Consider the following 72,089-nt stretch of genomic DNA (forward strand, 5'->3'; position numbering starts at 1 on the left):
GAACTGATCTTAAAATGTAACAGCAGACACATTATTACATTATTAGACAGGGTGGATGCTACAAAAGTAGAGTAACAATAGCAACAATCCTTTTTAAGTGCTATGACATAAATTTAGCTTTGCTCCCCCACCCTCAAATGAAGAATATACTTGTAACTGATGTAGACAGCTAAAAGTGTAAACCCCATGAAATAGACTATTCATACTGTCAAGTAAGCATATGCAGTATGTAGCTGATAGAATACAGTCAAATATTAACAAAAACTGTATTCCTCTGTGCAGATATATAGCAAAGTAATACTCTGCTTTGTATTTACAACATTGGACTCCCCTTCAGTTTCCCAGCCTACACGGTTACCAACCATGTAGATCCAGGATTGTCAACATGATGAAGATGCAAATGAGGTCAAAGCTCATTAGAATTGCTGAATCACAAAAAATTGTAACCATGTAGGGATGTTCACTTCGTGTAGGCACTTCCACAGTGTTTGTTTTCAATGCATGGCAACAGTGAATGATGACATCAGGGGGTGTCAGGTTACACTTACAGAGGTGTACATGTAGGTTTGTGAAGGGTGAAAGTGCATGTAAGCAGCGCACAATTCACAAGTTCTGTTTCATCCTCTATTTTTTGTTAAAATGTGTCATCTCTGTCTGCTTTAAGTTATTTTTTAATTATTTGTGTCATTGTTTCAGTGATATGGCACTTAGTGCAATCACAGGAAATGGAGAAATGAGTGGCAGGTTTCTTTATGCTTGACATTCCTCTGGCAGCACGTGTATGTGTAGGGCTGGAGTACTGATGGTCTTAGGTTCTAATACAGATTGTACAAACTTTAAATCGGTTTTTGTGTTCCATGTTTGCATGATATCATGGGAATGGAGGAAAGTAATAACAATATTGCCTGTTTTTACCTTATTTACTCATAGGTACATGGAGGTCCATGCATTGGCATGGAGGTGTGCATCGCACACTAATGAGCAGCAAAGGAGTTAGCACACTCAGTTAAGCAACAGGTGTGTTTCATAGGTGCTAATTACAGGATAAGTGGATGATTTTCAGCATGGTAGAGCTATTCAACAAGCTATAAAGCATCCATGTAGCCTCCATTCTGTTTTTTTCCTAAATACTTTAACACCATTGGAGTAGAGACAAAGAAATTTTAAAGGGACACAATGCTAGGGGCTGCTGCAGCTTTGCTCCATATGTATGTGCTAGTTGCTGAAATGAATGCTGCTGGTGCTGGTGACAATAGACCTAGGCCTGGAAGGAGAAGACTGTTCAGGCCCAGGGTAACTTTTCAGATGCTACATGACCTGGAGATTGTAGAGCACTACATGGTGGACAGACACACATTACAAGAACTTTGTGAGCTCTGCCTCCCTCAACTCAGAGCCAGACCCAACCAAGGGGAAGCAATCCCAGTGAAAACTAAGGTATATGTAGCCCTTAGAATGTTAGCTACAGGTTCCTTTCAAAGAACAACTGCGGACATGATGGGTGTGTCACAGGCATCAGTATCCAGGATCCTTCTCCAAATCCTGGACGCTATTCTCATACATGCCACTGACCACACATGTTTTCATCGTAGTTCTGAGGAGAGGGACAGCAATATGCACATTTCTACTGAGTTGCACACTACCCTGAAGTACTGGATGCCATAGATTGCACTCATGTACACATTAAGGCATCACCTGGTGAGCAGGGTAGACTCTACATTAATCACAAGGGACACCACTCTATCAACTGCCAAGTTGTGTGTAATGCCTAGGGAATTATCTTGAATGTGTGTGCTGGCTACCACTGCCAAGTTGTGTGTAATGCCCAGGGAATTTCTTAAATGTGTGTGCTGGCAACTCTGGCAGTAATCACAACTCCCATATCTGGCACACATCACAGCTGAACCAGATGTTTGCTAGGGGGACATCCCACAAGGCCATTTACTAGTGGATGCTGACTATGCACTGGAACGATGACACCCATCAGAAATGTAGAAACAGCCTTGGAAGAATGCCATAATGAGGCACATGCTCAAACCAGAAACATCATAGAGCATGTGATTGGGCTGCTGAAGTCATGTTTCCAGTGCCTAGATACATCTGGTGGAGCCCTGCAGTATAATCAATGCTAATGTACACAAATGTACACAGTATGTGCTATGCTACACAATCTGATCCTGAAGAAATAGCTGCAGCAGGATCAGCAAGGGGAAGGGACACACATCCCCCCACTAATGCCTAGGTCACCATAGCCACAGTCAGAGGAAGAGTCAGAGAGGGGAACCACCAGCTGCTGTGTCTGGAGGCAGACATAGGTGTGCTCAGTATGCCCTTGCTTTGGCTACAAGACAATGCATTGCACATTCACTAACCACCTAGGTGCCTAATACCTTTCTTCTTCTCACACACATATAGTAAACTGATGCCCCAAGTATTGGCTGTGTGCTGCTTGCATCAGACAGTCAGCACTGAACTATAACTGTGTCAACTGCTGCATTTGCAAGGTAAGTCCTGAACCTAGAGTAGATTCTTTAATAATATTATGGCATATTCTTATATTTATTAACATGGTACAGTAATCAAATAAATATAGTTTAATTTCTACAGGAACTACCTTAACACATGGCAGCAGAGAAATGATTTTATGTATATGTTCCTATTAGTAAGTCTTAGGCCATGGGCATCAAAGATTCATACAGTCATTTCTCTCAAAAAGTACTGATGATCAGTGCATGCCCTCGGTTTAGCACCATACCTTTGTACTGGTAAATAATTAAACAGAAATGTTAGAAAGTAATGATACACATTGCAATTTATGACTTCACAACCCTTCCCAAGATCAAATTACGACAAGATGCAGAGCAAGGAGAGCAACAATAGCACCATATCCTTGTTTGTGCCATAGCAGTAACTCACCTTTGCATTCCCACCAAAAGAACAGGCTATGCTTTTTTGTGACATAAGAGTAACTGAGCTTTGTTTCCCCCCAAAAGTGCAGTTTAGCCTTGTTTGCACCATAACAGTAACTCACCTATGCTATCCCCAAAAGAACAGTATATGATTGTGTGTGCCATCCAACCTGGCCTTCAGTTGTTGGCAACTGCATATATTACTTCCCCAGTTAATATCCTCACACAATTTAAGGCCAAAGATATTGAATGGCTTATTCGCAGCATGTCTCACACTACTGGTCAGATAAGTGTTGAATTACCAAGAAACACAGAAATGTAAGTTACAGCTGTATATTTGCAAGCATAATCATAGCAGGTTGTATCCTTAGTAAGTGCACTATGTCCAAATATAATAATGATAATTAAATGTACAAATAACAGCAGATGGTTTGATAGCAGTGTATATTCTGTTGCAGTTGGTTGTGTGAAGAATGACTTCAGTCCTTTGTTGCAAAGCTGTTTCTCTGGCAAAAAGGAATAAGGCATCCATCTGTTTTTTTGAAGATGCATTGTTGTGAAATTTCAAATCTTGAGCTATGTAGAAATATCTCAAATGTACTATCATATTCTACTGTGTATGTCGTACATTGGTTTTCCTCATTTCACATATTTCTTTTTTTTGAACTTCTTATTACTATTACTTTTCCCAGACAACAAATACATTATAGGTTTGGCTGTGCTCATTTAGTTTGCATGAAGCACCACATTACAGGAACAGGACAAACCAGACCAACTAGGAAGCAGACAGCCACAACTATAAACCAGATATATTCAACTAATGCTTGTGGGCATCACAAAAACTAGGCTTGGAGTACAGATGCAACTATCAGATGTTTGCAATGTGGCTTGTGTTTGCGTACTGCTTACCTGTGTGCAAACAGGTGTATCGCTCATGCATGTACACTTTGTTCACTCACACAAACCAGCTGCTCACTCTCTGCACTATGGGATTGTATATATCATGCTTCATTATTGGTGTTTATTCTCTATTTCTTTTGTCTGACATAAAGCTACAAGGGCCCAATCTAACTATACATGATATATTTACAATAAATTCATGTGTTGTTCCCACCACCACCAAGTGCTACAACACTGAGGTCTCAGTACTTTTTCCACACATATATCAACCATACTACAAAGTGCAATATGTATTATTATGTGCTCCATCATTGACAGGTCCAGTTGGTGGTGCCACAACTTCGCTCTGCTAAACTCAAACATCCAGGTATGCTCAATAAGGGTATTTGCATTGCTACACAGCTAGGCTTCTAAACAGCCTAGTGCTATTAGTGCTATTAGACTACTAGCGTCACATAATGCTTTGAAGCTCTGTGCCTAGGCAGGCTTCCCAAACTGTTGTGCCCTACATAGCCTGCTAATGTCATCTACTATAAGTGGACCTGCACTCTTGTATAAATCAGACTTGTGTTGTGGTGATTGCTTTAAGTACTGTGTTCTGTAGCCTGTGATAGGCACTGGTACAGTTCTCACTGTAGTCGACTGTGTGTGTGTGTGTGTGTGTGTGTGTGTGTGTGTGTGTGTGTGTGTGTGTGTGTGTGTGTGTGTGTGTGTGTGTGTGTGTGTGTGTGTGTGTGTGTGTGTGTGTGTGTGGTTCTAGTCAGCAGAATAGAATTGGTATCCTACAGTTACTTCTCCAAGGACATGGATTGCCAGTATTTTGATACTTGCACAAGCCTACACATCCATTTTATACAGTCCTCCCAACCTATTGTCTCCCACATGGCCTGCTGATGTCATCTACTATAAGTTTACCTGCACTCCTGTAAATATCAGATTTGTGCTGTGGTGCTTGCATTAAATACTGTGTTCTGTAGTCTGTGTACCTAGATAGGTAGGGGGTTCTATTCTCACTGCAGTCAAGTGTGTGTGTGTGTGTGTGTGTGTGTGTGTGTGTGTGTGTGTGTGTGTATGTGTGTGTGTGTGTAGTCAACAGAGTAGATGTAGTATCCTACATCTACTTCTTCAAAGACAGGACTTACCAGTATTTTGATACTTTCACAAGCCTACAAATCCATTTCATGCAGCCCTCCCAACCTATTCTCTCCCACATGGTCTGATAACGTCATCTACTATAAGTTCACCTGCAATCCAGACTTGTGCCATGGCACTCGCATTAAATACTGTGTTCTGCAGTCTGTGCACCTAGATAGGTAGGTGTTCTATTCTCATTGCAGTCAACTGTGTGTTTGTGTGTGTGTGTGTGTGTGTGTGTGTGTATGTGTGTGTGTGTGTGTGTGTTTGTGTGCTTGTGTGCATGCACCTGTTAGCTGTTGCTTGACATTACTGAAAGCCTTTTACACCAGCATGTGGGACACTTATTCAGTCTTTAACAGACACTGCTGATGTCATCAGATATAAACTGTTGTCTGACACACTCCAAGTTTGACTTGAGACGTAGCACTTGTGTAAAGTGCTGGCTGTGTTTTGTAGTCTTTGTACTTAGATAAGTAGAGGTTCTATTCTCACTGTAGTCAGCTATGTGTCTGCCTGTTATCTTTTGCTTGACAGTACTGAAAGCCTTTTACACCAGCATGTGAGACACTTATTCTGCCCTCAGCAGACTCTGCTAATGCCATCAGCTATATGATAGTTTGAGATCTGCAGTAATCCCAACAGGCCTTGGTCAAACAGTGAGCTGGAGGCCAGGCAGATATGACCTCATTGTATAAAACACAGATTACAGTGACATGGTTTTTAATTTATCCACATGCATCATGTCATGGTTTGTATCGTCTGTGTTATGTTGATGGGAAAGACCTGTGGTCTATCCAGCTACTGCATGTGTCTGGTGAGGGTAATGCAAAAGTGATCATTATATTGTTTTAATGTTCTGATCAGGTTACTACAGTGCTGTCATACAATCCTAATATCTGAATATGATGGTGTGACTTATAATGAGAACCATATGTTTATACTGGAAAATCCTTAAAGACAGAAGTTAGAAATTAATGATATACATTGCAGTTTCTTACTTTACAACCTTCACAGGTGAAATCATTATAAGGTTGTGATATTTTGATGCTATAAACTGTTGAACTTTTTAAGGAGAATATAAGTTCAAGGTACAATGACCACTTCAACAACACAAATGCAGATATACTAAGCAATACGTTGCCTATGCACCATGAACATCAGACAGAAGGCATTTGTGTCCTTGAATCCAAAAGAAAGAAAACACAGATATGGCACAGTTATTATCACTTGCAGAGGATGTTGTTGGGGGAAGGAAGCCTAGGATGCCACACAAGGTCAATGAGTGTGTGTGAGTAAGAAAGAGAAGGCAGACAGATGTATAAAACAACAAATGGCCACTGAGACTAAATGAGTAACTGCAGTGTGTATATACATAGGGGATCTCCAGGTGAAATAGTTGTATGAGTGTGTGCATGACCACAGCCAAGCCCTGTGCTCACTCTACATCTTGGTCTGTCAGACAGGTGTGATCTGTGCATGGTGATGGTGGCAGTTCATTTTTATTTTTTTTATTTTTATTTTACATTTGTTGACCTGGCTAGTCCAGCTGGATATATGTCCATTTTCAGCAGAAGCCCAGGGAGAAAAGCTCCTCAAAAACACAGTAAAATTTATATAAAATAACAGTTTTCAACAGATACAGGTACAATACATATTTAAGCAATTTCATACATGACAGATTTTACAGTTGTGGGTACATTAAATATATAAGCAAATATTTTCACTTCAAAACATGTCTGCTTACAGAATCGTATTACTTATAGCATTTGTTAGTTATAGGGAGATATTGATGAAGACATTTTAATAATATATAAGGCTCATTTTCTTTATGCTTTTCAATAGGTGATTAGTATATACAGTTGATGTGCTGGGTGTCTTTGTGAAAAAAAAGGTGTAAAGTCTGGGTTCACACAGGGACATAACCAATGGGATTTAAGGTAGGTTGTCAGCTTGCTTTTAAATTGTGTTAGTGAGGAAAGGGAGGTCAGGTCACTGGGGAAAGAGTTCCAGGTTTTACCCATGGTATTAGAGAACAAAGAGTCACCAGCCAAATTATTGGTTTTGCCTATTTGTACTAACATTTTATTAGATGAGCGTAAGGTCTTAAGGTTGTTGCAGGGGGTGATAAGGTTGGTAAGAACTGGAGTATTAGTAGGCTGATACAGGATTTTGTAGGAAACTGTTAATTGGTTAAACAGAAGTAAATTTGGCAATTCTAGCCATCTTAGTTGTTCATAATTAGTACAGTGATGGGTTCTGAATATAGAGCCTGTTGCAAATCTGGCAATATTATTGTAGGAGACAGCCAGCTTGTTCAAGTTGTTTTTTGAGAGGTTAGTATATATAGGGGAGGTGTAGAGGTGGGTGGAGATTAAGTGGGTGTAGGCAATAGTAGCCCTTGCTAGTGGGGTGAGAAAGGATTTGATTCTATAGAGGGAGCCTAGTTTTTTGTTGACTGTTTTTATGGTACTGTTAATGTGAGAATCAAAGTTAAGGTTATTATCAATTAGTGCCCCTAGTAGTTTTGTAGTTGAGTCAGGAGATATGATGTTACCGTTGTTTGATGTAACAGTAAAGTTAAGTGGGGAAACCCTACGGGTGAGAGTAAATAGTAGGAGTTTAGTTTTTGGGGGTTCAAGATGAGGCAATAGTGTAGTAACCATTTCTAGACTGTGTTAAACACATTTTGGGTGAGGGACTGAAGGTCTGATGGAGAGGTGGCTGAACATATTAATGTGGAGTCATCTGCATATTGTGTTGAGGTAGCTTGAGGAATTGCAGAATGTAGGTCATTGATAAAAATAGAAAATAGGAGAAGTCCTAATATAGAGCCTTGGGGGACACCGAGCATAATGGGGAGATGGTAGATAAGTTGTTCTCCCACAGAACAGCCTGTTGCCTATTGTTTAAATAGGATTGAAACCATTGTATATAGCCAGTGCATCTATTGATAGGTTTTTGAGTATGTTTATGAGAAGTTGGTGGTTAACCATATTGAAGGCTTTAGAGAGATCAATAAAGAGGGCTGAGGATATAGTGTTGTTATTGCGATTTTTGTTAATACAATCAGAGAAGGATAAAAGGGCAATCATGGTGCTGCGAAATGGCCTAAAGCCATGTTGGGAGTTAACTAATAAGTTATCTATTAGGTGGTTTAACAGTTGTCTATGAATGCATTTCGATATGATTTCTGCCAGTGGAGATAGTATAGCAATAGGTCTATAGTTGGATAGTTCCTTGGAGTTTCCACCTTTATGCAGGGGGATAATATGTGAGATCTTCCAAATAGATGGGATAGTCCCCTCAGAGATAGTTCTGTTAATCAGGATGGAGATGGGGTAGGCTATGGCTTTTGCAGCTTTTTGCAGATATTCTGCAGGTAGGGGATCAGCTGTGGGGGTGGTAGGTTTGAGTTTCAGAATAAGGGTACAGACAAGGTATGTAGGGACAGGATTGAGATGAAATGAGGGAGGTTAGCTAGCAGTAGAGAAAGTCAGAGATGAGCTGTCAGGAGTTGGTTGATTGGCAAGAGACTGAATGGTCTCAGTAAAGAATGTGTTAAAGGTGTTGGCAATTTGCTTTGGACTATCATGGTCAGAACCTAATGGGGTGGGTGTGACAGACTGACCTGGGTGTAAAAGTCTGTTAATCCCTGCCTAGAACTTTTGTGATTTGTTTTGCTGGGTTTGTTGGAGTTGAATGTAATAGTTTCTTTTGTCTGACAGAATGGCTTTTTTTGTATCATTTCTTAGCTGCCTAAATTTTAAGTGATCCTCTGGGCTTTTAGTAGTACACCACTTGGCCCAGACTTTATTTCTGAGGAGCATTTTTTGTTTGGTTGTTTTTGAGAGCCAGGGGGCTGGTTTATTCCTAGTTCTAATGGTCCTTTTTGGTGCATGGTAGTCTAGAATACCTAAGAATTTAGTAATAAAGTAGATTACTGCTTCCTCTAGAGATAGGATTTTGAGGGGTGACCAATTGCATGCTTTAAGTTCAGTTTGGAAGATGTCAGGGTTAAATTTTTTGTTTCCCCTTATTGTCCTATAGGTGATTGGGCTAGGGATGTCAGTCTTAAATCTGATTATGAAGGTGAGTGCATGGTCGCTTATTTTCTCAGGGAGGGTCCCTACTTTGTATGTTTGGTGATGTCTGTTTATCAGAATCCAGTCTAGGGTGCTGTCAATGTTATTGAGTTTATTGGTCCTTGTGAGGGAGCTAATGGTTTGAGTGAAACCATGCAGGTTAATATGAGTAGAAGGCTGTTCAGCAGTACAGCTTTTCCAGTTGATATTAAAGTCACCACTAAAGTCATCAAAGGCATCCCCAACCAGAAGATCTGGCTCTGACAGGAGTTGCATTGGCATATTGACTTCCAGGACCATGGTCAGATGCAGTGCTGCTACTTGAATATGATGGATGTCTGCTGGACTAGCTGCATTCATGAGGACACCCACAACCATGAACCCCATGGCCTGCCACATCTGTGTGTGGAGAGCATAATCACTGATGGAGCACTGAAACTACTGTCACTATATGAGAGTGATCGGACATGGTGGTATTGACTGAAAGCAGATGAATTGGCTGACCTTTGTCCACAAGGATGCTGTTCCCCTCCCAGCAAACATTCCATTACAGACACTGCCCATTCCATAACAGACACCACTCAGTCAGTCACAGACACCCCTCATTTCCATGTCTCATTCATCCAGTGCTGTGAGTGGGAACACAATGGAGCCAGTCACATATGTGTCATGAGCAGTGTCTGTGATGGAATGTCTGCTGGGAGGGGAACAACATCCTTGTGGGTGTAAGTTAGCCACATCATCTGCTGTCAGCTAATGTGGCCATGTCCGTTCATGCTCCCATAGTGGCAGTACTTCCACTGCTCTGTCAATAAGTTGGTTGTGGTCCTTGGGTGGCCCCATGAAGGGAGCTTATCCAGCAGACATCAGTCATATTCAGGTAGCAGCTCTGCATCTGACCATGGCTCTGGACATGCCATTGCAACTCCTGGCAGAGCCAGTTCTCATGATAGGGGACAGCAACCATGAAATGCCACCTCTACCATGCACGGTTCACACCTGTCAAACAGAACAAGATGTAGACCTAGCACTCAGCTTGGCTGTGTTCATGCATATACTCACACACCAATTTCACCTGGAGGACCCCTATAGACACATACACAACAGTTATTAATTTTCTGTATCTGTCCATTTGTTATTTTGTCCAACTGTCTGCCTTCTTACACACACTTGCTGACATTTTGTATCGGTCTAGGCTTCCTGCCCCCCCAACACCCTGTGCAAATGATGATAACTGTGCCATATCCCTGTGTTCTTTCTGATTCATGGATACAAAATCTGAGTCTGATGCTCAGGGTGCATAGCTAACTTAGTGCTTACTATATCTGCATTTGTGTTGGAGAACTGTTTATTGTACCTGTGACTTATATTAGCCTTAGATATGTAGGGAGTTGACAGCATCCAAATGTCACAACTTTATAGTCAATGCTGTTGTAAGGGTTGTAAATTCAGGAACCCTAATGCGTAACATCCCTTTGTAACTTCTTTCTATAATGACCACCACACAGCACCCTGTTCAAATGATGATGATTGTGCCATATTCCTGTTTTCTATGATTTGGATTCAGGGTGACAAAACCTTGGTGCCTGATGCACATGGTGCATAGTTAACTTATTGCTTAATTTATCTGCATTTGTGGTGTTTAACTGATCATTGTACATTTAACTAAAATACATACGCAAAGACGTGTACATCCAATAAACCTGAAATTGCATTGCTAGCCAATGTTGCTCAGCATTCCCGAGCACCATGTGTTCTCAATGATAAGCATTGCACACCATTTTCAAACACTATGCGCACTTGCAGCAAACGTGCAATAACTGGAATTGGCAGCAAAACATCAAAAAATGCAATTGGTAGGAAAACCTCATTCTACATTGGACTTGATCTCTAGTAGGCATGGCAGGTGTTCGTGGTGAGGGAGCAGGCTTCCGAGCTCAGAGGTGGGGTATCCAGGAAACCAAAGTGTGTGTTGGACTCCTAGTTAAGCATCATGAGCCCTGGTTACTGCAAAGAGACTATTCAGGCTTAGAATACAAATCTGAAGCATGGAATAGTGTTGCCAGAGCTGTGGCTAGTGCTACAGGTATCCCCCGCACTTGTGATCAATGTTGACAGTCTTCAGACATTGGATCAGGGATTTTAGGACACAGGACATCCCACAGATGTGTAAGTATCAATTATAGTAACTACTTGTAAGAGTTAAAAGCTGAATATAGTCAAGACTGGTATTTATAATGGTATTTTGCTCTTTTCTGTTCTGTTTTTATTTTTCTTTAGCTGCTACAGAGAGAGCTTTGAATGTGAGGATCCATGCCTCGAGACTGGCAAGGATGAGAGAAGCATGTGGTATATATGCATCAGAACAGTACTGTTATTGTAGCATTAAAAGTTAAAGACAGCTTTTTTGGTATTTAATATAGTTGTATCAAATTGAGCATGCATATCTCAACTGTAAAAGAAAGTATGCATGCTTTAGTCTGTAGAACAAAGCAACAGTTCCATATTCTCAAATAACAGTGAGCATGCATCTTTCAACTGTAAAAGGAAACTATGCATGCATTAGTCTGTAGGACAAAATAACAGTACAGTATTAGGGAGTAGTCAGAGGTTGTGGGTTCAAAAACCACACTTCCCAAATATACAATACTGTTACATTTTCATCATTATTGCAATGCAACTTCAGACGTCTATATCAGTGGCACAAATGGCCTGTTGTAAACTGTAATCAGTATAGTGTGGACATGCATATGTGCAATATATGCACACATGAAGGATTGCTTGATGCAATCTGTACTATAATGTGCATCTGTTATGAACTGGGTAGTCTTAAAAGTAATAAATAAATAAATATGTTAGGAGTTTGTAGTCTTAAAAGTAAAGGTAAAAGAACAGAGTCAAATAATTCTATCAGTGCTTGGTATGTCACATATGACGTTACGGATCTATATTAAAAACATGAACGTTTACTTACCCGAATACCTAAACGCTGACATGTCTTTATCGAACTGCAAAAACATTGATCGTCCTGAAGCAAGAAATCCAAAACGTCGAATCATGTTTGGCCCTTCTGCGGTATAGCTCCGTAAGGTAAGTGTGCGATAGTTACTGACCTTAGGGTTAGGGTGTGGGTTAAGTGCATACATGTTGGTATATGCAAGATTTAGTGTAGGGTGAGAAATAGGGTTTAGTTTAGGGTTAGAAGTAGGGTTTTGGTTAGTGTATGTATGTGGTTTATTTAGTTTGTTTGTGTAGGTAGTATGTAGCGGATGGTGGGATGGGACAGCTATGACACTGCGAGTTTTTGAATTTCGCAGTTTAGGGCATTCGGTGTATTTGCGGTTCGTGGAATATGTGTCAGCGTTTAGGTGTTCGGGTAAGTAAACGTTCGTGTTTTTAATATACACCTGAAGTTACTAATGTTATCCCTTTTTTCACTCACCCCAACCCTTATTTGTTCCATATTATATCAGTGAGCACTTAAAATAGCGAATGCTGTTTGAGTGACCATTTTAAATCGAAACTGCGAAATCCCAAACACACGGAACAGCGATTTTTTTTCCCATGGAAAAAAAAAATCACTGGGCCATTTTCAGGACTTTGCCATTTCCGCCACTGTGGTGTGATCTCGGAGTTGCTATATTTAAGTAGGGGGGTGTGGGGCAAAGCCCCCCACTTTATTTTGTGTTTGTGTTTTCTTTTTTTTTTTATTTTTGTTTTTTGCTGAGCAGCGATTTTTTTCTGTAGGAAAAAAATCGCTATTCCGTGTGTTCTGCATTTTACTGTTTTGATTTTTAAGGGTCGATTATACAACATTCACTATTTTAAGAGTTCGCTGTTATAATATAGACCCCTTATGTAAAAAATTGTGACACAAGCACCACGATGTTCTATAGGAACTTAATTTGTTACAATGCTCTAGTAAAAAATACTTTCACCTCTCAAGGCTTCTTCAGGCAGAAAACTGCACACAAATTCAAACATGGTTTAAATAGAGTCAGTTCATGTCATGTGACTTCCATTAAATACAGTTAAAGGTATATGCCATATAAAAACAATATTTCATATAGAAATATAACCAATGTAAAAACATAAAATTAATTTAATTTATTACTTATATCCTTCAAAAGTGGTTTTAAGCTAAAATAATAATTTAATCCTGGATATTGGTAAGCCTTAAAGCGTAATATCAATTTATTCTCTGACAATTCTGTGTAGTTAGATAAATCACCCCCTTTGATAGATGTTTTAATGTTTTGTAGAACTAGGAAATTAAATGTGTGTGTATCATCTGTACTTTTTATATGTCTATATAGTGCATTAGTTTCTAACTTTCTTCTAATCTCTGAGATATGTTCACATATTCTGTTCTTTAATTTCCTATTACTCTTGCCTATATAGAATGCAATACATTGAAAGCATCTAGCCATATATATTATATCTGTTTTTGATGTTACTGGATGAATAAAACTGGTGCCTGTATAAATATATTTACAAAAAAGGCAATTATAGCATTTTGTGTGCCTTTTTTACTTGATGTATTATTCATATATTGATACTGTTCCTTATAGCATAACTTATGTTTCAAATTAGTTTGATTTTTGTACCGAAAGGTTAGATGTTCCAAAGATATATCCTTGAAGGCTGGTACATGTTTTATCATCTTCCAATGTTTCTTAATAATATTCTGTATCTTGTTAGTATTTACATCATATGACAGGATGCATCTAAAAGTGCTAGTTTTATTTATAGCTCTTCTAGATTGAGAACTATTCTTATACTGTTGGGCATGAATCCCTGAAAAAATAGGATATATGTTGTTACTATCAATTTCTTGCTTTAAATCTTTAGTTAATTTAGTTACCATATTTTCTGTATACCCCCTATCTAAGAAATCTACAGTAATAGCATGTAATTGTGTATCCATTAGATCTTTATTAATGTTTAACCGAATAGCACATTTAGTTTGATTTTTAAATATATTTGTAAATATATGTGGAGGGTGAATACTAGCTCTGTGAAGTTAGGTGTTTTTCTTCACAGGTAGAGTAGTACCAACTGTCCCATCTGATTGTTTAAATATTTTATATCAGGAAATTCTATATTTGTACAATTAATATTACATTTGAACCTTAAAATGTGCTACTAGAATGTAAATAATTAATGCATTCTTCAAAAACTAGAAATGATGCATCCCAAGTAAGAAAAAGATCATCAACAAATCTTTTATAAAATAAAATACTATTATTGACTTTATTGTTTGCACTATCTAATACATATTTAATTTCCCAGTTATTAACAACTAAATTTGCATAACTGTTAGCCATGGGCGTACCCATGGCTACCCCTTTGCATTGTTTATACATCCCATGTTGAAATAAAAAAACATTATTATTCCAAATTAAGTCTATCAGAGCACAAATATCCTCTATTTCAGTAGAATTAAATATGGACAAAGATGTAATATATTCTCTTAAATAATCAATTCCAACATCATTTGGAATAGATGTGAAAAGACTATCCACGTCCAAAGTAACAACATAACAACTAGAAATGTCATGTTCATTAGACCAGAAATATAATTGCTCTAAGAAATCAGGTGTATCTTTTATAATGGTAGCCGAATGACTTAGAGCATTTTTCAATTGTGATTCTACATATTTAGATAGAGGCTCAGTAATCCAACCTGATGCAGAAACAATAGGTTGCATGGGGGGGGGTATGTATTTTGGGAGTACCATAAATAAAAGGAATTTTAGGATACATAACATGAAAAGATTGCAAAACTTCTAAAGAAATCTGATTATTTAAATGCATATCATATACACTTGCTTTTACATTTTGAATAATGTTATTTACTTCATTACCATTTAAAACGATATAATCATCAGTGTTCAGCAATGCCATCATACCAGTTACATAATCAGACAAATTCAAAATAACTATTCCCCCTCCCTTGTCCACTGGTTTAATAACTATGTTACTATAAGCGATTTAACTGCTTTGTCTACATGGTGAGAGCTCTTTTTGTTGTGTTTTTATAATATTGACCCCCCCCCGTTATCTTCACTTTTTTTATTATTATTATTATTTTTTTATATAAATTTGTTTTTTGTTGCCAATGGCTGCAGTGCCTGACGTCTATGCCTCCATCTGGTATTTTGTAGAAGGATGGAGAGCAGGCACTCTATCAAACGTATGCATGCACCAACAGTGCAGAGCTTAGTCCTACACACCAACCCTGGCAGCTCAGCACAGATGATAAAATCAACACCTCGGCCACTGCTCAAAGAGGGAACCACTGGCCCATCCTGCAGGGTAGAACTACCTGAAGGCCCAGGTAGTGCAGGGGCAATAGAGGGGGTGTTGCTAGGTTGCATCCCAAATTTGCTGGGCAGCAGTACTATAGCCATTGGAGTGGGGGCAGGAGGATCCTGTGGGACAGACTTACCCTGCTGTGCTGTGGGGAAAAACTAAATAAAGAAAAAAAAAATCAACTAAAAAAAAAAGAGAAGGGTTGGGGTGAGGGAAAAAATGGGTTACATTAGTAACTTCATATGTGACATACAATGCATTGATACAATTATTGGACTCTATTCTTTTAGCTTTACTTTTAAGACTACCAACTCCTTAAAAAATACCTTTTTTACTTTTAAGACTACCCAGCTCATAGCAGTTGCACACTATACTACAGATTGCAGCAAGCAATCCTTGATGTGTGCATCAAGAAGAAGAAGAAGAAGAGGCGAGAAGTCTACATGGAGTTAATTGAATCCCAGGATGGTCTAGTTTGAGACTTATGGAGAGAGTATAATGAAGTACATTATCTCAGACCTTCTCTTGTAGCCGCCATTGCAGAGTTATTGGTGTCTCCCTCTCTGCTGGTTGCTGTGCGAGGATGCTTACCATTTTGCTATACGTACTGGTATACATATTTTTAATTTCATTATTCCTTAATGGGAACATTAAACTTGAAAAGTATGCATCTTGCAACTGTTAAATGACTGATAAAAATATAAAGTATTGGCCCTGAATGTTGTCTTTTGTTATATTTTGTACTCTGCAATAAACTGGCACACCAGTCAGGACTGATTCTCTACCTTATACCCAATGTTTTTCAGGTAAGGCTCTGCCTCCTCATGGCCCTGAATATAATAAAGCAAGTCTCAGAGGATGAATGAATTTTCTTTAACAGAAAGCATAGTGTTTTAAGCTTGAACCCAGTAAAAAAGAAAATTGTTGCATTTTACTTTTTTTATACAAACACACCATTCAAAAGCTAAAAGCAAAAGTTTCCTATCCTAGTAATTTGGGAATGAGGCTCTTTATAGAGTTTAATCACTCAGTGGAATATTATTTCTTTTTTTTGGGTGATGACGCATAGAGGATAATAACAATGGGATTGTGGTAGTTCAGACTTGCAGATCTGCATGGCAGTCAAGTTATAAATAATGAATAATTCAGTGTATATGAACATGGTTGGTGCACTGCTCAGAGTAACAGCTGTTTTGAGAGCTCCATGCTGCAGTCTGATTTTTTTTTTAAATTTTATTAAAACAGACTTTCTTCATTCATTTAATATTCACATGTAATTAATTTATTTCCTTAATGCTAGACACATGAACTATAGGAAGACTGCTCAATAATCTACCTAAGTTTTTATTTAAATTAGTTCATAAGAACATATGAATGTTGAATGCCAGAAAGATTCCTTAAGAATCTGGAGTCATTTGATATTAATGATAGTCAGATTTTTTAGCAACTGAAGAACGTTCATATCATCTTGCCCTGCCACAGCCACAGTATGCTACAGTATGATGAAATTAAAAACCCTCCTATTATTCGGTAGCAGAAAATATAAGGTAATGAAATGATTCTTTCAGATGTAGCCTCTAGGAAAAAGATGAGATACAGATAGCGTTTATCAATTTATTACTACCAGTCTACAAATTATCTTTTTAACTCATCAAGTGCAGAGACAGCTCACATTTTCGGTAATTTTTGTTAAAATAAAAGAAAACTAAATAAATCCGTTTTTAAAGTTAGATGGTCAGTGTTTACACTGACATCAGTTATTGAGGAAATCCGTACTTTCCTGTTTTCCCTTATCTTCAGATTTGGATGCTGCAGGAGCCAAATATATGATGTTTCTTCTCTTTCCACTGTCATTTTTATTAAATGTACTCATTTGTAGGAGACAAGCTGAAATAAAATGTGGAAAGCATAACTGAAATTTACTGTCTTTAGCAATAAAACCTAAGAAGTGTATTATGATTTTAAGGCATTGAGCCTGAGCAGAAGTTCCAGTTTTATATATATATATATATATATATATATATATATATATATATATATATATATATATATATATACACTTAGACTGCAATAGTTAGACACATATTCCATTTGTGACTGTCTGTCTTACATGTCTCATTTTTGGATGATTTCATCATGACTTCTCAACTACAATAACCATCAGGTACTAGTTACATTTGGGGGTTGTAAAAAGAATATCACAAGACTAAATACAGAACTAAGAGGGCAGTCAGCCAACAAAACATCAAGGCAGTGAGTTGTTTACTAGTAGAGTAATATTTTTCTGTGTGTGCACTGATACAATCTGTCACGTTTCCTCAGTCTGCATTATAAATTGCAGAGGAGTGGAAACCTACCTGAAAGTACAAGGAGTACAGTGTGACTGTAAAAGAACAAACAGTGGGGGATTCATGTCTGTTAATTGATAAAGTGAACCCCAGGTTGCCTGACTGAATAGCAAATACAGGTCAGTTATTACAGAGATCAGTCAGTTTATTATAATAGATGTAGATTTAGCACTGTTGCAATGGATTCAGTTTGATTGTGGTTGTGTGACTGTGGCATTAGTAAATATAAGAAGGTGGAACACCACTATGTAAAGCAATTGTTGTTTCTAGTTTGTGTGCTATGTGTACGTAATGTTGGTTGGTTTATATACGAGTGCTGGGTTAGTTATTTTAGGCTTTGCTGCAGTGTTTCTGTTTGGTTCTGGTAGTGTTTATGTGCTGTCAAGAGTTGGTTTTGTGGTGTTTTGTATGTAAGTACACTACTGATCACAAAAGTAAAGTTACCTTTAGTTTTAAGCTTGGTTACTCTTTACAGGCTGTAAACTGATTGATCTCTGTAATAATTGACCTGAGGGTGGGAGGGTCACTATAGAGGAATGTACTGCTAAATCTCTCATCACTTTGCTCTCAACATCTATTCAGTCACCATCTTTCTTCACAGGGCAGGCATGTGTCATATGGTATTTATTTTCTATTTGCTCTAAGATTGTGTAGTGTGCTATATTTGTATCAATAGTATTCTTATTGAACAAGCTTTATGAATGCTAAGTCTGCGACCTTTAACATGTATATATGTAATTTCACTTGCTGATGTTTTCGTAAATATAATTTTCTTTTGACATAGTTAATTCAGTGAATGTTTACTAAATGGCTTTATATTGTGCTTATCTGTGTATCAGTATAGTGCTCATACCTCTCAACCATACCAAATTCCTTCGTAAATACCTGTTTTGAGGGCAAAATATTGAGCGTGCCACGAATTCACGAGTGGCCCCTTTAATTTCCGATTTTCCCAGGTTTTTTTTTAAAGTTTTTTTTTTACTGTTTTCTGACATGCGCGATGACATCAGCACAAGTTGTTGAGCCAATGAGATTAAGATTATTACTTAATTTAACTTTACCATCCGCGCCTTTCTTCCCCAGCAGCTCCTCCAGGTATTCATTGCCGAGCCAATGCCATTATTAATTAACTTTATCGGTTCGTGCCTTTCTTCCCTAGCTCCTCCAGGTATCATTTTGTTATTGCATTGTGTTTACTTTGCAGTGATTTGAGGAATGGTCTATATTGGGACTGCTATTTAGGCCTGTCATTTTTATTTTGAGTAATGTGCACACTGCATAGGAACGGTCTTTGCAATTATTAACAGCTCTGTGTGCTGCATTGAGTTTTTACCTTCTGCATTGAAATAGTCTGTTATTAATGGAATGGCTCTGCGTGTTGCATTATGTTTACTTTCTGCAATTTGAAGTGTGTGAACTAGGAACAGTAGTGGGTGCTATGAACAGTCAATTATTAATGGCTGTTAGGAACTGATTATTAATATCTCATAGGGATTGCTACTATTGCATTGTGTTTACTTTCTGGATGCTACAAAGAGTCATTTATTAACAGCTCTTCTTAGGAACTGTCTATTAAATAAATTAATGAAATCCAGAAATGACTTAACTAATGCTTTCGATAAATCAAAAGGCATTACCCTTCTAACATTTCATGTAGATATCTACTCAGTGACTGCTAAGGTGTGTGTTCGTTGGAGCCACGAAGGTTAAATGCCATTCATTATACTTGTTTGTTTGACATGAGTACCTGTGCATGAGTGCATGTAGTATATCTGTTTGCATTCTAAGTGTATTTTATGTAGGCATCCTTTTAACTGCTTGTAAGACAAGTATCTGAGATGGATATCCAATTCTGTGTTTTGCTATTGTCTCACTTCAATAGGCATATCATCTTCGGCTATTTCCTTGAACTGCCTGCACTGTTGTAATATAGAAAACAATTGCATTTTACAAGAGTAAAGAAAAAAAACCGGAAAACTGCATTTTTTTTCTCTAACTTATTGCAGGCTAAGATGATGCAAAGGCATTTAGTCTTGCACAAGTACTTTTGGGAACTTTTTAGGTGGGTTATATTTTGATTCTTTTGATATGAGAAGTAGTTCCATTCTTTCATTTATTTTTCTGTCAACCTAAGACGGTCATGAATTTTACATAAGAGAAGCTTAGTCTTATGAAATTATACATGAAGCATATAACATGCTCCTCAACCTTTCATTTCAAGAATCTGGACAGAGCCAAAATAATGGGAGGACAAAGGCCCAAAAAAGGGACAGATTTTAAATATTGATCATATGAACTCTGAAAGTTTTTAGACCAATATGTTTTGTGTCAACATGCATTTTTCAGAAGGAAATGAAGTCTGAAACTCAAATATCCATTATTTAGTGACTTCTATCCTTAGTGAGTCACCATAAAAACACAAATTTTATGAGGAATGGACCAGAAATATGAGAGGAAAAAATCAGGATATTCTGTGAAAATCTGGACAGTTGAGAGATAAGCATATGTATATAGTGTGAGTGTGTGTGTGAGTGTGTGTGTGTGTGTGTGTGTGTGTGTGTGTGTGTGTGTGTGTGTGTGTGTGTGTGTGTGTGTGTGTGTGTGTGTGTGTTTAATGCCCCAGTTAGATATGGCTAGTAGTTAGGGTTACTCAAACCCTGTACCTTAGGTACAAAGAGCAAGAGCCTAAGTTCTCTACCCATATCATCACTCATGATTCAAGGAGTTTATCAAATGCCCAAAGTTTCACAGAATGAGGAGTTTCTTAACTGTCCAAAGTTTCACAGAATGTTTGGCTCATACTTTTGGTCTGTTCCTCTTAAAATTTTTGGTTTTCTGGGAAACCAGTGAGAACAGAATTCACTAAATAATGATGATTGTTTAAGTTTCAGTTTTCCTATATTTCAAGAAATGCATGGTAACACAAAACATTTTATTCTAGGAACTTTTTAAGATTATGCACACAATGTTTAAAATGTGTCCCTGGTTTGGGGCCTTTGCCCCCCCCCCCAATAAATTTGAACTTTTTCCAGATTTCTTGTGCTACATAATTCTTCAGGGGGAGAGAGAGATTTAGTGCTGCTTATGCTAACTCTATTTGTTTTAGTAGTACAACAGGAAGTATACTTGCTTTTGATGTAGAAGGCTGTGGGTTCTTCTCTCACAATATGTAGAAGATTGCTGATACTGTACTGTGTTGTACTTTTAAAGAGGGTGGATGCTGCAGCCTTAATAATGTTCTCTTTGGTGGAGATACGTAGTAACTTTAAACCTGTTATCAGTTTGCAATCCATTCCCTATTGCAATATTATTAGCTTACAGTGCTATTTTAATGTAATATAACTAATGTATTCTTCAAGGGCAACATACACTTTATTTGTAGATGAAACAATGAAATATAAAGTTGTTTGCTAGCAGCAATATCTTCATTAGTTACAGGTATCTTTAATGTGGAATTATTTAGATGACTTTTGCATTTTCTTTAATGTGGATTTTAGTATTGTTTCAATGAATGTGAGTTTCAAGGGCAGAGATGTGCTAATGCTAAGTCTATTTTCAATGTGAGACTGTATTGCTTTGTTTAGCAGATGTCTATTAGTGTTTGTGCTATAAAATGTACAATAAAAGTTGTAAATGAAATCCAAATAATCACTGTAGAAGTAAAGCGGTATGTACATTATTATTATTATTTTACATGTGTTTACTGGGAAAGTCCAGCTGGACATGTGTCCTTTTTCAGTGGAGGCCCGGGGAGAAAAGCTCCATGTAATAAAGAACATAGTAGAGTACAAAATATAACTAAACAGTTGTAAATTAAAACATAATTGTATATAAACTACATTGAGTGAATTTGTAAGTACTTACATAGTACTGATAATTAAACAATTAAGAAATCTAGACTAAGAAGCATCATCTATGGCATTGGTGGCAGTTTTTATAGCTATATACAATGAGTTATTAGTAGTTACTTAAATGGCTATAGAAGAGGTAGTACATTACAGTGTTTATGGTAAATGGGGCAAAATAGCCAAGTAATGGAAGATTGGAATGGCTGCAGATGGGCCGGCTGTTTATGGGGCCCTATTCGACCATGATTTTGTGAATGGGGAAGGGCGGCAAACTTAAAGACAGTCCTGGGCAGCACAAACTCTAGTTAAGCCACTGATCAGTAGGCCATGGAGACTGAGTTTTGCTGGTCCTAGCAAACTATAATATTCTTTTACTAAGATTAGAATACTGCCTACCATTTAAATGCTTTACTTTTACCACAAACCCACATACTGCAAGTCACCAAAAACAAAATCCTAAGGTACGTCATCTTCTCCCTTCCCAGTGAACATCATTGCTACACATTTCAAAAAATGGTTACCATTTACAGGGTCTGGGGCCATATTTTGGTTGTCTATTCTTCAGTTTGTGTTTGAAAGTTGGTATCCCACAATTCCATTGGAGTGGGTGGGGTTACATAGTTATGTATGCAGATTTTATGTTAATTAGTGTACAGATTTGTACCTATTTTTCATGGGCCTATGTCCAGATTTTTGATGTTTCCAGGTTGAGAGGTATGACATGAACCTCAAACAAGTCTTCAGGATGCATCCCTCAAGAAAAAGAGCTTGAGACTAGGGTGTATTTTCCTGGTGCACTACCCCAAACACTTTCTGGACAGACTATCTCTGCCTAACATTTATAGTATTATTGCTGTGCTGGATAGTCAAGTTCATAGGTTCATAGGTTTATACCAGAAGAATGATCAACAAGGTCTTTACAAGCCTAGCCATGCAACCCAATCCAGTTTGTCCCAGAGTTCCTTGGACACCTATATGATGGGGAATCTTAGCAAAGAGGTAGCTAAGGGTTACATGGGGGCTATGTTAGTTGGGGATTAATTTACTTACTGTTGACCTCTGTCCATCAGAGACATGGGGGCCAGACCGGGGGTGATTTTGCAATTTCTCATCCACTGATCAAGGTTTCTTTTGAATAGGGTCAGGGATAAACTGTGCTACATGTAGATGAGGAGCTTATTCCGTAGTGCAGGGATCCTTTGAGTTACATATTGCTCCCTCCAGCATCTTCTGTTTATCTTACAGACAAAATTCAGATCTTTGGATCTAGTGTATCTGGTTCTGCTTGTTTTGCAGATTTGCAAGAGATCCATCAGAGCTGGATCTGAGGATCGCCTCTCAGTAAGCTGTGGAAGACTGAGTATAGAGATAAGACCTTAATTAAACTACACTGTACCTAAGAACCTTTCCATTCTACTCTCTTGCCCTGTGTAACTACTTCAAAGGTTTGTGGCCTGTAAACATGGTGAACTTTCTGGCATACAGGTAGGGCTGTAGCTTTTGCAGAGCCCAGACTATGCTGAGAAACTCATTGTCTAGGACTGTATGAGTTGAAGTCTGTGGCTCAAAGCACACATCAATGTGCTCTTCTCTATTTGTGGAATCCTGACAAAGTACAGCCCCATCCTATACATTGAAGGATCTATTTGCACAACAAATTATTGACTGTCAGAACTAGCCAATATAGGGGACTCCACTCAGACCCTTTTTGAGCATTCAAAGTTCTGATCACAGGCTGGAGTCCAGACCACCTTATCCAATCTCTTTTCTTTGGTAAGATCTGTAAGGAGATTTACTATTGCACTATACTGGGGAACAAACTTCCTACAGTACCCCTCTGTCCCTAAGATTGTTCTCACCTGTTTCTTGGTAGTAGGGGTGGGCCATGCCCAAATAGCTTTGTCTAATCTTGCCATCATGTAGCCTGGGGCCCGAGTAAGAGACCTCTGCCATATCCACCTGACATGTGCTAGTCTTAATAGTTATCCTTGCCCTTTACAGTCTGCCAAACCCTTTCTGATATGTTGAACATGTTCTGCATCACCTATGGTCATTGCTAAAAGTAGCTAACTAGTGATGTTGCTGATCTTATCTGAATGGGAAAAAGCACAATCAGGATTTTAATTATTTGAAGAATAGCATGTTTTTGTTTCATCCACTGTTACTGAAATACACTATACTTACAGACCTGAGTGTTTTCTGAGTGTTGCTAGCTTGTTCTACACTGATCTGCTGAATGGCAGTTCCCTCACCCTACACAATTACACAGAAAAGTAGTTCATAATCTATTAAAGCATGAATCTTTTGCAGAGAGAGAGAGAGGCACACACACACACACACATGCGCACACACACATACACACACACACACACACACACACACACACACACACACACACACACACACACACACACACACATATGTGTGCACGTATATGGATGTACACGCACACACATACACACATGCACACACACATATACACAAGTCTTTATATTCACTGTAATGCATGTTACAGATAAATTAGATAAAGTTAAGAATATTTTATTTCATATTAGCAACAGCCTAGTATACCTCATATATTTGGAACAGACTCTAATGTGAGCTGCAGCTTTATTGAGAAGACACTCAAATCTATATTTTGTTTTTGTACCAGTTTAAGCTTTGACTATGGGCCAAATTCATGAAAGTTACCATGGGGTGTCCAGCTCGCTGTAACTTTTTCAAATTCTTAGAAAATCCTATAGCAGAGCTTTTGCATGAAGACATGCAGCTCTGCATTGGGCTATCTCCGAAGCCATGCAGCATGATAATGAGGTAGCCTGAGGAAGGAGCATATGTTATTCATCCATGTGCTCTCCCTGGAACTGTTCATGGCCAGGAATTTACACAGCCAACCCAAAAGGTCATTTTGATCCATTACAGAAGAGATAAGTGCTGGGTATTTAGAGGTAAGGTAGTGTCAGAGGATACATGTCTGAATGTGTGAACGTGTGTCTGCCTCGGGAGTTAGGGGATTTAGTGAAGAAATAAGTTGGGTGTGTATGTGTATGCGAATGTACTCATTTGTACAATCAATCAGTCAATCAATCAATCAATCAATCAATAAATGACAAATTTTGCACTAGCATGCATTTACCAAAAGATATGAAGTGCGAAGCTCACACATCTGCCATTATGGACTGAATGTAATCAACAACAAGGCAACATCAAGAACATTCTGACAACAGTGATAGGTATGGGGTATGTGGTCAGTCAGTCTGTCTGTGTTTTACAGGTTTTGTGTGGGAGAGTGACTGACGGGGATGGTGCCTATGCTAACGTAATGCTGCCACCACTGTTTACTGCCACAAGAAAGTGCCAATCATGTCTCTCAGTAGTTAACAGTGATTCAGAGACATGCAAATTAGCTGATAATGAGGTCTTTCCTCATTGCTGTTGACATGCTTTTGAATTGGAATTAACCACATGATGGAAATAAGGCCTTTTTGCTGTTACACTTTATGCGAGTGGCTGGGTCCTTCATGAATCCCTGTATATGACTAGTAAAAATCTGAAAGAAACATGATTATTCTGGTTATATTCTGTCATTTTGTCACTTCAGTATTTTTAAACTTTTTAAACTCTTGTTTGTATGTGGTAGTGTCCCACAATCACATTGAAAGTTGGAGAGGTTATGACATTGGTATGTAAATGCTATTCTAATTTTTGGTTAGATGTCTTTATTTTTCAAAAGCCTTTGTCCAAATCTTCAGTGTCTGCTGGTTCAGATGTATAAACATGTTGTACTTTAGAAACATTTATCTTGCCAAAAAGATGATATGCTCTCACTTGTTGAAGGTAGCTTTATTCAGGTATCTACTTAGTTTTATTTTTTTTTTTTCTTCGTTAACCATATTCAAACACTAATACCCCATGGAACTTTTCAGACTCAGTCTAGGGCTACAAAAAGCAACCAGACATAGCAATTTAACAGTAAGTTAATGAAGCTCTAGCAATCAACAAGTTGTAGTCATACAGTTCAGACGTAACAATACGAAAGCTAATCGACAGCCTACACATGGTAACATAATTTTAACATTTAGCCCATCATATGTGTAAGCAACGTTTGACTTTACAATACAGAGTTCACAGGATATAAAAAGAATGGAATTTAGTGTATAATTACAGTGTAGGAGGGCTGCAGAGGGGAAGGGAAGGAGTATAGAGTGAAGTCAGTTAACCAGAATGGAAAGAGAAACAGAAGGACTGAGTAGGTGGGAGAAAAGAAGGAAGTGTCCTAGTTGAGAATTGTGTTGCTCATGCCATTAAATACAGCAGTTTAGCACATTAGAGTAAATGTGAAATGGAATTATGATTTGTGACTAAAGCTCTAGGTTACATTATAGTTCAAACAGTATTGGAAGTTAGCAGTTTAGAATAGGTATTGCTGAAGCTGTTCTTTGACTTTTTACTTTCAGCTGTTGACTTATAACTTATTGGCCCCATGAAACTATCCCTTTTTTCTTAAGCTAGGAAGACATTTATCAACTATGATGAATATTTCTGCATTGACCATCTTTATTCGAGTTACAAGAGCTGAATAGTGTCAACAGAGAAAAGGCATACTGTTTACAGAATCTTTACAGAAAGTGCATTCATACTAGCTAGTGAAGTAAACAGTAAATAGCATTTGAAAAGACTATGTGGCTTATGCATTCATTTTGCCAAGGAACTTGAATTATTATATCTTGTTATATTGTAATATTATGAATAGTAATTACAGAGTTCCAGGATGTTTCTCAAGTTTCACTTTAACAATATATAGTGAAATGATAAAGCTGGTAGTGGGGGTTCTATGTGTGTGTGTGTGTGTGTGTGTGTGTAAAAACTTGTCTGAAATCCATTTTCATTTATACCTTTGAAAGATCTGAAACATTATTAAGTAAAATGTTTAGCATATGCTTTATATGCAAACATAGGATCTTAGCCCTTTACAGGCTAACATATAGCAATGCATGCACCCATTTCTGGTTTTAAAAATATATTTTTTAAGTACATACTAAAAAGTTTAGCTCTAATCTTGGGAGATCTTTATTATCCAGGGATTAACCAGACACGTTCTAGCAAGAATAATTTTTTGAAAACTAATGTTTTGATAATATGCCAGTTTGTAACTTTTTTGAAAGGTTTCTCCAAGAGATTAAAAAAAATGATTTGGTGTAGTGTCACCACTTTGTACAGTATGCAAAATTATGTTTACTTCTTTGGGAAATTCTGATCATACCTCATTATGATCTGACTTCACTGCTATGAATACATATTCAAATATCAGCTCCTTTAGAGACTATGCTAAAGCAGATTATGTAGCCACTAATAACTATCTTATTCATACTGAATGGAAGCAGCAGCTTCAGTCTACTAATAAGGAAGCTTCTTGGATGGTTTTGCAGAATATGAAACGATGTTCTATATGAATTCTACACTTTGATACAGTGATAGAACTTTACTTTAATGAGGCTACATAGTAAAAAAAAGACACATTCACCACATATTTAAAAAGTTTCCATCTATTTTTAGACACAATTAAATATGATTATACACAGATTAAATGCGTCTTTAGATTAGCTAAAATCTGAAGGGGAACTGAATCTTAACAACATTAAAGGTAATGAGATATTCTATATACCTGTTAATAACTGTAGGAAAATTAAACTATTTGTAAGGCCTATTATATCTAATAACACTTCAACTTCCAATCTATTACCAATAGAAAGTGATTAATGCTATATTTCAACATTTCTTTTCTCATGTGAATAATGCAATTCATACATTGAAATTTGAAATATCTGGAAATGCTCCTGTGATCAGTAGAGACATAATTCAGAGGGTGAAACTTACATGGAACATGAGGCCTGATATTTGCCAGGTATTTTTATTAGCTTTACATCAGTCACTGTTTGGGCCTTTTACATAGTACAAGTCCTGAAAATAATGTTGTACCTGTAGAATGCCATCAAGCTCTCTGCAACTTTAAATCTTTAAATAAGTAGTCCAAAACTCTAGGCCCTTCACCTGCTTATTTATTATAGGAAAACATTTGAAAGATGCCTGCTTTCTTTGTTAGCTGATAGGAACTATTTTTTTTTTCTATTTGGCTTAACCAAACATGGTACTTCAGATGATGAAGCATGTCTACAAAATCTGAAATAGTTTTATGAAAATGCAAAATTGCAAAATGCAAGTCTGACCTTGAAAACAAAATCGTTATTTTCCATGTATTTATGGATTTGGCAAAGGCATTTTATTTTATGTGCCACTAAATTATGTTATTTCGTAAGTTAGGAATTAGTCACTCCTTTGAAGATTTAAGATGGTAAGATGGCAGAAAACTGGATAACAAGAAACAAGGAGTTGCAAAATGGGGGTGTATTACCACCAGGGGTACTGCCAGCAATGATATTTCTCAGGATTTTCAGGGGTCTGGATTGAAACCTATTTTGCTGTTGTTTTTTTTTTTTTTACTTTCCCTACATTAAACAAAATTAGATGCCGAAGGAATAAGTTACCACTGGAGTGCAAACAAAGTACCACTTTGACTACCTTTGAAGCTAGACTTGATGATTGGATTGGCAGGCACAAATATACACCAGGGTTGTCATGTCCAGCTCTGCCTGATCAGGGAAGGGAGCGCTATTAAGTGCTTGAAAAGGGATGGTCAGACCTTTAACCATGCCTGCTTGTCTTACTTAAAGGTGCACATGGGTAGCCATCTTAGGATCCTTGTGATTACTTGTTTAGTATTGTTCCTATACTCCTAACAAATGATGTTATACAATATCGGTTTTTATTTCTGCTTATTTATGTGTTAGATATCTCTACTCCATAACATTTATCTAACCACACCAGTACACAAAAACTCAGCTACAGAAACTTAAATATTAATGATGTTAACCTCATTTGTATCTTATATTTCTGTTTTTATGCCAGTAGCATTAAATAAGAAACAAAGAACTACACTATTGCATTCAGATATATATACATTCGGTCATGTATATGCTTTGTAGTTTTCTGCACAGGCAAACTTGCACACATTGCATAGTTTATATGTGTATACATATGGAAGTATCCAGTGCAATACATGAGTTCAGTGCTTCCACTATGAGTGGATTACTGGCAATTCATAGAAGCACTAAATCAATGACCACAACTCCTTGAAAAATCTCCCTGAAAATGCTGGTTTCAGTGTTTTTGCAGGGGGACAAGCTTTTTGCACCCTACAATTTGGAGAGCTGCACCCTCCAAACACTCCCCCCAAATGAAATAATCAACTCCATGGTCTCAGTATAAGAGAAAAGTGGGCAATCAATGGGAAGTGGCACTTAGTGCCTGCACGATTCCCTGAAAATGCTTCTCAATAGAGACGCTAACATTTGGAGAATCGAGTTTCAAGGAGTTGAGGCTTGGGGACCTAGGCTTCCTTGTGCAGTAGCATAGCCACATTCATTTTGTGAAGTGTATTATATCATATATAAAGAGAAAAAATTACTTGGTTTTATTAATTCAGGACAATAAAACACTGACTGTCCCAAATGGTGAAGAAAGAACCTGAGTTAGGCATTCTTTGGAACACAGGGATTCTTATGGGAACTAACATATGCAAAACCAAGTTAAGGGATTCTAAACGTAAACACATGCCCATGGCTTGCTTCTTAAGGACAGCATGAAAAAGTTCTGTAAGACAAACATTTATTACTTACAATCATAGTTTGGAAAACTGTGGTCTTGTCTCAGAGTGGTAAACAGCAGAAGAGATGGAACAATATAACTGTCCTGTGATGTGACCCTTTCAAGTTTTTTTGGCTTTTAATATAACTACACCACTCCTACTGCAGGCTTCAGTGTACATAGTTTAACTTAACTTATATAATTTAGTATAATTCAGTCTACATTTTAGTATGTATTACTTCTTCTGTTTGTTTATATATAGCACAGAATTAAACTGTAACATTTATTCATCTTCACATTCTGCTTATGCATATGCATATAACCATTTTGTAATTTTAAGGCACAGACTAAGTGCAATTAGATCAGTACAGGCTATCCATACTGAAAACCTTCAACATTTGAATAATGCATCGGCTGTTTGTAAAATGTCTCAGCTCTATGAATATGTACTTGATCAGGTGCTGGGTATATTACTACTTCTATGGGAATTTCCATTGGTTAACATCTTTTTACATTAAAATTTACTTTGTAGAAGCTAATGTCACTAGGGGGTCACTCCCTGAATGTGAGGACTAATGTATTTTATATTGTTATTGTGCATTAGTGATGCTTCTATTCTGCTGTTTGTTGTATTCTTACACTTGTAAAAATGTACATGCTCTGATGTCTGTTTTAATTATTGCATTTTCTTAATGACCCAGGTAATAGCTAAGAACGTGCCTCAGATCACTTCACTTACACTGTGAACAAAATAAAATAAAATGAGATAAATATGAAGCTGGTTGTACTTCGGATATTGTGTATTGTGCCAGTTGAAGAACAATGCTGGACATTTTTTCCTCACAGATAAGGTATTTATATTGAATCTACCACAAATTGAACTCAGTGCACTAATTAAAAAATAATGTCACTGTTTTCTTTTTAAGGTTCTTCTTTGCTTGTCCATTTTGTTTAAAGATTCTAAGACTAACGTTTGGGTGTCTCGTGTAAAGAATGAGCTAGACTGATTAAGTAGAATCTGTTGCAAGCATATAATAACAAAGCCATTTCTTTGCATTTTATTTTGCACAGATCTTGGTTATATTTTATGTAGCTTTGGTGTCTTTACACAATCTCACTGTTTTTGCAATTAAATACTAACTTTGTGACTTATTAATGCGTGTGATTTTTTTTTGTTTTACTTTTTTGTAAATGAAGTTATTTACTCAAGGCAATTTGGGATTACCCGATATGAAGGGGTATTCTGGAGCTACACAGTTAAGGCTCCTATACATAGCACAAGCAGAAACCTATAATTCAAAGTGAAAAGGGGTGATGATGATGGAACGGAGGGGGGGGGCTCAAGAAACAAAGAGAAACTGGGATTTTGGATGCAGATTCTTAAGGAGAATACGAATAACCATGCAGCATATTATATTCATAAAGTAGCAGAAAGTATTTTAAGAACTAAACCAACACTGGAATGAAGAAAGGAGATTCTGCTGATAGGGATAGATGCAATTAGGGATAAAGACAATTGGCAAGAAGGGGCTGGAATTTATTGGTGAAACTGGTAAAATAACCAAGTTATTGGGAGCAAATAATTAGAGAGGGAAAGGTAATAGAATGGGAAGAGGCCAATAATTTATTTGGACTGCAGGACAAAGATTACCTTCCCTAACAATGACTGCTATCAGTGTATAGGCAAAGAGAAAGAAACAGGGGGGTCCTAAGTGAAAGATCAGCACTGGTAAAGTTTTTTTGTAGAATCTAGAAAAGAAGCAGCTTTTAAAAAGGGATAATTAGTAGGGCATATAAAATAATGCATGATGACTATAGGAATCAATCACAGTAGTTTAGAAAGGACTGGGAAGAGAGACTGGATGAAGAATTCTCAAAAAAAAAAAACAATTGAGGGAGTATATGTATGGGGTCTATATTATAACAATGAATGATCAGATGATCGAACGTTGTTATATCGACCCCAAATCTCGAATACACAAAACAGCGAACAACCAGAACAGCGAATTTTTCCCAGGGAAAAAAATCGCTGTTCTCAAAAAAAAAAAAAAAAAAAACACTAAACACTAAATAAATTGGGGGGATTCACCCCCTCTCCCCTCACATCCCCCTACTTAAATATACCAACTCCGAGATTGCACTACAGTGGAGGAAATGGCACAACCCAGACGGACAGCACAGCAATTTCTTTCCCTGGGAAAAAATTCCTTGTTTCGGCCGTTCGCTATTTTGCCAGTTCGACACTTAGTGTTCGAACTAACAGCGTTCGATCATCTGATCATTCACTGAACTAAAGTAGACCCTATGTATGGCTCCCAAATATGCAACAAAGTCTTTGCATAGGTATTTTTATACTACAAGCAGACTCAAAAGAATTTTTCCTCAGGTAGGTTGGAAATGTTGGAGGTGTGATGGGGAAGAAAGAGGTGATCAGAACATATTTTTTGGGAACGTAATGAGTTGGCAATCTTTAAAAATTCTCTGCAGACTACTGTAAAAGAAATATTGAGTAAACAAATTAGTATAACTAAGAAAATGAGTTTTTTGAGCTATGATACAGAATTAGAATTGCCTAGACATAGTAAGGCCTTGCTAAGTTTAATTCTGTTGGCTGCCAAAAAACAATTACTAGAAATTGGAAATCAAAGTCTAAACCAACTATACTAGATGTAGTGAATGTAGTAGCAGAGATAAAACAACTGGAAGTAGGATCTTTTGAAAAGGGTAGAAGCAAGTTGCATAGAAAAAATGGGAATTGTGAGAAAAATCTTACCTCTCAACCATACTGAATTCCTTGGAATTTCCAGGTTTTGAGGTCTAAAATAATGGGGTGCCACGAATTCCTGACTGGCCCCTTCAAATCACGATTTTTTTTTCTTTATGGACTGCAAATGCAGTGTTCTAGTGAGAAGCCAAAAGAAGAAGTATTGTTGCTGAATTTGTTACAGAGACAGAGTTTTTTATGTCTGACTCCTTTATCAATAAGAAGTACATTAAAAGGTTAACAGTAAAAAAGAAAGGCAATCTCTCTCTCTCTCTCTCTCAGTCAGCTCCATGATGATCCATCCATGCTATTCAGCACAATGGGCAATGTTGTTACTAAGCAGTTACAGTTTGTACAGGGATGGGACTATTATATTTTAATAAAAAAATACACTCATTGAGATAAATAAACCACTGGAAATAAAAATGAGAATGTGTAACAGCAAACATCAGTGGAATAAAACTATGCCAGGAGTTATAAAAAAAGTTTATTCACTCATAAAATTAAAAAGGTAAGCGCTTTCACATCTGCTTCATCAGACCTTGTAGAAGGTCTGACGAAACAGATGTGAAAGCACTGACCTTTTTAATTTTATGAGCGAATAAACTTTTTTTATAACTCATGGCACTATTATATGTTACTTTAACTGTGCTTACAATAAACATTGTTAGAAGACTTGGGGATGTTTGGTCTCTCACAAACTCAGCCTACTTTAAGAATACTGATCTTATCTTCATGAATGAAATGACATGTGATGTTGAACCCATTCAGACTTCAGGATACCATGGAGTGGTTGGACAACCCGGACAAGAACTGAGCACATGAAGGCATGGGCACAGAGGTGGGTGCTCCTCCTTATAACAGTGTGCAAATTCTGTGACAGTAGCATCAGGCAGGTGACACCCAATGTGGCATGAATAGAAAATGACCTACTTAGTATTCATTTCCCTGCTAAGTCACATAACTATAACTATATTCATGGGATGGCAACACACATCATGTTGAGACATTTGACAAACTGTGGCTAGGGCAGCACTGCCTAGACAATTCTTTTATCGAAGTACTGGAGCTCTAAAGTAAATAGATCAGGCAACGTACACATAGCAGGCAGAGGTGACACTAAATCAGTAGGAGTTGTTTCTTAACACTTTCTGTAACAGTCCTTGCTAAAGAAATAATCAGAAAGCAGTCATACACATGTTGCTAGGTCAGTGCCCAAAGAAAGTAAATACATGCATAAATATTGCAGTGAAGTACAGCAATACTTGCTTTTCAGGAAATCAGATTCAGAGACATTTTAACACATCTTAGAAATGTGATGTGTTATGCATATAAAGATCTTAATCTATTTAAAAAGATGCAAACAAGGAAAGATAAATAGTGTGTGTGTGTGTGTGTGTGTGTGTGTGTGTGTGTGTGTGTGTGTGTGTGTGTGTGTGCGTGTGTGTGTGTGTGTGTGTGTGTGTGTGTGTGTGTGTAAACTTGTGTTATTATTTAATGCACCTTCTTTCTGGAGGCAGACAGAGTGCTTCCAAGTTCCAAGTGGTATTAAAAGGGACAGCCTTAAACACAGGGCTCACTGAACATGAGGTACATTGCTTTGCTGCTAAACACTAAGCGCGGCAGAAATATACTTTTTTAAAGCAGAGTGAAATATTTCCATCGCTGCATACTCCTTGCTAGATAACATCGGGCAGGTTTTTTCCATACGTCCATACTCTTGCTTTAAACTGGGTGTGACCACCTGATAGTGTCAGGCAAATAAGATTACCAGAAAATGTATAAAGTAAGTTGCAAAGCGCTTCACGTTTGTGTATGGCTGAGAAGAATATTGGAGTCTGGATCTGGATGACAGCTGACAAGAAAATAAGAGTGCAACTGTCAGAGATCAAACTTTTTGTTAAAAACTTAATATTTATAAAGGGTGAACATCTCCTGTTATTATCAGGGAGGGGAAAAGGAATCAATCTAATTCTCAGGTCCTTTGGAGTAAGTAGCTACAGGGTGAGAGTGTATGTGTGAGTGAGGGCACCTGGCCAGTGAGGTTTCAGGTGAATTAATTACAGGATGCCAGTGAGTGGCAGCATTGTCAGAGAAGTAAAGGGAAGGAAAGGGGGAAAATGTGAAGGTTACAAGGAGCAGAACAAGGAAAAACCCAGCAGAGATAAACCTAAACCAAAACATCCAAAATATCGTTCAGGTAAGCCTCTTGTTGGGAAGTTGGGAACTCTCTGACCGGTAAGGTTAAACACACTGTCTTTTTATTTGGTGTCTTGAAAGCTGTTGGCAAAGTTTCTTATTGACATTTGTGGGCTGAAATTGTACTTTTAATGCAGTTGTTTCCTGTCAGGCACAGGTGAGGACTAGGGGGGGATATGTTGTGACTAACAAGCCACAGTGGTAGAACAAGAAGGTTTTGCATTTTTGTGGGAAAGTGAGCACAGACTTTACAGTTTGTCAAGACTCAAGTTTAGTAGCGGGCATACTGTTCACTTATGATACAGTTTCAGAGGCTGAATTCTTGGACAGACCTGCTCCATGCATGAATAAACTCGGCTCTGGGCAGTTTGCAGTTGGGGGTGGGACTCAGCCAGGTGCAGCCAGTGGGGCTTGGCGGGAACTCTAAAACTCTTGAATGACAAGGGCAGGCAAAGTTGTGGCATAATGTATAGGTTAGAAAAAAGAACTGTTTCCCTGTCAGTTCGAGCTGTGTGCTCAGATGAGACATTTGTATTTCATTGTTCATTGGGATATTACTTGCTAACATACCTCTCAATCTCTCATAGCAAAAAATCTGGACAAAGCCAAAAATAATGGTGGGACAAAAGCCTAAAATAGGGACAGATTTTAAATATTGCTCCTGTAAACTTAGTTGCTAGAATTACAGATTTTGCATTATTATGTATTTTCTGACTGATATGAAGTCTGAAATTCAAATGTCTGCCACTGTTTATTATTATTTAGATCTTTATGTTGATGTCCCACAATTTAATTGGAGTGGGTGAGGTTACATGATTATGTATGCAGATTTTATGTTAATCTGCATCCCGATTTTTGGCCACTTGCATACCTCTCAACCGTACCAAATTGCTCTGTAAATACCTGTTTTGTGGGCAAAATATTGGGGTGCCATGAATTCACAAGTGGCCCCTTTAATTTCAAATTTTCCTGGGGATATTTTAAGTTTTTTTTTTTGGACTGTTTCCTGACATGCGTTATGACATCAGCACAAGCTGTCGAGCCAATGAGCTTATTACTTAATTTAACTTTACCATCCACGCCTTTCTTCCCCAGCAGCTCCTCCAGATATTCATTGCCGAGCCAATGCCATTATTAATTAATTTAACTTTACCAGTCTGTGCCTTTCTTCCCTAGCTCCTCCAGATATTACTTTGTTATTGCATTGTGTTTACTTTGCAGTGATTTGAGGAATGATCTACATTGAAACTGCTATTCAGGCCTCTCATTTTTATTTAGAGTAATGTACACACTGCTTAGGAATGGTCTTTGCAATTATTATCAGTTCTGTGTGCTGCATTGAGTTTTTACTTTTCTGCATTGAAATAGTCAGCTGTTAATGGAATGGCTCTGTGTGCTGTGCTGCATTGTGTTTACTTTCTGCACTGAAGTGTGTAAACTAGGAACAGTAATGGGCACTATGAACAGTTATTTTATTTACGCACTGCATTGTGTTTACTTTTGAGGAATGGTACAGTCTGTATCAAGACTGCTATTCAGGCATTTTGAGTAATGTACACACTGCATAGGAAAAGTATTTGCAGTTATTAACCTCTCTGTGTGCTGCATTGAGTTTTTACTTTCTGCATTGAAATAGTCTGTTATTAATGGAATGGCTCTGAATGATGCATTGTGTTTACTTTCTGGAATTTGAAGTTTGTGAACTAGGAACAGTAATGGGCGCTACGAACAGTCAATTAATAACGTCTGTTAGGAACTGATTATTAATGGCTCCACTCTTAGGAACTGATTATTAACTTCTTGTAAGGATTGCTCCTATTGCATTGTGTTTACGTTCTGGATGCTACAAACAGTCAATTATTAACAGCTCTTCTTAGGGACTGTCTATTAAATAAATTAATGAAATCCAGAAATGCCTTAACTAATACTTTCTATAAATCAAAAGGCATTACCCTTCTAACATTTCATGTAGATATGTACTCAGTGACTGCTAAGGTGTGTGTTCGTTGAAGCCACGAAGGTTAAATGCCATCCATTATACTTGTTTGTTTGACATGAGTACCTGTGCATGAGTGCATGTAGTGTATCTGTTTGCATTCTAAGTGTATTTTTTCTGTAGGTATCCTTTTAACTGCTTGTAAGACAAGTATCTGAGATGGCTGGCCAGTTCTATGTTTTGCTATTGTCTCACTTCAATAGGCATATCATCTTCAGCTATTTCCTTGAACTGCCTGCACTGTTGTAATATGGAAACAATTGCATTTTACAAGAATAAAGAAAAAAATGGAAAAATGCAGTTTTTTTCTCTAACTAATTGCAGGCTGAGGTGATGCAAGGGCATTTAATCTAGCACAAGTACTTTTGGGAACTTTTTAGGTGGGTTATATTTTGCTTCTTTTGATATGAGAAGTAATTCCATTCTTTCTTTTTTTTTCTCTCAACCAAAGACGGTCATGAATTTTACATAAGAGAAGCTTAGTCTTATGAAATTATAGAGGAAGCATATTACATACTCCTCAAACTCTCATTTCAAGAATCTGGACAGAGGCAAAATAATGGGAGGACAAAGGCCCAAAAAAGGGACAGATTTTAAATATTGGTCATATGAACTTTGAAAGTTTTTAGACTAATATGTTTTGAGTCAACATGCATTTTTCAGAAGTAAATGAAGTCTGAAACTCAAATGTCCATTATTTAGTGACTTCTATCCTTAGTGATTCACTGGAAAACCACACATTTTATGAGGAATGGACCAAAAATATGAAAGGAAAAAATGTGGACATTCTGTGAAAATTTGGACAGTTGAGAGGTGTGTGTGTATGTGTGTGTGTGTGTGTGTGTGTGTGTGTGTGTGTGTGTGTGTGTGTGTGTAATGCCCCAGTTAGGTATGGCTAGTAGTCATGGTTACTCAGACTCAAACCCTGTACCTTAGGTACAAAGAGCAAGAGCCTACGTTCTCTACCCATATCACCACTCATGATTCAAGGAGTTTCTCATCTGTTTAAAGTTTCACAGAATGAGGAGTTCCTTAACTGTCCAACGTTTCACAAAAAGTTTGGCTCATACTTTTGGTCTGTTCCTCTTAAAATTTGTAGTTTTCTGGCAAATCAGTGAGAACTGAAATCACTAAATAATGATGACCATTTAAGTTTCAGTCTTCCTATAGTTCAAGAAATGCATGGTAACACAAAACATTTAATTCTAGCAACTTTCTAAGATTATACAAGCAATGTTTAAAATGTGTCCCTGGGTTTGGGCCTTTGCCCCCCCCCCCCCAATAAATTTTGGCTTTTTCCAGATTTCTTGTGCTGCATATTTCTTCAGGGGGAGAGAAATTTAGTGCTTTTCATGCCAAGTCTTTTTGTGTTTGTAGTACAACAGGTAGTGTACTTGCTTTTGATGCAGAAGGCTGTGGGTTCTACTCTCACAGTATGTAGAAGATTGCTGATGCTGTACTGTGTTGTACTTTTAAAGATGGTGGATGGTGGATTCCTGATAATGCCCTCTTTGGCGGAGACATCTAGTAACTATGAACCTGTTATCAGTTTCCAATCCATTCCCTATTGCAATATTAGCTTACAGTACCAATTTTAATGTAACATAGGCAATTTATTCTTCAAAGGCAACAGGCACTTTATTTGTAGATGAAACAATTAAATATAAAGTTGTTTGCTAGCAGCAACCTCTTCATTAGTTGCAGATATCTTTAGTGTGTAATTATTTAGATGACTTTTGCATTTTATTTGAATGTGAGTTTCAATACTCTTTCAATGAATGTGAGTTTGAAGGACAGAGAAGCTTTAATGCTACGTCTACTTTCAATGTGAGACTATATTCCTTTGTTTAGCAGATGTCTATTAGTGTTTGTGCTATAGAATGTAAAATACAACTTTTAAATGATTTCCAAATAATCACTGTAGACGTAAAGCAGTATGAACATTACATTATTTAAGGTAAATGGGGGAAATAGCCAAGTAATGGGACATTGAAATGGCTGCATGGGGGAGGGCTGCTTATGGGGCTCCATTCGACCATGATTTTGTGAATGGGGAAGGGTGACAAACTCAAAGATAGCCCAAAATGCACAAACTCTAGCTATGCCACTGATCAGTAGGCCACGGAGATTGACTTTTGCTGGTCCTAGCAAATTATAATATTATTTTGCTAAGATTAGAATATTGCCTACCATTTAAATGCCCTACTTTTACCACAAGCCCCACATACTGCAAGTCACCAAAAACAAAATCCTAAGGCTCATCATCTTCTCCCTTCCCAGTGAACATCATTGCTACACATCTAAAAAAATGGTAACCATTTACTACAGGGTCTAGAGACATATTTTGGTTGTCTATTCTTCATTTGCATTTGAAAGTTGGTATTCCACAATTCCATCGGAGTGGGTGGAGTTACGTAACTATGTATGCACATTTATGTTAATTAGTGTACAGATTTGTACCTATTTTTCATGGACCTTTGAACAGATTTTTGATGTTTCCAGACTGAGAGGTATGGTAGCACTATATTTTGATAATTTGCTTGATACTCTGTATTACTGTGATTCTCTGTCAGTAAATCTCCTGCTAAACCTATTTTGACTGTACATTTATAACTTTTCTTACCCTCTCTCTACTCTGACAATAGCACATATTCTCTTGTTCTGACTCGCTGTGGTTGTTCCTCCATCTCTAGGAATAAGTATTAACTTTATTGCTTCTGTATAATATACCAGTTTAATAAAGTTTTCCATTTTCCTTTCATTCAGAGCCTGTGGTCACTATATCCATTCTTGACCCCGAAACTGCAAGAGCTCTGCCCAAAGCCCCACCTTTGTCAACATTTTCACTGAGAATATTATCATTGTACATTGTAAGCAAGTTTAACATGCAGAGCCTTGCTGAGTATTCATTTTAACTAGTCAAATACATGCCTGCCCCGTGCTGGAAAGCGGGTATGATATTCCCCTCAAAAGATTAGTCCTTGCACTCTAAGGATCACATACTAAGTTAATCACTGTCCTTTCTCTAGACCAATGCATTACTGTATATGCCACTTACTTAGTCTGCTGTCTGAATTCAGTAACTGTAAGAAAACCTGTTCCACTTTGTTTCTCCTTATTAATTGCTCTTTACCAGATGTAAACTGTTTGCACTCTGTAATAATAGACCCTGAAGGTGGAGAAGACCTTCCAAGTCAAGAGCTTAACTCATTCCCTCCAATAGAGCTCTGGTAGTTTGCACCATAACTTCCAGTCTTCCAGTAAGTGGAGCCTAAATGTTTTGATAGAATCAAATAATTTCCTCATTTTAAAAAGATGTACAAATCTCTGGAATCACAGTGGTTACTAAAGAAGTGTAAATGGTTCAGTACAACCTATTTTTATAGTGGTAGCATTCTTTAGGTTCTAGGTGTTAAACTGGATTTTATAAGTCACAGTAAACATAATAACTATTAAGTTTGTAATATTTTGTAAACAACTTACAATATCTTAGCAACCACTCAAGTTACACTGAAAGTGTTGGCAACAGTTTGTTCATCCTGCTGAGATCTTTCATATGAGGCTAAACAGTTCTACCTGTGCTAGTTGTTTATTGGGATATTTAGACATACATGAAATTCATGACATATAAATAAATATTACATGAACAAGAATTAATATCTCTTTACCTGCACTAGACAAAGGTCAAATAGCAACACACAGTTGTGTTTGCCATTGTGTAAGCTTTAAGATGAAATATTTTAATACTTTGTACTTTGCATGTTTTTTTTATACTGCGGTGGTGATGCTGCGGTAGCATTGTCACCTCACAGTTAGACGTTGCCCGTTCGATTCTCAGTTAGAGCATCTTCTGTGTAGCGACATGCGTAAATGGGTGTTCCTTCATTGAAAGTTGTGCGTTAGGCCCGGCAAGCCAGTACGTAAAAATCTACTGCCAATCATTAGCGGACCGGAGTTCCGCTGTGGCGACCCCTAACCGGGAAAAGCCGAAAGACACACACACACACACACACACACACACACACACACACACACACACACACACACACACACACACACTTTGCATGGTTTTGAAATTATTAATGCAAATATGAGCAAGCAATATTTGAAGTGTAGAGGCATCAGTAGGATGTAACTGAAGAAACACCTGCAGATGTCACCAGTCTGTAATGAGCTAAGACAGAAAAGCGTTGCCTATCCTGTCTCAGACCTTATAAATGGGTCAGCCCAGGAATTTCATATTCCCTTTCTCTGGAAAAAAAATGTACATTATACCTCTACACAAAGGAGGAATTCAACAGACATCACTAACGTTAGACTTAAAGCATTCTTATCTCCTCTCTCCAAAATTCTTTAAATATGTATTTAAAAATAGTTGTTTAAATATGTATTTAAAAACAGTTGTTAGACCATCTCCTGCAGGAAGAACACCTAACCTGCACACAACATGGTTTCTATCCCTCTCATAGTACTATAACTGCACTTCTACCTCTATAGAAACTGTCACTAAAGCTAGAGATAATGGCAAACTAGTCTCCTCTTTATAACTAGACTTGTCTAAAGCATTTGACACTGTTACATCAAACTTCTACTTCAAATGTCCTCACTAGTTTTATCTCAGCCCAACCTTGTTTGATAGGCATCAGTCAGTAAAATGGCACTCCACTCTCTCCCCTTACCTCCCTGCCACCACTTGTATACCACAAGGCTCTATCTTTGGTCCCCTCACCTTTAACATTTTCACCAGCACCCTCCACACATCCACACTGCAGGACTCCCTAATACAAAACATGGATGACTCCACACTCATATGCATGTTAGATAACCTGACACATCTCCAAACAATTACTGAGAAAGCTCTAGCAGACACTGAAACATGGTTCTGTAACTCACAATTTATGCTCAGCTCCCAAAAAATAAACATATTTTCCCCCAAATCTTTCTCTCATGAAAAAATAAAATCAAAAATCTTCTACCTTAATAATGCAGCCATTGAAGTCACTTTATTATTTAAATTATTAGGGTTGCTAGTGGATGATAATCTTAAATTTGATCTGCATTTACAAAATTGCATAAAAATGCAAAAAACTAAGGGTGCTTTATAGAACCAAAAATGTTCTCAAAAATACAACTAAAACTACACTTGCCAATATTTAACTCCTTCCCTCACTACTTTATGGTGCACCCATCCTTACTAACCTCCAGGCATCACAAAAACCAAAACCTGAACAATTATATAATAAACTGGTAATATTTGCAGTGAACACCCCTTTCAGAACATACCACTGCATAGGACTAAAAAGCCTAAACTGATTAGAACAACTCCATCAACTAACATATAATCAGCTTCATACCACCTATAAAATTATCCAGCATCCATCTGCTTATCTGTAACTAAATACCATAATACACAACTATGTTCCCACCCTGTCATTATGATCCATTGATCAAAAACTTTTCTCTGTCCACAGACCTATTAAAATGTCTGGGCATGGTTTGTATTCATACCATGTTGCTAAAGGCCTGGACCTCCTCCCTCTAGTCCTTTAAAACAGTGGCCTCCAACCTTTTTTTGCACCAAGGACCGCTTTCATGAAAGACAATTTTCCACGGACAAGCCATTGCATGTGAATAAAAATAAAGCATAATAAAGTGCATAATGAATACAAGTCACCATAATGCAGAATCAATGGGAGCCCTGAGCTTGTTTCCCTAAAATGAGATGGTCCCATCTAGGGGTGATGGGACACAATGACACCTGAAGTGTGTTCCTTATGTCCAGTCTACTCCTTAATTTCATTTCAGTTCCTGTCATTGTAGAAAACCCCCTTCACAAAGCTAGGGGGCAGGATTTACGAAAGCTTGCACGGAGTTGTAGAGTAGTGTAAGACGTCAAACAGGCAATATGTCTGCTGTGCGATCCAGGAACAGCTGGCAGGGGCATGCACGAGAGCTGCTAAAACTACTCTTGCACGGACAGCATCATGGTATGCAAATTACCTCATATGCTGGTGAAAGCTATGCAAATGAGGTAAATTTGTGATCCAGGAAACACTAACCTGTCCATGGAAGATTAGTGTTATCTGTAGAAATGTATTCCGTTGGTAACGGAGTACCATTCTGCAAATAGCTAAACGGAGCTATGACAGCTCCAAATAAAGGATGCATACAGTTGAGGAAGCATGCCAATGGCCAAATATAAGGCCATTGACATTTATAAATGTTTAAAAATATAAAAATCTAATTTTTTTCCCTGATCTCCGATGTTTAAGCATAACGCAGCACTGCGAAAACATGCGGCGCTTATAAAAACAAGAAAATAATTAAAAAAAAGCCAGAAATAGGCATTTTCACTAAAAAAGCTTATTCTGTCATGCAGGTGAATGGCAGGCTGAAGACAACATGGCCACTGAGTGGTGGTTGCTAAGGGGGGGAGCTCAGTGTCAGAGAAGTAACCATGCATTAGTAGGCAGTCCTATGCAAATGAGGATAAGGATAGTGAATCCCAATTTTCCCCAGCATGTGAGCCATGTCCCAAGAGTGTAAGAGTAGGAGTAGGTGAGTAGTAGAGTAGAATATAGGTGACATCATGAGAGGGTGTGTTAGACAGGCTGTAAGCTAATTGGAGCACAGTGGCTTATGTTTACTTTGAGTTGTTCAGGATTGCAAGAGGTGTGCCTACAGTTGTCCTATTTGAAAACCTCAAACCAAAGGTGCACAATGTTAAAGGATAGGAAACTCCTTGCAAACATGCACACAGCGTGTGCACGTGTTTGCGCTTGTTTATGTGACGCTTCCCCCCGGGCGGAAGCAGAAAGGCAAAAGGAAGGAAAAGAAGTAGTAGGAAGTTAACCAAGGATAACTAGCAGAGCTGCCAGGTGAAATATATCAAATCAGCCAGTTACACAGGCAGCAGACTAGCCCAGCCCAGCCCAGCACTTTAAACTCTGCAAACAGCATTCCTCCCTGTTTTTTCCCAAGAACTCTGCATCACTGCAGTATACAAACAGGGAAAGCTTAAAAAGCTTAAGTCCAACAAAATGTTAGGGGCTGTTATTGCTATCATAAACCAGCATGTGCAAGGTGCTGAGGGTGGTGATGTTGTGAATGCTGCTGAGCAACCCACAGTGAGGAGACGGAGAAGAGTGTACAGACCAAGGGTAACCTACCAGGGGCTACATGAGCTGGACATAGTGGAGCACTATAGGGTGGACAGAGACCTCCTACAGCAAATTGTTGAGCTGTGCCGGCCATGCCTCACACACAGAACCAACAGAGGGGAACCCATCCCAGTGGATACCAAGGTATGTGTTGGCATAAGAATACTAGCTACAGGTACCTTCCAAAGACCAACTGGTGATATGATGGGGATTTCACAGGCATCAGCATCCAGGGTACTCCACCAGTTACTGGATGCCATGTCAGCACATGCCGGTAAGCACATATATTTCCCCAATTCCCGTGAGGCATTGGCCAGCAATGTGCGTCTTTTCCACCAAATAGCAGAATACCCTGAGGTAGTGGGTGCAATAGACTGCACGCACATAAGCATCAAAGCACCACCCGGTGAGTGGGGTAAGGTCTACATCAACCGCAAGGGCTTCCCCTCCAGCAACTGCCGGGTCATGTGCGATGCCCAGTGCATAATAATGAATGTGTGTGCTGGCTGCCCTGGAAGCTATCACGATTCCCACATCTGGCATCTGACGCAGCTGTACCAGAGATTTGCCAATGGGGACATCACGGATGGTCACCTAGTGGGGGATGCTGGATACACACTTGAGCCGTGGTTGATGACACCCATCAGAAATGCACACACACCCGAACAAGAACTCTATAATGAGGCACATGCACAAACAAGAAAGATAATTGAGCATGTGTTTGGGATGCTCAAATCACAGTTCTGGTGCCTGGACACATCTGGTGGAGCCTTGCAGTACTCATCAACTACATATACCCAAATTGTTATGCTATGTGCCATGCTACACAATATGATCCTGTGGAAACAGCTGCAGCAGGAACAGCATGGGGCAGGGCCAAACAGCCCCCCACCATTGCCAAGGCCTGCACAGGCACAGCCTGACTCAGAGGAGGAACAACCTGAGTCTGCCCCAGTAGGCAGAAGGAGGCGTGCCCAGTATGCCCTGGCCTTGGCAAAGAGGCAACGCATAGCACATACACTGACTCAGTAGGAACCCTGGAAATTACACCTCTCTCTGACTCTCACATACAGTAAAAGGGATGCCTAACTTGACACTACCTGTTTTCAAACATGTATAGGTAGTGTACTATGTGCATCCGACATAGGCAGCCCTGCAGCACCACCTGAGGCATGAGTGCCCTATTTTAAGCAATATAATGCACTGCTAAGCACATTTTACCAGTACTGAGCATATTTAAATACAATTGGGCATAGCTGCGCACCACGCTAACCAGCACAACTTCGGGCAACGTCGGGCAAAGTTGGGCAAAGTTGGGCAAAGTTGAGCAAAGTCGGGTAAACACGCTCACACGTGCTTTACTGTTCCTTAACCAGTCAGGTCTGCCCAGCAGGAAAATAAAAAGCAGTGACAGGGCTCGAACTCAGGACACTGTGCACTATAGTCATAGTACTGAACCACTAAGCCATGACAGCATTTCACTGGCACAGACACAACTTAAGTCACTCACACATACCAGTTGGGAGGGGTCACATACCTAACAGTCACAGCCAGCAGGACAATTGTAGACAAATGCAAACACAAACAAATGCTGTATCATGCCCTCTGAAGAGGGATATGAGTAACCTCCCCCCAGGCCTATGCATACAGATAACAGCAGGCCAGGCAGTTTGATGTGGATTGGGTAGGCTATGAAGTCACAAACTAATATGCATGTAATTGGAAGCTAAGGTCTGTAGTACAGTGATATGCCTCAAGCCAGTATGATAGGCAACAGTACAGACTGAAATGGAGTACCTGACATAGCAGTGCAGGCCTAGCAAATGTGTATAAGTGTCAGGTGTACCCCTCATCCTATATACACCCACAGTAACAATCAGGTGTGCCCCCCCCGGGTAGAAATGTACAAATAATAGCTGCCCCCCCTGTATGTAGAAATGTTGATAAGTCTATGCAAATTGACTCATGGAAGCCCTGCAGGTACAGCATGCTTCCTGTCAATGTACAACACAAAGGTGAGCCCTGAAGTAAAAACCAACTTGAATTTCCACACACATATATATATATATATATATATATATATATATATATATATATATATATATATATGCCCATAGTGGGCATGCTCACACACTTAAACAAACAAAGCAAATTTCAGTCAACAACCTACTGAAAGGTCATACTGAGCATGCTCACACATTTAGGCCATGTCTGAGTACAGCAGTGGGCCACACATATCTGGCAGTTGCAATTCTTACTCCAGACACATGTCACTATTCACCAATCCTGCCTTGCACACACAGTGATATGAAAACAGACTCATATAATATATTGGACCCCTGTCATAATCAAACTATGTAATACAAGTACTTAAGTTGTTCAAAGAAAGTGAAAATCCAAAGAAGATCAATAAATCTCCAATCGGTATCATCAAGAAACAATGAGCACTCCTAACATTATCCAAGCCATGTTCTGGCAAAAATATTGCCAAAGAGTCCATACATAACCATGAAGCTTTCTTTAGCTATGTCATAAATATCAATGTAAACTCATTTATGTTTTGAGTCAGTGCAAAGTGTAAATGAATACATGTACATGACTGACATTGCCAACATCTTGTCAGAGAAGTTCATACATGTTTACCCCCCTCTCACTGACAAAAGGGCCCATTACCATACCTGGAGATTGTGAAAAGCCAGAAATCACATATACAATGATTAAACAGCTCTATCCAAACCTAAAAACATGGTGTCAATGGGATGACATGATGTCCCTGGCTGTGTCATATGTGAATTCCAAAACAAACAGACCCTGCACCTGAACAGTCTGTTGAGACTCACACTCTGTACAGGATATGAAACTGTTGAATGGGTTACAGCAACATTTGGCACACTCCACAAGTGTTGGTGCACAACAGACCATGGGAACTATTGTCTTATAAGCCTAATAAGACTGATTTGCAAGACCATGGAGTCCATCATTATGGAACTCATAATCAGAGCTATTGGGAGCCTACAAACACCCAAACCTACCCATTTTAGTTTGGTCAGGGGCAGATCATGGTCCCTATACCTGCTAGACAGTTTTCAAGGCAGTCACCCAGGACATACATCTATAAAATGAGCTCCACACAGCCTACATAGACCTTGAAAAGCCCTTTTCTAACATCCCACACACATGGTATCCACAAAATCAACAACCTGTGCATAAACACGTATGTCATCTGATGGATTGTCAACTGGGGCACAGATAGATCCCACAAGGTAAGAACTGTGGTCTCCCTGTTGGACTGTAAGCTGGTAACAACTGCTGTCCCCCATGGCTCAGTCCTGGGACCCCTCCCTGTCCGGTGTATACTTTTCAGAAATACAGTCAAACACACGAGGGCTATGGTTAGCAAAGTTTGTGGATGACTGCAAAAAGGTTGTCATAATTGATGTTTGGGACAACAGAGACATCCTTAAAAATGGTCTCAGTCAGACAGATGTGGTGTCAAAATTATGGCCTCGAGCTACAGTCATACAAATACCACATAGGTGCCAACACCCTAAATATGGAGGTAATAATAAGGGATCTATGGACACATGTGGATAGTCATCTCTACTTCCAGAAACACATTCACAAAGTGGTTAGAAAATCATGCTATGTGTTCCCACAAATTGCCAAGGTCTTTGCATGTAGGTCAAAGGAGGTTCCCTCTACTCATCAGTCATCAGACCCATCAGAGAGTATCATGGCACATGTGATGAATCTGACTAGGCACCTTCAGCAGCTGGAAAGACCACTGAAGTACCTCAACAAGAGGATTACTGGCCTCAAAGAGTTGCCCCATGCAACATGACTGAAGTTAACTCAATCTGTACTCTGTTGCATACTGTCTACTTAGGCGATCTCTGCCCAACAGACAGGTCCATGTCCAATGCAGAACTGATGTACATGCTCTATCTGAAGTAAACCCAAGCTTACTGTGCCAAATGCTCTAGGGATATCATCATCACAACAATAAATAGAACATGTTGGAGGGATACATTACTAATTCACAGACTTCCCTTGTTTTGGAACAGGCTCCCAATGTACATTAAGCTGAGTCCCTCACTGACACTCTTCCAGAGGAGCTTTGATGAGTGTATGTGAAACTGAACTGTCACACCATGGATCACTTCATCAGCTCTACTACACAGAGGCCTAGGGAACTAACCCCATGTGTGGTGATAGCTGCACACTCTGGCCATACTAATATATGCCTTCAGGCAGATAGCCTATTACCTACCTATGTACCTATATATATGTAGGGGGAGCACAGTATAATAAGCTAAAGATGGATGGGCAGAGATGTGTGTAAGAGGGTGATCATGACAGGAAGCCATCCAGGACTGTCTCACCCAGCACACATCCCAATGGCACAAAAGACTTGAGGTGCACATCTCACCCACTGTACATAATAGCCACCGGTATTTATAAGCATTACAGTGTATGTGGTGCATGTGCCTGCTGTACAACATGACTGTACAATGAAGTACACATCTTCTATCTGTAGACATGTACCTGCCACATAGGTTCATAGGTATGTAGTAGACTATCTTTACAAAGGCATATATTAGCCTAGGCAACTTGTGCAGCTTTCACCACCCCATTGAATAGTCTCCTAAGCCCTAGTTCTAATAGTTAGTACCCTAAGCCCCTTTCTAGTGGGGCTGCTGATGTGATGCCTGGTGTGAATTGTCTGTTTCCCATCCACTCATCAAAGTTCCTGTTGAAGAGTGTCAGCGAGGGGCTCTGTCTGATGTACATTGGGACTCTGTTCCACAGTAAGGCAAGTGTCTGGGATGGCACTCTATCCCACCAGCATGTTGTATTCATTTTTGTGATGAGGTTCATATCCCTTGAGTGTGTAGTGTGACTCAATTTTGTTATCCGTAGATGGAGCATGTTCAACAGTTATGTGTTGGACATGGCTCTGTATGTTAGGCAGAGTGTGCCTCTGAGTAGGCGGTACGCAACGGAGAACAGATTTAGTTTTATCAGTTGTGTTGCATAACACAACTGTTTGAGGCCAGTAATCCTCTTGGTGGGGTACCTCTGTAGTCTCTCCAGCTGCTGGATATGCTTAGTCGAGTACATCCAAAATGGTGCATTGTACTCAATAATGGGTCTGATGATTGAAGAGTAGAGGGCCACCACTACCTCTTTTGATCCTGATGAAAACTCTTTGTTGATTAGGTGGGCCACATAGGATTTCCTAATCACTTTGGCAACATGGTTGTCAAAGGAAAGATGACTATTTACATGTGTCCCCAGATCCCTTATTACCTTGTCAGTTTTTAGGGGGTAACACCTATGTGGTAGTTTGTGGGTACTTTGTTTTCCCCAAAAGGGATTACTATGCATTCTTTCACATTGAGCTTGAGGCCATGATTCTGACACCACACATCTGTCTCATAGAGTCCCTTCTGGAGAATATTTGTGTCATCTGGGGAATCTATTATGGCAAACACTTTACAGTTCCCAGCAAAATTAGTCAACCACAACCCTCCTATGTTGGCATGTACTTTTGAGAAATCTATAGCAAACAGGAGGGTCCCCAGGACTGAACCCTGGGGGACACCAGTTGTTACCGGTGTAGAGTCTGACATGTAGCCAGCAACTCTTAATTTGTGGGATCTATCTGTGAGCCAGTTTGCAATCCATCTTGTGATGTATGGATTCATGCCCAGGTTGGTGAGTTCATCTATGATACCTGACTGGAGAATGGTGTCAAAGACCTTAGCGTGGTATAGGTAGGCTGTGTGGAGCTCCTTTCAGTCATCTGTAGGCTGGGTAACTGTCTCAAAGAAATCCACCCAGTTCAGGAGGTGTGATCTGCATTTGACAAAGCCAAACTGGGTGTGCTCAACTGTGTGAAGGTTCCCAATGTCATTATTGTTGACTTCCATTATGATTGGCTCCATTGCCTTGCAGATCAGACTTGTCAGGCTCATAGAGCATGAATGCCAAGGGTCTTTTGTGGCCCCACCCCTGTGGAGTGGGAAGAGCGTTGCTGTGCAACATTCTATGGGTACATATCCTGTAGAGAGGATGTAGAGAGAGGTGTAGGTATCCTTGATGAATATGGATACATCCCCGCCCTATGTGCTATGATCCAGGTTCTGATGCTGGAAGGTATGGGATGAGTAGTATCCTGGTAGTACTGGTGTGCTCTCTGGGGCCTTGAACTAGGTTTCTGTTACTGCACAGATATCAATATTGTCCATACTGAGAAGTGCCTTAAGTGTGTGCATTTGGAGGCTGAGACTTCTGGCAATGAGTAGCATTTAGCTCACTTTGTGGTTATTTGTGTTGGATACGGGGTTTGTTTTTTCCTGAGTGACCACTGTTCCACACCTGAAGTCAATGCCTCATTGGTCCGATCCAGCAATAAGCTAATTACCCTACATGTCCACATTCTGACCCCACCCCCCATTAAGGAAACCATGTTAAAAAATTTCTCCAAAGCCAACTTCATGCTTCTTAAGACAGAAGTGGTGAGCTTCATGACACCCATGCAGATGGACAATACAGTTACAACTACTGAATCCTACACAATTGCACGTTATAAGTACTTACATGAATGCATGGATCGTGCTATCCCAAACAGAACCAAGACACTATCCTCCAAGAAAAGGAAGCCAATCTGGTGGTCCCCTGCCATAAACAAACTGTACAACAGAAGGAAGAAACTGTTGCAAAAGAGGGTAAAATCCCATGAGTGGAGGAGCTCCCTGGTCAGCCTCAGTAAGAAGCTGCAATCCCTGATAAAACCCTCCAAAGCTAGTTATGAAAACAAAATTGCCACTGATTCTAAAGACAACCACAAAGCATTCTATAGCTATGTCAAGAATCTCAATGGCAACACTCAGATCTGCTCTGAGTTACAGCACAATGGCACTAAATATACAGACCCAACTGATATTGCCAACATCCTGGCAGATAGGGTCAGTGCTAACTTTACCCCCCTCTCACCCATGAAAGAGCTTGTCTCTATACTGGAAGAATGCAAAGTTCCTGTTATCACGGCTGCACAGGTAAAAACCACACTCTCCAAAGATAGGAACACAGCATCCATGGGATTAGACAACATCCCAGGCTGCATTCTACATGAACTACAGAACGAACTGGCTCCACACCTAAGTACCATGTTCAATCATAGCCTCACCTCAGGCTTTGTGCCTGCTAAATGGCGCACATCAATGGTTATCCCACTACACAAGGGGGAGCCACCATGGACCCCGGGAACTAGCGCCCCGTTAGCCTGATGAGCCTGGTCTGCAAGGCCATGGAAAGTATCATCATGGAACCTATAAACAAAGACATTGGTAATCTCCAAACTCTGGACTCCAACCAGTTCGGGTTTGTAAAAGGCAGATCATGTCTCCTAAACATGACAGACTTCTTTGAAGTAGTCACCAAAGCCGTAGACAAGGGTAAGGTGGTTCGCACAGCCTGTCTAGATCTTATCAAGGCTTTCGACACCATCCCCCACTCTGGAATTATAGATAAACTCACTAAACTAGGTATAAATCCCTATGTCACAAGATGGCTTGCCAACTGGCTCACTGACAGAACCCACACTGTGAAAGTAGTAGACTCCAAATCCGACTTCAGACCAGTGACAAGTGGAGTACCACAGGGTTCAGTCCTGTGTCCTGTCCTGTTTGGTATCTACTTCCCTGAAATACAGGCTAACACAGAAGGTCTTTGGCCAATGAAGTTCGCAGATGACTGCAAACTAGGAGCCATAATCAAAACTATTAACGATGTGGACATCCTACAAAAGGACCTCACTGAGACAGATGCCTGGTGTCAAAGCCATGGCCTCAAGCTCAATGCCAAAAAGTGCATTGTCATCCCCTTTGGTAAAAACTCTGTACCCATGAACTACAACATAGGCGGTAGTATACTTAACACCGAAAGTGTGATAAGAGACCTTGGGACACAGGTGGACAGTAGTCTCTCCTTTGATAATCACATCACCACAGTAGTCAGGAAATCCTTCTACATGGCACACCTCATCACAAAAGGTTTCTCATGCAGAAAAAAAGAGGTCATTGTCCCCCTCTACTCATCACTCATTAGATCCATTGTAGAGTTAAATGCCTCTTTTGGTATGTACCTCACAAGACATCAACAGCTGGAAAGGCCACAGAAATACCTCACAAAGAGGATTACCAGCCTCAAACACATGCCCTACAAAGACCGTCTCAAAAAACTCCAGCTTTACTCTGTTACATATCACCTACTCAGAGGTGATCTCTGCCTAACATACAAAGCTATGTCAAACCCAGAGCTATTGGACATGTTCCACTTAAAGAAATCCCAATCCCTCTGAGCTACACATTCTAGGGACCTAAACATTGTCACCACAATAAACAGAACATGCCGGAGGGATAGATTCCTGTACCAGAGACTTCCCATACTCTGGAATAAACTACCTATCTATATCAAACAAAGCTCCTCATTAGCACTCTTCAAGAAAAATCTTGATGATTGGATGGGAAATAGGAAATTCACCCCAGGGATTACTTCTGTGTCTCTTCTCGACAGTGGCACAGGAAAATAAATTTCTTGGGTGGCAAAAGCCAGGGTACCTTTTTGGCTGGGCTTGTATAGGCCCCAGGTCCGATAGCCTAGTACCTACCTATGAACCTTTGAGTCTTGCTTAAAAAAGGTAATATGGGGACAGCAAGAGCCTTGGCCAGTATTCAGAAGCATAGGGGCAACATGTGCAAACCATCTGTAGCAAAGCAACGGGGCTTGTCTATCATGTCATCACAGGCAGACTGGATCCCCTTTGAATGCCACCAGAAGCTCAGACAATTGTTGAAGTTTATCATCTTTCTGTTATATTGCAGTATCATTTAGGTGAAGGTAAGATGCTGCTACATGATCATAGAGCTACTATATATCTCTTGTCATGTTGTCCTGGGAGGTATGTCTCAGATCATTCACATTGACATGTACAAAGAACATGTCATATATGTACCTGTTCTGAAGTGATGTAAGTGCTTGTGTTATGTGGCGGATCATAGCACCTGACAGACAAATGACAGTAACCTTCCTCTTGTCCAGCTGAGTGAGTGGAACATCTGTGTGCCTGACTATGAAGTCACCTATTACTAGTGTGTTGGGTATGTTGTTTTGCCTTAGGGCCTGTTGTGAGGTACACTGCTTTGGTGTATTATGTGTTTTCTGGCGTGTGCTTGGAGGTGCATGTTACTTGCTTATCTGCTTAGGACACTCTCTCTTTTTTAGATTAATATTTGTATTCTCTGAGTATGGTAATGCGTATTTATGTGTGTGTTTTGCTGGTGCTTATATTGTAGGTCTATGTGAAACTGTTGGTGTTGTGGTTGTATGACCCTACTCCTCTTGACTATATTGTCCAGTATTGGGTTGATAGAGCTTAGCCACTGGTTTGACCCTGTGTGTGCCAGCATGTGGTGCATCAACCCATATATGATATGATCATGGCCTATGCATACAATAGACTCACAATACACCTAGTATGATAAGCCTGCTGAGGTTAGCAAATGTGAAAAAACCTTTGGGCAAACTGTCAGCAAGTAATGTCTGTGTTGCACCCTGTAACTCCATATTGCTTGCTGAAGTGTAAAGACGTACTTAATTTGGATTAAGAACCCTGCACTTGCCAACTGTGTGTGTGCGTGTCTGTCTCTTCCTGGGGAGAGAGCAACGTTTTTGGAGACTACTAACGTCCCTTAAAAGTGGTATACTCATCTTTGTCAAGTCTGATGATGTCACCATCCTACAAATATACCTGTGGAAAGGGTGAATTTCCAATAATGTGTATAGTGCGTCATGTAAAGGTGTACTGCTGTAGTCTCATAATGTAGTTAGGTAGGGGTTTGAATCCTGCACTTGCCAACTGTGTGTGTGTGTGTGTCTCCCTTGGGAGGAGCAACAGTTCTGGAGAATACTCACACCCCTTAAAAGTGGTATACTCATCTTTGTCAAGTCTGATGATGTCACCATCCTACAAATATACCCGTGGAAAAAAGAAATCCCAGTAATGTGTATAGCGTGTCATGTAAATGTGAGCTGCTGTAGTATCATAACGTAGTTAGGTAGGTGTTTGAATCCTGCACTTGCGAACTGTGTGTGTCTCCCTTTGGAGGAGCAACCTTTTCAGAGAATACTCACACCCCTTAAAAGTGGTATACTCATCTTTGTCAAGTCTGATGATGTCACCATCCTACAAATATACCTGTGGAAAGGTGAAATTTCAGTGATGTGTATAGTGTGTCATGTAAATGCGTACTGCTGTAGTATCATACTGTACTTAGGAAGGAGTTTGAATCTCACACTTGCTGACTGTGTGTGTTCCAGTTGTGTGTGACACCGTTGGTCAATGTGGAGTGGGTTTTGATTTTTCTAGTGTATGACATATCACAATGACAACGGTATGTGCATTACACATGTAAGGTAGCTGTGGGGCAAAGCCATATACATACATGTGGCCTCAATTATTTCATAGGTGGGTACTCTGTTTTCTCCATGAATGCATCTGTTATCTTTGCCAGAGCGTGCTGGTGCTTTCCAGACCTTAGGTCATTTCTGTATGCTAGTGACAAGCTTAGCCACTGCAGTGATCCCTGGGCTACGTCTTCTATTTCACATCCACTCATAACGGTTTCTATTGAAGAGTGTGAGTGAGGGTTTATGCTTGAGGTATATTTGAATCCTGTTCCAAAGAAAGCAAAGTCTGGCAAAGATGACTAATCATTATAGGTGTGCAACAACCTCTGTGGATCTGCATGCAAACCCTTTATTGCTTATGTGCTCCACAGAGGGATTTCCAAAACCCTTTGGTAATGTGATTATCAAAGGAGAGATGACTAAACATTAGTATTATACATTAGTACCTGTTCCACATTTTAGGGGCTACTACCTATGTTGTACTCTGGGGATACTTTGTTTTCTAAAATTGGATAACTATGCTTTCTTTGGCTTATAGCTTTACAGCATGAGTTTGACACCAGGTATCTGTCTCTATGATACCCTTTTAGAGGATGTGTGTGTCATCTGGAGAATAAAGTATAGCCCACAGTATGCATTTTCATCAAACATGGGCAGACATATCCCTACTGTGTTTGCCTGTACCTAAGAAAGCTATATGCCAAACAGGAATGGTCCCAGGACTGAGTGCAGGTGAATACCACTTGTTACTGGCATAGAATTGTACATGGAGGCTGCAAATGTTACTGTGTGTCCTACATCTGTGCGTCAGTTGTCAATCCATCATCTAACAATCGTTTATGGTCAGTCTGTTGAGGTTATGTACAATACCAGAATGTGGGATGGGTATGAATTGTTGGTGAGGTATAGCTTGGCTGTGTGGACCTCCCCTCCCTCACCTATAGCCTTGTTAACTGGCTTGAAGTCTACTAGGTGTAGGAGCCATGATCTGGCCTTTAGAGAACCTAAGTGGGTATGGTGCAGTGTTTGCAGGTTCATAATGTCTCTGTTAATGAGTTCCATAATGCTGTGCTCCATAGCCTTCCCAATAACATTTGTCTGGCTTATAGGGTGAGAGTTTCCAGGATCTGTTGTAGTTCTACCCTTAATCAATTTATGTTAACATTTGCACTGGGTGTGACAAGGGTGGGCAGGTTTAGGAATAAGTATATTAGAGGGTCAGTCCAGGTTTGAAGGTTAGTAGACCAAGCCAGATAGGCAGGATTAAGTTGGTTTGTACATGTGCTGAGGAGGGATGCAGAGTATATTGCGAAATAGATGCTAAGGTTGAAGCCACTGGGTAACAGGAAAAGAGGAATGCCTAAGATGAGGTTTATGGCTCTGGTGAGAGAGGACATGCAGGTGGATGGTGTGACAGCACAAGATGCAGAGGGCAGGAAGAAATGGAAAGAGATGATCTACTGTGGCGACCCCTAACGGGAGCATCCAAAAGGAGAAGAAGAAGACATTGTAGCTCAACCCTTGTGGACTGTGAACACCATTACCATGCGTCATTCCACAAGTATGTAACCTGTATAGAGGCTGCATCTGGACAGAGTGTTTATGTGAGTGGTGACTTCATATGTCAGCTTGTGTATGACACAGTCAGGGACACTGTCCAGTACCATTGCCTCTGTGGTTTGGACTTTGGTAAAGAGATGTTTTAAGTAGAGTGTCTGTGAATCATCAGGTTTTACATTCTTCAGGTCTGGAAATGTGGCCCTTGTGTAATGACAGAGTGGTGAAATCCGCATTCAAACTGTCTGACAAGAAATTGGTAATGTCAGTCAGATAAGTGTACTTTATGACCATTTACATTAACTGTGACCTGATCTGAGATTTCCCCTGTAGATTATACACAACACTAAAGAAAGCTTTAGTGTTGTCTTTGGAATCCTTGCCATTTTGTATTTTGAAGCTTGCCTTGTATGTTTATTGAGGGATTGTATTTTCCCAATGATACTGACCAGAGAGGTTATCCCTTCTTGGTATGCAACTCTTTTTTGGTACAACTTCACACCTTCTATTATATATTTACTTTATGGCAGAGGTCCATGAGACTAATGCACTTTTACTGTATAACTGAAAATTTCTTGTGTTTGTGATAGCATGGTCCATGCAACCCTGTAGGTGAATAGTGTGCATTACTAAAGGATTATGCAGCTGGGACAGTGTTAACTTTAGTAATGCAAACCAATGACAGATAGCAACAACAGCATCACCCACAGCACAGTGTCAACCCATGTCACACACACATGTGTACTCAAGTTCCAAAATGTGTGTAGTACAATGCATACTGGCCACCAATAGAAACTATGGAGTGTTAACACTGGCCAATACAGGGCATGTCACCCTGCCCATGTGTTCAATATGCATGTACATGCAGACAGTGCACCTCCACCATGTTCACAAATGGACACCTGCAAACATGTGTTGCACACACCCCACACTTACTGTCCACTGTATAACGCATGCTGACACAACTACACACATCAGCCAAGTGGCACATGGGCAAACAAAACACAATTGGAATAAACACTGGTGAAAACAACACAACATTGCTAATTACAGCTTTAATGCATCATGCCTGCTCAGCTACACCTTCAAGGATATCATTATACTTTACTGCTGACAACATGCTACGCTACGCATCCAACCATTGCTATACTTTATTAAAGTCACCCTGTGCATCAGCACCATGTTAGCCTGTTCCTGCATCAATGTTACAGATGACAGGAGGTGGCACAGGTTTCATCATATGCACAGGGTGTGTTGTTGGCTTGCCAGAGGCCTACAATGAGCCATACAATCGACATGTGTGTGTGAGTGTGTGTGTGAGGGTCATGAGTACTGTTATGGGCCATTGTTGATGTAATGTGTGTGGGTATGTGTTTGCCCTAGGCTTCTGGTTTATGTGTGTGTGTCTGCAGGTACACAGTTCCACCATGTGGCTGCCATATATGGGGATTTGTGAGACAGCTACAGACTGTACCTGGCAGGCTTTACAGATCACTGTCTCTGGCCACAGATATGGAACCTGTGCCTGGCAGGGGTGCTACAGATAGTATCAGGTACTAATCCAGATTGGGTACTATCCGAAGAGGTTGACATATGTCCACTGGATCCAGGTCCCTGCTGGGACTGGCCAGAGCCACGTGCATGTGGTCTGCTAGGACGGTCTATGGACAGCCCCCCCAACATTGCTGGGGCTGATACTGGCACTACGGGAGCAGCTGTGACTTGCTGGATGTCCACGGCGACCTCCAGCTGCTGATGTTGCTGGCATACATCCATGTCAATGTCTCAACTGTCCTGCACTGTCCTGACACATGGACATGACATTGTGGAGGACATCCAATGTCTCACCCCAACATCTATCAATGACCTCAGTGTAGTTACATATGGCACCTGCTAGGTCACGGATACTGTCATTTACAGAGGTGTAATGAGCCCTCTGTGCCCTTAGCCCCTGTCTGGTGTACCGCTCCATTCATGTCTGTGCCTCCATGACAGCCTGGAACATACATGTGGTAGAAAGAGGTGTGGCATATCTGCCAGGGGCATAATGACCAGAAGTGCACTGATGAGAACCCCTGGGCATCTACTGTTCCAGACATCTGGCTATGGCTGCTGTGTCCTGATACATATGCCATAGATACCACACTGTCCTGGCCAGTGCCAACCGTACACTGTCCCTCAGCTAAGGGCAATGGTGATGATGGATGTTCAGGCAGTATGACTGTGTGCATGGATGGGGTGGAGACTTGTGTACTGTCAATTGGTGGTCCAACAACAGACCCTGACAAACCTGCCTGTGCCTCAACACACCTATCCTCATCATCACTGTCTGTCTCAGTGAAATCAGGTTCCCTGCTGTACTGAACCAGCCCCACCTCGGCACCTGTGAGAGAAAAACAGGAAACACTTTAAGACCCGAACATGACTTCAGACCACATGCATACATGCGCACATACACACATGCACAAATGCACACATGCACACACGCACATGCACAGATGCACACATGCACACACGCACACATGCACACATGCACACATGCGCTCATGCACACATGTACACATGCACACATGCACACGTGCACACATGCGCACATGCACACACACACAAAACTACACTCCTCCCTAAAGCAGACACACACAACACCAGCAATCACAGAACATACATAATAGCAGGTGATGGTGGGGTACAGTATCACAATCAAAACAGTCATATCACACATGTCAGCATGCTGGACATGTGTTGCTCAACAGCATGCAGTGCAAGTGTAGTCAGTCCTTGTTACTAACAGTATACATTGCTTTGATGCATGTGTTTTGTTATTAGGTGATGGCCCTCCCCCTGTAACACAATGCATACATGGACACAACATTGCTGTGCAGGTATTCATAACCCTGTAATGTACTGTGCATCATAAGTCACAGGCGTACATACCATTACTGGATGTGTATATGTGTGTCAGATAGGTATCTAATGCTGATTACAGCCTCTGTGTCTTTAGCAAATAATTGTGGACACATTTTTAGCACATGCATGATGTGTATTCACACAACATCATCAGTGGTGCATGGATAATTGATGGAATACCATTCGGCCACATACCCAATGTACAGTACATATGGTGAGTGTAGATCATATTGTGGACATGCCAGTCTCATCCATGACATGGCATGCTAAAACACAACTGCATATTTAAATACTACACATACCCAGTATGTGTCATATGACCTAGCCACTCATTAGCATCACAAGACATATGTGTGTCAATTGTGCAAATGGTGATTTGTATGCATACTGTTTAGAGGTGCATATGTGTGCACACACGCAACATTAAGGTGTATAACAATGAGAGCTATGTGTAGTACTGTGGTTACAATAACTGGATGGGGTATAGTACCATAGGCCATCATCATGAAGCATCAGGTGTCACTCAAGGCTACAAATGTTTCACAAACCAGCACTAATCATGCTGTGCTGGAACTGTACTACCTTGGCTAAATTCACCAATTCACAACCAGTTGTTACGTGAGTTTGTAAGGTGGCCAATAAGGAGCATTCCCTGACATGAATGTGTAGTGTGTTGCAGAGTGTTTAAATGCCCCATGATAGGCCTCTACCCCTCAGGTATATTATGTGTAATGTGTGGATGAGATTTTGAATACTAGAGTGTGTCTTTATAGAGGGTTTGGGAATCCTTTATGTGTAGCATGTTAAAATGCTCTGTGTATGACATAGATTGTATGTTATGTGCATGTTGAGTATCAACTGTGCCTATCCAATGGTCACTACAGTCTAGCCACATTTGTTTGAGATGGTCTGGGTATTGCATGTGTTTGAGGCAGCTAATCACATTAGTGAGATGTGTGTGCTCTTACACCAAACATGCACAGCATGCATTATGGGTAGGTGTGTTACATGTGTACATGGCCTACACCTTAACTATGACATGCACTTTTTTTTTATTTACAATAATAAATGTAGAACACACTCACCAGCATCTGTCCACTGCTGTGATGTCACCCCAGAAGGACCTACATAGAGATGAGACAGTTTGTCAGTGGCCACAACTGTGGCATTGCTACTGTGTGTTTGCAATCTTACAGTACAACAACAGTTTACATTTGCAGGGCTACAGATTATGTTCCAAATGATCAGTATTGCAAAACAACAGGCTCCACATCTTTGAATGACACACTCCACATCTCACATATGCATTATCTACCAATACAGATAACAGTAGTCTACAGATATGCCATGTTACCTGCATGCTCCATGTGTGCTTGCTGGGTTGCTCCAACCTCCATCATGGTGTATGTCTGCTGCTGTTGTAGTTGGGCAGTTGCCACCAGGCTCAGGAGCAGCTCCTCCACTCTGGCGAAGGGGGGATGGATATTAACACCACCTCCTGTTGCAAGCTGTTGTCTATGCACATCAGCAGCATGCTGATGGACATGTCTGAGAAGATCACTGCAGTGGTGGCATACCTGTTCATATGTCCAGTTATGTAGGCCTACCTCATTGACCCTGCGGACACCATCTTGCCACATTGCAGTACACTCCTGCTGGTCCTGGCTGGTTCGTGAGAACATGAGACTGTAGTGCTGAATCATACTGCTAGTAATGATATCATCTTCAGCACTACTGTAACTGGGGTTCCTGCGATGGGCCATGATCCCTGGAAGACATAAATACAAAAATATGTCTGAGCAAGTCATATGGCACATTTAACATTATACACTACAGATATCACTGAACTGCCATATATAGCAACCTATAAGCTAACCGAGAGTGAAACACTGTAACTGCAACTTATCACTGCTCACCCCACAACTGCTTGAAAGTGCCTTGCTCACTCTCTATCTAATGAACCATGTTCTGCACATCAACAAAATAAAATCACTATATAAGACTATACAAGAGTACCTGGCACACTGTATGCAACACGATGCACCACCTATCCACAGCAGATATACATCAAGCTGATGTGTAAAGAAATATATCATCCATCACAATCAGTGTAAGGTCCAGTAAATGTATTACTATTATACCACACAACTTGTTAATGCCAAACCCGTGGCCAAAATATGTGCACAATTGGGAATATAGGTCACATACTGCTGTAGTACAATATGAATGTTGCTAGATACACAGTTATATGTTTTACCACACATATGTCAAAGGACATGTTACAGAATACCCACACACACATCAGACATAATTACAGGACACAAAGTTATGACAACCCAGATAAGCTTTCAGTGTGTACTATACAGTACTGTGTGTCAGTACTTACACAACCTTAATATTGAGAAATGTAATCTGTGATGAATACAGGGACCACATAAAACAGTGGATGCAAGCATTGTGGACATACACCACACTTTGCTGTACAGGCCCAGAGCTTCAAGTAGTACTACAGTACACACAGGAGTTGCACTCAACATCGATACCAATCAATAATCATAGATGTAGTGCTTTAGCCTCCAATGACACACCCTAGTTAAAACCAAGGGACTTAATCACACTTTATGCAGTAGCACTTGTTCTGCCTAGCAACAGAATACACAGCTTTTTTTATTCAAAGATGGCCGCCATTCTATAAGCACTGCAGTACTTCAGCTCTCTAAAGACCAGAAACAAAAATCAACTCTGCGGATGTACATTTGGAGTTAATCAACTAATTGACAGCAATTAATAAACTACTAGAAGTCAGCGATCTTATCGAGGAAAAAAAATTGAAAAAAAATACTTGGTGACAACAGGATTGGAACTGATTGCTTGGTTGATTCTGAACAGAGCACCAAACAAAAGACTGAACTACCTCATTACTGAAACCTTTACTTGGTAATTATCTCTATCTGCAGCGTTTCAAAATGTCAAAAGAAGATAAAAAAATGGACACTACAACTACTAAAACTAAACTGTCAGCATTACAGTCTCCAGAGAAGGAATCCCTATTTAAGAGACAGAAAGCATTTAAACAGCAAGAGACTGCAAAAACAAGGGCATCAGCGAAATCTGATCAACAGGTTACGATGGAAGAAATTAAGTCTGCATTATTACCTATACAAGATGCCTTAAAAGACCTAACATCCCAAACACAAACATTTAGTGAGACATGTAATCGGATTCTAACAAGAATGGAGAAAGCAGAAACCAGAATAGCAGTAAATGAAGACAATATAACATTGCTCACTAAAAGATCTGAATCACATGAGGCTGATATTCAAATGATGCAAAACAAAATTCTGGACCTGGAAGCAAGATCAAGACGCAACAACATAATCATCAGAGGGATCCCAGAATCAATCCAATATAATGATCTGACCACTTCTATCATACAAATATTTGAAACATTACTTAAGGACGCTGTGGTTGTTCAGCAAATTGTCATCGAAAGAGCACATAGAGCTTACAGGGAGTCCCAAGCTTCAAATACACCAAGACCTGTGTATGTCAAAATATTAAACTTCCAGGATGTGAATAAAATACTTCTAACCATAAAAAAATCTGGTGGATCTATATTGTGGCAAAGTTATAAAGTTTCTATAACACAGGATTTACCAACACAAATAAGACAGTCTAGACAAATGCTGGCTCCATACTGTAAGTTTCTAATTGACAAAAACATTAGATTCCAAATGAAATATCCTAACAGTTTAATTTTTACTCTTGATGGCATTAAATACACTGTAAATACAAAAAAAGAAGCCAGACCCACCGTTTTGAAGCTTTTCAAGGCTGTGCCACCGTCTGAAAATTGAACAGTCCATCCTGGCTTCTTCCTGCATTAGAGTGAATGGGAGACTTCATTTACGAGGATCTGAGGCTTCAAAATCCTTTGTGTGTTCTTCTTTCTTCAGCAGGCCTGGTAATTCTCCGTTTTATCTTTTAATCTCGTCTTCCTAGCTGAAACACGAAGATTCCACAAAGTTTTATGGCTTCAACGAGCGCTCCTGACCCACGAGGCAGCAGGAAACAAGGTAAAGGAAGCAGGGGGACCGTTTTGAGCGTGGTGCAGCTGAGAGGTCTGTTCGTGAATTGGTTCCCCCGTCGCGAGCGCGAAAATTCGAAAAAGGAACTGTCTGGACTGCTGCAACTGCTGGGAAGCAAGAAGAGCTGCTGTAAATCGAAAACAAAGCTTTTTGGGACTCATTTGATGCTAAAATGACTGTAAAACGATCAATGAGGTAAAGTGTGTCATGTATAGATAAGAATGTATGGTTTGGCTGTTGCTGTATAAGAGTCTATGGCTTAGTGGTAAATACAGGTAATGCAGTCTATTTTTTGTTATTTTTTTCTCTCTTTTTTTTTTTTTTCTTTCCTCCTTTGCATGCTTGTCTTTTAATTTACTGTGTTTTATTTAGTGAATAAATAAGTGAATAAATAAGTATCTTTTAACTTTGATCAGTTTGGGGGAAAAGAAAAAAAAAATATATATATATAGCATAATTAGAAACAGTAGTAGTAAAGGTGTATTATAGGTGATGTTTAACTGTAATGATCTATAAAAATTACATGCAATATTGTAGGAATGTTTTGAAGATAAATAGCTGACCTAAATAATGGCTTGTTTTAAACAAATGTATAACAACTGTGTGTTTATTAGGTGAACTGTTAGTTAAAAGGTTTTGGAACAAGTAATTATAATGCTAATATATTATTGCTGAATTTAAAGTTTATTAAAAGTGAATTATTTGACATGTCAGGTACAATTAGTTTACATGAATATTAGGGAAATGTTCAGAGCTGTAGTTACTTGAGTGCGGTGTTTAGTAGGGAATGTCTGGGTTAGGCTTTGTAGACGTAGATATAGTTGGTGTAGGTTTTTTGCATGCTATTTTATTGTTAGTTAATAGAATTAGTAGATTAGCTACTTGGGGAATGTTATCCAATGTGAAAAACCTATGTTCATCCTGGTCCGGAGGAATAGTGGATAGGCACTGGGTAGGGATGGGATGGCTGTTTTGCTTCCAAAAAATCCACGTAATACCAACACTTGTCAATTTAAGGTGGAAAACACAAAATAGATACCATTATTCATCAATTCATAGTCTAGAATGTGGATAATAGATTCCTGGAACGTTAAAGGACTCCAGAACATGAAAAAAAGAAAGCTGTTTCTGCATCTGTTTTTTAAATCAAAAGCAGGTTTTATTCTATTACAAGAAACACATTTGACTAATGACCAGTGGGAAACAATGAAGGACAAGAAATGGATTAGGAAGGTTGTAAAGGCGGAAGGGACTACGAATAGTGCTGGGGTGGCAATTATAATCAAGAATCAGTTTCAAGGAGAAATTTTGGAGGATAAAATAGATAAAGAAGGCAGATGGTGTTTGGTGGTTCTCAAATCTGAAAGTTTGGATAAGCCGATAGTACTTATATGTGTGTATGCCCCAAATGTGAACCAACATTATTATATAGCTTCAATTTACTCTATTCTACAGTCATATAACAACTGTTACATAGTGATGGGGGGGATTGGAATGCATACCAAGATTCTAAAACTGATAAGTTGGGAGCTTCGACTGCTTTTAATAAGCAGGCAATGGTAGCGTTGAAAGAACTGAGAACAGACTTCAAACTGTATGACCCTTTTAAACACAAACACATACAAGCAAAGGCAGAAAATTTTACTTTCTATTCTAGCTGCCATAAAATGTGGTCAAGAATTGATTTTTTTTTAATTCCAGAAGTGTTCATTTCACTTGACCCTAGGGTTTCTAATCAAGCTAGACAGCTCTCAGACCATTCTAAAATAACTTTAACTTTAAAGACCGATATTTTGAATACTAAAAATCATGGTGGATATAATTGGTCCTTAAACCCATACCTATTAACCAAAGAAGATATAGTACAGGAAGTTAAGGAGATACTTAAACAATTTGTATACAATATACCCCGTAATGAACATCTATTAGATATAGAATGGGCTACAACTAAAACTTTGTTAAGAGGATTATTTATTCAGAAAGCCACTTATTATAAAAAACTCCAAAATAAAGAACAACTGGATCTGGAAACTAAAATATAATTATTGGACCAAGAGCTGATGAGTAACTACACTGAACAAACAGAAACTGAGTTGTTAAGATGTCAGAAAGAGCTGTTTCTTATGCACAACAGAAAATTGACACTGTATGATCAAAGAAGTTTAGTTAAATATGCAAATCACATTCAAACTCCCTCGAAAGCATTAGCCCGTATTATTAATCAGACGAAATCGACACGATTAATTACCGAAATAAATCATAACAATACGTTATATACTGATAAGTCAGATGTCATGAAGATTTTTGAATCAATTTTTAATCAGATATATGGTGAGAAACAAACTCATGGGCATGATGAAGAGAGAAAAGAGTTCTTACAGAAAATTAATTTTCCCAAGATTGACAAGGAGCCTCATGGAGAATTGACTGCATTGATTACAGTTGATGAAGTCCTAGAGGCAATTAAGAAATTAAAGCCACATAAAGCCCCAGGACCAGATGGTATGACATCTGAATTTTATAAATCTTTTAGTGGGATTCTGAGCACCGTACTTTCACAGACCTTTAATTATATAATTTTGAATGGCAGCAATGATTTTCATTTTAATGCCTCAAAAACAATTCTGATATTGAAAGAGAATAGTGATCCCAAAAATCCAGACAATTATAGGCCCATATCACTGTTGAATATTGATATGAAAATCATGACATCTATTCTAGCTAGTAGATTTAAAAAAATAATAAACTTGATAATATCAGAAGAACAGGCGGGGTTTATAGATGGGAAACAGACTACAGACAATACATTAACTCTTCATACTTTAATATCTTATGCGAAGTATAAAAATATGAACATATATGCTTTAATAATTGATGCTCAAAAAGCATTCGATAGAGTTAATTTGGCATATTTATTTGAAACATTATCATATTTCAATATACCTCAGCTCTTTATTTCTATGTTAAGAAATTTATACAAGAATGCATACACTAGTTTATATATAAATCATGAATGCTCCAAAAGGATTCAAATTAAAAATGGAACTCGGCAGGGATGCCCATTGTCTCCCATACTGTTTAATCTGTATTTGGAACCTTTATTTCTTCATATGAAACAAAATGTTTTTTATAATTTTCCTGTACTTCTTGGGATACAGGTTAGGATGGCTGCTTTTGCAGATGATCTAAATATATACAGTACCACACCGGTGTCGGATATGGAAAAAATACTAACAGCAATACAAACCTTTGAGAAAATTGCTAATTACAGACTAAATTTTAAAAAAAACAAAATATTCCCTCTAAAGACACCTACACCTTTTTCAATGCTACCATTGATAGGACGAGTAAGGACAGAAGAAAGAATAAAATATTTGGGGATTGACTTCTCAACTGAAAATAGAGAATTTTTTATCAACAATATTAAGGCAACTGGAGACCGAATAACAATGGATTTGAAAAGATGGAGTAAGTTGAAGCTACCGATGATGGCAAGAGCAGCGATAATAAAAATGAACGTTCTCCCAGAATGCTATATATTTTTAGAGCAGCACAACTTAAAATCACGAAATCCTTTTAAACAGTTTCAGATAGGATTGGGAAATTTCTGTGGGAACCCAGAAAAATGAGAATATCCTATGAGAAACTGATGGCTCCTAAAACGAGGGGGGGGGGGTTGGATTTACCGGATTTTGAGATGTATTATACAGTGATTTAGGCCAATAGGATTTTAAGGGTGTCTTACTTGGACAGTGAAAATAGAAAATGGATACCCAAATGGGTACTGCTAAATTATAAACATATAAAAGGGAAGGGAATTAATGTTAAAGCTGTACCATTTTTGAATATAAGAACATTGAGTAAATATGAGTTAATGGAGCACATCAAGATATGGGCAATGGCGACTCAAACTCTGTTTGCCTCCTTGAACCTTTTAAAATATATGATGATGTTTCAACCGTTTGATGGGAATCCTAATATGACTATTGGTAATCAACTGATAGACTTAAAGAAATATCCATTTATTAAGGAATTAACTGTAAGTGATTTATACCTTCTTAGGAGTAGCGGTACATGATATCTTAAAAGAGATTAATCTTCCCATTTCTTATTTAATTATAATGAGGCAGTTAAAAGATTTGGCCATAAATTATTTTACCAGTTCTGAAATTAAAAAAGAGGAACTAGTTATTTCATGTCATCTGTGGGAAGCATTGCAACAAGACAGAAAATATATATCCTCAGCGTATAAAATGGCAAAAGAGAGAAAATATAATAATCATATTCTGTTATCAAAATACTGGAGAGAGAAATTGCCATCCCTAGACGACAGTAAAATAGTAGAGGTGTTTAACTTAACATTAAAATCCGTATCACTTCAAAAACTGGTCTTTACTCAATTGATGATATTTAACAATGCATATTATACCCATCTAACACTTCATAAATTTGATTCAAAAAAGTCACCTAAATGCCCACAGTGTGTAGATCAGACAGCAGACCTGTTACACATGTTCTGGAGTTGTAAGTGCATTTATAAATTATGGAATTCATTAAAGTTACAGCTACAAAAAATGGGTTACCAAAACTCAACACTCTCCTGGGAATTCCTGATTTTACATATTCCACCGGAGAATTTGGACAAAACAAAAAAGATTGTAATTATGAATATTAGTTTACTAATGAAATTATATATAGCCACAAATTGGTTGAACCCAGCACAGGTGTCGTGGCAACATTTCAGGCTGTTAGTGATTAAGCATATATTAGCGCACAAATTGTTAATTAGAAATAATAAGAAAAGTATAAACAGCATAAAAATTTGGGAACAAATCTTTAATATTATTTTGGCGTAGCGGTTCCTATCCACTTTCCTTCAGGACATTCTGTATGTGTAGCAACACATTCTTGGATTACATAGAAAATGTAGAAATAATACAAATTATTGGCTTGAATTGGTTTATAATTGTCTATAGTAGATGCTTTTATGTTTAATTTTTTGTTATTTTATTTTCCTGTACTTGGTTAAAATGATATTTATTCTTAATGTATAATAGGGAAATTCAAAATGGAACTAAAACATTGGAAGCAGTATTGTACATAATGTAAATACTGTGTGAAATGTATAATGGTTTTGCAAAACAATAAAAACGATTATTGAAAAAAAAGAATACACAGCTTTTGCTAGGATCAAAGCAAGGACCCATAATACCATGACATAAACAGTTTCCCACTAAGCTATTCCACATATACATATCTTTGATGTATTCACAAACATATTGACCATCACAGTCAATCAACAGTACAGAGAATCTATTGCAACAAGTAGATGTAGGTGTGTATGAGTATATCTAACTATATATATCTATATATATATATATATATATATATATATATATGTATATGTATATATATATATATATATATATATATATATATATATATATATATGTATGTACATATACACATCCATTGGTCTACATATACATATATATGTAGTCACATATACATTTCACCTTTCATAGTGAGAATATCAATTATACAAAGGATATAAGGTGTACAGTAATGTAATAAAATCGCACAGTCCTGGGATAAATGCATTGAAGGTGTTCACAGCCCAGGTAGCTTTAGCAGGCCTTACTGGCTTCAACATTGCAAACTGAACAAACCACCCACAGTGTTTAACCACCACATGTCATATACCAGCACTGTATGCTGTCTTGTTTGTCACACACTAAAACCTACATACAAATATGCGCATACTAACCTTCACCAACATATATATCTCCCCCCTTCATAAACAGTTGCAATATGTCCCCTGCTTTATGCACATATACAGATGTGAATATATATGACACATATATATTTCTCCGTATGTGTGTGGCATACACACACAAGGTCCACACTGTTGTAAGTCCCTGGACCTCACAGCTGAACTGTTGGGCCTTGCTGCAACACAAACAGGTGTCACATATGAACACACACTAACATTAGGGGGAGTATATATGGCAACAGATGCTAAATAAGCATACTAGACTGCTACAGCAGTTGCCAATGCTAAGCTACACTTTAATATGACTATCATGCATGTGTTGTTCTGTCACACTCATGTTTATATAATGTTAGTGCTAACCCCCCCAACACCCATTGGCCACACTACTGTACTGAACACAGATAACATGGATCGGATCTTTGACATTTAATGCTGAGCTACACATTTCACAGATATGCCCCACTGCCCACAGGTACACACAGTATTGTCCATAGCAGTAGTTAAGCAGAACATCTGTGCATAAAGAAGTACTGCTGCCACATATGAATGGTTCACATTATGTAGACTATTCTGCAATAACATCTACTACCTGCCAGTAAATGCATATGTGTCGCATACCTTTCTTTGTATGATTTGGTACTATTTATTTTTCCTTTTCTCTGTCTCTCTGTCTCTCTGTCTCTCTGTCTCTCTCTCTCTCTCTGCCAGTCTCTGCAATAGAGTGATTGAGTTTGTTGGCAGAGATTGCAGCCTGCTTTTGTAGGAATTTGCACATGAGCATGTGATGGCCTCTGCACCAAATAGTGGCCACCATTTGCTAATTGCATGCAGCCTGCTGTGTAGTAATTGCAGTAATCACTGTCATAGCAACCCAGTACTATAAATTGCTGACTCATGTAGGTGTGGCCCTTTCAGCATTCCAAGATGGAGATCATCCTTGTTTGCTGTGGACATCATTGTTTAAGACAGAAGGTTGGTATAGTTCTTATATCAGAAGCCAGGGGTATAGCCAGAGATTTACATTTTGTACTCAGACCTAATGTTGCTGCTTCCAGTACCCACTTGTCAGTGTAGAAATGTACTCACCCCTCAAAATGCTACCCCAAGATACATGGAAAGATATACTTTCTTTTCAACTGTTACAATTAACTGCCATACAAAGCTAGTTATTGAGATGTATTCCTTTGTCACAAGAATTGTTTGTGAACTGCTATACTGTGAATATTCATTTAATCATTTCTAAACAGTATGTGCTTTTTTAGCGCTGACATTAGCACAAGCTTCTCAGAAAAACTGGACACATGTCAGTACTGTGAGTATGCTTACCTACATTTTTGGTAGACCCTGCACACACATGTATATTCTGCATTTGGGTGGGGTTGCAGAAGTACAGAGAGCATACTATTGTGTGGATTTTATCTTGCTGGACTTACAGGGTTGCTGTGTATGTGTTAGTTTATCAAGGCAAGTAGTCTGTCTGTGTAACTCCCAACTGTGGACCTATCCACATGATAGCCAGAGAATAGCCTGTTATTTTTTGTCTGTGCACTACACAGGTCTTTTCAGCAATAGAACAATGGCATTCTTACAGTTGGTTGCTACCAGTACATGGCTACATCCATTTGTATTTCAGTGTTGTATTCCTACATAAGGGTATGCTTCCAAAACTCCTTCCAAAGCTATTTGCACAGTGTGTAACAGCAGAAAGGCTGATATGCCTCTGTGTTTCTGCCTCTACCAATCAGGTACATATTTGCACAGACTCAGGGAAAAGTCAAGAAAAAGTTAGGGACAATCAGGGACACCTTTAAAATATTAGTGCCATTAAGTTGAGACATTGAGAGAATCAGAGCATATGAATTAATACACCTTTTCTGAAGTAAAAGAAGTGTCTAACTCTTAACTATTGTCATTATTCATTAAGTGTAATTCACCACCTTTCTGGCCAAAGTCAGTAGTTTTGGAGGGATTCAGAGGGACAGAGCTAAAATCTGTGTCAAAATCAGGGATATCCCTGAAAATTAGGGACAGTTGGGAGGTATGGTCTCTACCCTAAACAGATATGCCAGTGTTTGTCCTGCTGTGATACTGTGTGGGGTTGTAAAGTGATGGTGTAACATTATTTCCTGCTAGAATGGCTGCTTCTCTTATCACAGTCATGTAATGTAATCCCACAACAACTGTTGGTCAGCATCCACAGAACAAGTTGTGTGGTATGGAATTCCAAATTTTCCTTTACATTCACTCATTCTGATGCATGATATATTTATTTAAGCACCAACTTGATGTATATCTACCGTGGCTTAGTGGTACTTCATGTTGTGTAGTGTGTGCAAGGTCCAGGGTTCGAGACTTATAGAGGTGTTTTAATTTGCTCCTGAGCAGAACAAGGGCCCTCACATACAGAGTGACTAAGGCACTTTTAAGCAGTTTTCATGGATTTATGCATTGCTGCGCATTGCTTAGCCAAGCACAAACTCGCACAAATCTGCTAACTACTGCTTAATAGTGCTTACTCCCGCTAACCCCCGCACTCATTTCTTTGAAAGAAAAGAAAAATGGAGAGATAGGAAAGTGGTGAAAAATTGGCACAAAGAGGGAAAGACAGTATGGAAAATAGCTTGGGATGTGCAGGACGGGTGTAGGGAAGGTCCATAGTTGCCCATTTCTTCAACAGCAACAGCTGTGCATATGCAATAAATTTGGAAGTAGATATGAAACCTTCAACCCCTGAGAGAGGGGTGAGGACAACAAAGTATGTTGCAATGCCAATTAAATAACATTTCATGTGTCCAGTGGACATGTGTGCAAAATGGGCAGCTATGTATGGGGCATAATTTTTTTTTTGGGATCTGATTGCCCTTTTTTTTCAGGTGAGAGTGGAATGTGGGGTAGGGAAAGTAGGCATATTTGGGGAAGTTGGTTGGGGAGGTAAACAGACAAGACAAACAAGACGCATACACGGGAGGTATATGACACATGTGGTGGGTGAACACCTTTGATGGAGAGGGGTGTTTGGAAATCGCAAGCCCATGAGCCCCCAGATGGAAACAGTGGGACTGAGGTCCCCACCCATGGGCAGTCACCACTGCACCTTCATGGCCCAGAGGGTGGCTGTACTGGGGGCTGTGTAGGAGGAGCAGGCTCACCCAGGAGTTGCGCCACTCTGGCCTCAAGCTGGCGTAGAGATTCTGCAACAGAACGTTCAATCTCTCTATGCACCACAGCCCAGACCAATCGAATGGTGATAGGTGCCCCTCCTCCACCCATGCTTGCACGGGGGGGGGGGCCAAGCCCCATCCCCTGCAGGGCTTCCACCCAAAGGTGGCACAGGACCAACAGAGGAGGAGGTCCCAGGCTGGGCACCAGATCTGCTGCTGCCAGGTGCCATGGCCAGCTGAGGTGGGACAGGTGGGTCTGCTGGGACCGGCCTTCCCATACGAACTATGTTTTGGAGAGTTTAATAAAGATATGGGTTAGTAACAGTCAACAGCATTCCCAATTAGTTATAACAGCATGCAGAAGTATTCCCATTAACCCAACACACCATATTTTCAACAGTTGAAAAGCAAGCATAACACATGCATATATAGAACAATAGTGGACATTACAACAGCATGCAGGTTTAATTGATGGCAGCAGGCCATTAATATTGTGGTATTTTAACAGGGAACATGCATAGAAATAAATGCAAATATTTATAAATCAATAGGACATATGTCCCAACAAATGTTTTGAGATTAGACAAACCGTGTGGAATTGCATTTTTATGCACATACAGTAGGGTGGAAAAAGATAGCTCAATTAACAACTTATATATCCTTCTAGTTTTCACTACATTCCTATTAACCACAGTTATATGTCCCTTACATGTATTATTACACTACCCAATGTCCTTATATTGTGCAATTGGATTTTGCTACATCATT

This window comes from Protopterus annectens, chromosome 11.part0, assembly GCF_019279795.1.
Source record: "Protopterus annectens isolate FY-2018-M chromosome 11.part0, PAN1.0, whole genome shotgun sequence".
Taxonomy (NCBI): Eukaryota; Metazoa; Chordata; order Ceratodontiformes; family Protopteridae; genus Protopterus; species Protopterus annectens.